Source organism: Erigeron canadensis, chromosome 3 (genome assembly GCF_010389155.1).
Source record: "Erigeron canadensis isolate Cc75 chromosome 3, C_canadensis_v1, whole genome shotgun sequence".
Taxonomy (NCBI): Eukaryota; Viridiplantae; Streptophyta; class Magnoliopsida; order Asterales; family Asteraceae; genus Erigeron; species Erigeron canadensis.
This window is the reverse complement of record NC_057763.1, coordinates 17,191,825-17,263,913: the sequence shown is the minus strand read 5'-3', so window position 1 is coordinate 17,263,913 and position 72,089 is coordinate 17,191,825. Positions and strand designations below refer to the sequence as shown.

The 72,089-nt window shown below is 35.3% G+C and overlaps 4 protein-coding genes across 4 annotated transcripts; 1 reads left to right on the top strand and 3 right to left on the bottom strand.

Annotated features, from left to right (window-relative positions):
- Nucleotides 1-11,038: 11,038 nt before the first annotated feature.
- On the bottom strand, nt 11,039-18,787 carry LOC122591586. Its single transcript, XM_043763847.1, has 9 exons — nt 18,427-18,787; nt 17,247-18,320; nt 16,935-17,151; nt 16,141-16,471; nt 15,718-15,966; nt 15,569-15,643; nt 15,079-15,177; nt 11,145-11,655; nt 11,039-11,049 (listed from the first exon to the last, which is right to left on the bottom strand). The coding sequence occupies exons 1-9, from the start codon at nt 18,785-18,787 to the stop codon at nt 11,039-11,041; spliced, it is 2,928 nt and encodes a 975-aa protein (XP_043619782.1).
- Nucleotides 18,788-24,522: 5,735 nt separating this feature from the next.
- On the top strand, nt 24,523-44,442 carry LOC122594107 (strigolactone esterase RMS3). Its single transcript, XM_043766579.1, has 2 exons — nt 24,523-25,021; nt 43,592-44,442. The coding sequence occupies exons 1-2, from the start codon at nt 24,633-24,635 to the stop codon at nt 44,019-44,021; spliced, it is 819 nt and encodes a 272-aa protein (XP_043622514.1). The 5' UTR covers nt 24,523-24,632; the 3' UTR covers nt 44,022-44,442.
- Nucleotides 44,443-47,034: 2,592 nt separating this feature from the next.
- Nucleotides 47,035-50,050, bottom strand: LOC122591585. The gene is made up of 5 exons (XM_043763846.1): nt 49,621-50,050; nt 49,268-49,377; nt 48,915-49,120; nt 48,096-48,534; nt 47,035-47,868 (listed from the first exon to the last, which is right to left on the bottom strand). Exons 1-5 carry the CDS (start codon nt 50,048-50,050, stop codon nt 47,035-47,037), a joined length of 2,019 nt encoding a protein of 672 aa, XP_043619781.1.
- A 6,304-nt stretch (nt 50,051-56,354) lies between these two features.
- LOC122591584 lies at nt 56,355-57,884 on the bottom strand. Its single transcript, XM_043763845.1, has 3 exons — nt 57,036-57,884; nt 56,894-56,985; nt 56,355-56,766 (listed from the first exon to the last, which is right to left on the bottom strand). The coding sequence occupies exons 1-3, from the start codon at nt 57,882-57,884 to the stop codon at nt 56,355-56,357; spliced, it is 1,353 nt and encodes a 450-aa protein (XP_043619780.1).
- Nucleotides 57,885-72,089: the final 14,205 nt, after the last annotated feature.

Sequence of the window (72,089 nt, the reverse complement as noted above, 5' to 3'; positions counted from 1 at the left end):
GGCTATTTAGGGTTATATGTCATAACAAGCCAAGTTTAAGGTCCAATGTACTAGAAATGAAACTTTTGAGTAATAAGATATGGATCTTTTGAATGATAATACATACAAATATCCATATATATATATATATATGTATGTATTATTCACATGAGATATCCAACGAGTGTGAAGGCCCACTAGTCCCATTCAAATGAAAGACGAGCACATACAACCCAATTGGCCCATGAGATATCAAACGAGTATGAAGGCCCACTAGTACCATTCGAGTGAAAGACGAGCACATACAACCCATTTGACCCATGAGATATGAAACGATATGTATCTTTTGAATGATAATACAAATGATTATGTAGGCCCAATAGGCCCATAACTGAAAGACAAGCACATGTAATCCATTTGACCTATTTATACAAATGATGAACATAATTTGGCCCATCAGACCCATTTGAGTGAAAGATGAGCACGTACAACCCATTTGGCCCATGAGATATCAAACGAGTGTGAAGGCCTACTAGGCCCATTCGAGTAAAAGACAAGCACATACAACCCATTTGGCCCATTCATACAAATGATATACATATTTTGGCCTATTAGGCCAAAATAGTTAAAAATGTAAGCATACTTGGCCTGTTAGGCACAAACAATTTATTGATTACGATAATGGGCTAATTAGGGCCATATGTAATAATAAGCCAGGTTTAAGGTCCAATGCACTAGAAATAAAACTTTTGAGTAATAAGATATGGATCTTTTGAATGATAATACATACATATAAATCAATACGTTTAAACATAAGGTAGGCGCTTTCACGACTCACTAAACAGGGATCAAAATCTTTACGCAGTAGATGAGTCAAAAGTGGAGATGAAGCGAATGTAGAAGACACAACATATCCAGGGAAGGAAGATGGACTGGACTCACTTTCGTTGGGAGGCTGTTCAACCAGACTACGAAATTGAAAATCGAAGGGGAACCAGAAATCTTGATCCATGGTCCCTATCCCTACCCTAGAAGGGCTTGAAGTTGAAGTAGACGTCCAGAGGTGCCTTTCTTGATGGAATGAAAGAAATGTCGACCTATAATTCCTAGTCATGAAGTGGAAAAGATAGAAGTAGCATGGAAAGGAAAGCAATTCGCAAAGCTATGAAAGAAGAGTTTCATTGATGGCCTACTTAGGAATAGGCATGAAGCCAATCTCTCCTTTCTTCGGTGAATAAGCAGTGAATAACCCTTCTTTGTCTAGTCATTTCATCCTGGTAGGGAAATCCAGGACATACATACAAGGCTTGAATGAGATAAAACGGATGACTAACGATGTCTCATATGTCAGTAGCAGTGAACATGACGGCAAGGCCGACACCAGATCCGGCTCCTTTTACGTCCTCAAAGGCCTCTTGATGTTCTCTCGTCCAATGCCATGGTTGGTTATTCTTAAGGAGATTCGTCAGAGTAAAAGTGCTGGCCAACTCGGAATAAAAAGAGTCTTTTACTTTAGTAGGCTGAGGTCAAATGTCGGGATTGAGATTGGATTCAGGAATGGAAAGACCAAATGGACAAAAAGAGGGCTTTTCTAAAAGGATTGGAACTAGGCCAATGCCAATCTCATCTATTGCAACAAAGAAAGAGAGGCAGGAAGAAGTCAGCTAGTTGCCATCCGCTCTGTCCCAATCTCCTGTCAATAATTGAGTCTGAAGTCACCTAAAATAGCATAGAAGGGTAAATCTACCTAGTCAAAAGTCTTGTTTAGGAACCCCTTTTTCAAGCTTCCTCACCTTCACCCAATGAGTTCAGGGTGCTTTCTTGGCTCGCCTGAACTCATCCCAATGAGTTCAGGGTGGTTTCTTGGCTCGCCTGAACTCATATCATAGGGTTGTGTTCAGTATGATCTTTAGCCTTTCTTCGTAAGATCCTAAGAACTGAAATGCCTAAAGATGGTGCTCAAGTCAGAATTGCGATCTTCTAGGGCATGAATTCTTATATGCTAATTGCCATAAATCTCTCTCATTTTGTCAGTAAGGGAGAGGTTGGGAGATAGCTCTTAGCCTGTTGGTTGCTTGCATGTGACTTGACTTCCTCGTACTCCTTCTCCTAGAAAGCGACTTGTTTCATTCCTCGACAACTAGGTCTTTGCCGACTCTTAGCTTTTCAGGCAGGTTGGTGTTCAACCTTCATTCAATAGGGCTATCTATCCGAAAGTAATAAAAAGAATCCATGTAATAGAAGTTCATTCCTTAAATACCTTCCTAATAAGTAATTTGATGGTCTTCCGTAAAGACTTTCATGTGCACCTTCCTTCATAAGAACAGGTAACCTAGTAGGTGAGTCACTCTCCAGTAACTTGGTAGGTGGGACTTTCTCTACTTTGACTTCTGTATTTCATAACACTAGCCAACCAGCATACATGGAAAGGAGCTGACACTCGTCGAGAGGAGAAAGGGCAGGTTTTTGATCTAGTCTGATGCTTACAGGACATAAAATCATGTTTTCGGATGAGTGAAGTTCTTGTTCAATTCTCTTTCTAAAAGGGAGTCTCAATGAGAGCTAAGAAAGGTAATGAGTCTGAATGCCTTCATTGTTGCTGGCTACCTTTCACATAGAAGTAATAATAGGAAGTCCAAGGCTGCCTTATCTTATGGGCATTGCTCCCTTTGCCGTAAAGAGTAGCCATATCCAGTGCGATCTCCTCATACTCAGGCGTCACCACAAATCCCATTTATAAACTCTACAACTGCTCCGGTCACACTGCACCACCCTTAATTTAACGGGCCTTTAGGCTAAGGATAGATTGTCTGATAGACGAATTCGTCGACCGCCAATGCTCTAATAAACTGTCTTTCTCCCAGGGATGCTCTTCTTATCCTACTGGTTGGGTTGCTAGACTGGTACTTTTGAGGGAAGCCTATAAATTGCATGGGTCCAAGCTTGATTGATTGATTCTTTTAAAACTAGCTCATGTAATCAATCTCACCATTAGCATTTTCAACATTATAATGGAAACTCAATTCTGTGGATTAAAATCCTTCTTTAAAGAAGTCCTCTAACTAGATCAGCTAAGTAGGTAGCTTCGCTCAATTGATTCTATAACTCACCATAGCAAGGTAAGCTGCTTTATATGAGTCGTTACTAACAACCGAGAAGCCAGTCTCTCAGCTGATAGGTCATCGGATCATGCAGCTCCTGATCTGGTCATAGAAAGAAGGAAGTCCGAACTCAAAGCCAGTGTCTGAGCCAGCTGTCCTTAGTAGACTAGAAGCCAGATAAGGAAGTCTGGTCTAGCTCTCGAAAGTGGGTGTGAGCTCTGATCTACCGGTTGAGCTCCCTTCCCTCTCTTCCGTTCTGTATGATAGGCATTCCCCGCGCTTCTTCTGGCTCCAGTCAGTATGGTTGCTTCCTTGGTTCAGTGTCTCTTTTGATTAAAAAGATCTGTATGCCCCTGGCCTTCCTATTGGTTCACCAACCCGCCATTCAGTACCGTCCGCATCCGCTGTCATAGGTTTTGAACCCTTAGATGAGTCTCGCTTAGAGTAGTACTTTGTACTCCCCACTACTTGTAATGTCCATTTACTATTATAATGCCTACTTGCACCAATGCCCACATTAAACGCCTATTCTTCCCATGCGACGTGCTCCCCCTATATGGGTCATCAGTTCGAGTGGCATCCGTGTAGTCAGTACCACTAGTTTATGCATGTATTACTCACATGAGATATCCAACGAGTATGAAGGTCCAATAGGTCCATTCGAGTGAAAGACGAACATATACAACCCATTTGACCCATTTATACAAATGATGAACATAACTTGGCCTATAAGGCCCAATAAGCCCATTTGAGAAGCATATTGACACGTAGCATATCAAATTTTTATGAAGTTTTTTTTTGTTGAGAAAATGTTACTTTTTGTGTTGTTTTATAAAATATGGACTATCACCCATAAAATACTCTCCGTTTTATAGTATACAGATAATTATGGGACACCTATTGATTTGGTTATTCTGCCATTTATCTAATATGGACCGTATTATATTAGCAAGGTAAAATACTCTCCGTTTTATAACATATGGATAACTTTGGGACACCTATTGATGGGGTTAACGTGAGGATGGTAAGTGATTGATATTGCAAAATATTAAGAAAGAAGGACGATAAGTGATAAATAGTGTAAAACACATGGACACTTTTTGTTTTCTACTCCATTTTTTTTATAATAAATATCAAATATCCCCCATTTTAAATATGTGACGGTCCGTATTACTTTTATAATATATCCTCATTTAATGGAATCTGAGGTGATGTCATTCTCTGACATGTCGGTGCAATCACTGGGCCGTATTTACGCACTGTTTTTTACCCCGTATTACTTCATACGGGTAATTTTCAATATACAAACGGGGAGTACTACATAAAACGCGTCGTATGAGCGATGTTTTTTTGAACAGTTTCCGGTGTGTAAATAGATCTTCCCTTAATTATTGAATAAAAGAGTCAGAATTAATTAATTCATTAAGGGTGGAAAAGTCATTTCACATGAGGACATTTTTATGAGAGAAAGTGTTGAAAAGTGTTAGGAAAGATAGTGTGATAACTTATTAAAAATTATAGACCCTGTTGAAAGTTACTCTAGGGGATTTGTCTAAATTGCCCTTATCACAACACACCCTAAAAAATACACCCCATTCTACAAAACATTCACACACATTCTGGCTGCATATACACGCTCCTTCGTCGTCTCAAACTAGCATATTCCGATCGATCGTCATTAGAATTCACACACAAATTACCATATTCCGATCCTGCATCGTGCTGTCATCAATTCTTTATCTTGATTCCGATCAATCCCTTCTCCTGCTGTCATCTATTCTTTCTCCTAATTTCGATCTACGACCCTCAGCCGTCATTGGTAAGTTATAAATTTTTGGTTTTTCCGAGAGTTATAAATAGATCAGTTATAAATTTTTGGTTAGGTTCATAGTGAAAGTTTTATTATTATATGGATTTGATTTTTTTAGCATGCTTTTAGATTTTGGATAATCATTCTTTTTCCTTTCGTTTCTTTTAGGGTGCATTCTTGAGTTTTATCTTTATGGGATAAGAAAAGAAAGAGAGTAAAACTTATATTCTTGTATTCTTAAATTTTTTTATTAAAAGAAAGGAAAGTAATGGAAAGGAAAAGTGGGGGGTACCTTTTGAACCTAAAAACTTAATCTCCATATTTGGCAAGATTTGGAAGTATAAGTTGTAAATTTATCAATATACCCTTCAAACCTTTATATGAATTATAATAACTATGAGACTATATATGTAAAATTACATATTTTTATCCTTTCTTATTTCGGGTAAAAGGGGAAAACCCCGTTAACTTTGTATATTACAACACCCAAAACATTACAAATCAAGTAGTGTGATAGAGTATCACACTAGTTCGTACATAGGACATGCCCTATATACGTGGAACAATAAAAGCAAACAACTAGCTAAACATAGCATACTCCTATCTCAAAATAGCGAAAACCACAAGTAACTATGAAATGTAATCAAAAACTAATCTCCATCTTGGAATAACGATTCACCATGTAAGTCCCAATCTCCAAGCAATCGAGTCACATGAGTTGTTCTTTTAAACTTCAGTTTCATAAGTCTTAATCGAACTGTAGATTTTTATCTTTTCTTATCCTTCTCTTTTAACTCAAAAATGCATTTAAATTCTTTTGTTTCCTTTCTTTTCTTTTAGATGATAAACCTCAAGAATGCATTTTATAAATATAATTTTTTATCCTTTCTTCTTTTATCCAATCTTCTCCTTTATTTTCCTTAAAAAAAAAACTCGAGGATACAGTGTTAGATCATGTGGCTGAGAAACAGACATATGAGGACTCAAGGCTGCAATTATCTTTATAATTATACCTGGAACAAGTGAAGATGTAAGTTACTTATACAATTTTTTGACTTCGAATAGACATATATTTTTATTGACATTATTTTCCAAAGAATGGGTAACGAATTCTTTCTATGATCTTTGGGTTTGGGGAAGCAAGATATCAAGATAAATGGTTGCAGCAAGATTTTGTCAAGCAAGATTTTGTCAAGGGTGGACATTTAAAGTCTATTGTTTTCTTCAACATAGGTGAGACAACTTTGTGATTGGAATTATTCTATTTCTTAGTAATTCTTATATCAACTACTAAACCAATGTAGTCTAATACAAATACATTTTTTTTATGGGAAATTATAAAATGCTGTTAACATCATCCCTGCTATTCTCACAAACACCTCCCCCCTGAATTTCCCACATGATAAATAAATAATCATCCCCCTTGAATGTGAGGGTAACAGCAACCAACTAAATGCTGTTAACAGCATGTTAGCTAACCATAAAGAATGGATGCAAGAATACCAGCCAACATGATTAGTTATGTAGAAGACCAAGTTCCATATTTAGCAATCAAACATGGTACATCTATGTGTCAACTTTTAATATTTTGATATCTATATATTAAGCCAATGGTACTTTGTCAAGGTCTTGTAAAATCAATTGAGGATATAAAATAAGTCTACTTTTTACTAAGTGGTACAAGTTTGATTCACATAAGATTTTTATCTTTGAAGTTCAAATTCACACTAGGAGTCATGTTTAGTGTTGTAAAATGTTATATCGATTTCTGGTCTAATGCTGCAGCTAAAATGGCTTAGTGTTGGTGAAGATTGCGCATTGTATTTTATGGTCTTTGTAGGAAGTTCTTGTGGAGGGGCAGTCAAGTTGAATCATGATTATCGTGACACTGCAGTAAATTGGACAGGTGGGTTGTATCATGCTAAAAAATACGAGTCTTATGTTGGAATAAACATGGTTTAATTCAAGGGAAAATACTCATTAGATGATCATGTGGAACCTGTAAAGGCATTAAACATGTTTGCCATTGATTTCGGGTTCCCAAAACAAGGTGATTGAGTTAGGTTGAGATGGGTAATTCGGCTGTGATGTTATGCACGAATTTGAGAGGAGTAAACACACGAATTTATGTGGGATTATGTGTGTGTGATTAACCTTAACTTAGGGTTAATTACCCTCTATTTATAATGAGAGTAATTACACTTACCACCCTTTAGTAATTACACATTCAACCCCTGTGGTGTTTAATGTGTATACCATTAGTCCTCTTATTTACAATCACCTAATGAGAAACCCTATTCTACGTCTCTAAGAGTAAATACGCTCATCATATATTTACAGACATAGGGATTTCATTATCGTCAATTATCATATCAAGAATGATACATGATCAATTACGGTCACACTAACGTGGTTCCAACATTCTCCCACTTGACCGAGCGATCATTTATCTATGAGTATTTAAATAAGTTCCGGAATAATACTCATTTTGTTTTAAACCGAAATCATAGCCAATAAGTACAGTCGTAGAGAAGAACATCAACTCAGGACCCCCACTAGTCAAACTATGACTCAAATTTAAAACTAATAAGTAATGATCAATTGACTAAGACAAATTTTGTCACAATAATGTCAATACACCAATATGAGTACTCAAAGTGTAATTAATAGACAAACAAAATCTGAATAAGGAGAAAAAAATTTTAAACAATAATACTAATGACCAAATAAGTACAATATGCTATTAAATTTAACCAAGTCTTTAGTAAGCCCCATCTTCAACACGTGTCCTACGAAGACATTAGGAGGAAGACCTTTGGTCATCGGATCCGCTAGCATGTCATTTGTACTTATGTACTCAATACAAAGAACATTTTCCTCTACCCGTTCGCGTACAAACAGATACTTTGTATCGAGATACAACCCAGCGCCAGTTGAACTGTTACTGTTCGAGAAAGTTACGGCAGCTGAGTTATCACAGTAAAGCTTCAATGGTCTAGAAATGGAGTTGACGACTTTGAGTCCACTAACCAGATTCCTAATTAACATCCCATGGCAAGTAGCATTATAAACGGCAATGTATTCGGCCATCATGGTGGACGTTGCAGTCAGTTTCTGCTTATGACTCCGCCAAGAGATAGGTCCGCCAGCTAACATGAAAATATACCCAGAAGTAGATTTCTTATCTTCCTTGCTTTTGGAAAAGTCGGAATCGGAATAGCCTACTACTTCTAGATTGTCACTTCTTTTATACGTTAGTTTGTAGTCTTTGGTCCCTTGCAGATATCGTAGAACTTTCTTAGCCGCTTTCCAATGTGCTAATCCAGGATTAGATAAGTAACGCCCTAGCATACCGGCAATATAAGCGATATCTGGACGAGTACAGACCTGAGCATACATAATGCTCCTAGCTACTGATGAGTAAGGTATCATCCTCATTTGCTCCTTTTCAATCTCAGTGCTCAGACTTTGGAAAGTACCGAATACATCTCCTTTAACTACTGGAGCTACAGTGGGTGTGCAATGTTGCATGTTATAGCGTTCTAAAATCCGCTCAATATAGGCCCTTTGAGAAAGACCTAAAATACGATTATGCCTATCCCGATGTATTTCAATACTTATACATAAGAGGCATCACCGAGATCTTTCATGTGGAATTTCTGCGAAAGCATCCGCTTCGACTCATGCAACATATCCAAGTTATTACTTGCTAGTAGAATATCGTCTACATACAAAACAAGGATTATAAAGTTACTCCCACTGATCTTGAGATAGGTGCATTGATCCACTTGATTCTTTATGAAGTCTTGTTCTTTAGTAACTTCATCAAACTTAAGGTACCACTGTCTCGATGCTTGCTTCATATGGATTTCTTTAACTTGCAGACCATGTGCTCTTTACCTTTTGGAATGAATCCTTCAGGTTGCCACATGTATACGTCTTCTTCCAAGTCTCCATTTAAGAAAGCTGTTTTGACATCCATCTGATATAACTCAAGATCAAAGTGAGCTACTAGTGCCATAACGATCCTTAAAGAGTCTTTACGAGACACGGGAGAAAACGTCTCTTGATAATCGACTCTAGCCTTCTGAGTATAGCCTTTCGCAACCAATCTGGCCTTATAGCGTTCGACGTTTCCTTTCGGGTCTAATTTGGTTTTGAAGACCCATTTGCAACCAACAGTTTTGGATCCTTCAGGAAGTTCAACCAATTCCCAAACGTCATTCTGCTGCATGGAATTAAGCTCTTCAATCATGGCTTCATTCCACTGAGTGGCCTGATCACTATTAATGGCTTCTTTATAGGAGGTAGGATCAATAAGCTTTCCAACATCCTAAACTTCAGTGAGATAAGTAATGAAGTCATCAAAATTAGTGGCCCTACGTGACCTCGATGATCTCCTGAGTTGATTTTCGGGATTTTCGAAAGATCCTTCAGCATTAGTGGTCTCATGATTAACATTAGGAGGAGTTGGATCAGTGACATTCGGAGCAGCGTTCTGTACAAGAGGAGTTATTGGAGGAGTAATAATAACCGACGAATCGTTTCCCCCACTTCTTGTACTTCTTGCAAATCGAAGTTATGATTTGTCGTGCTCGCACTGATCTCTGAGTTCTCTGGGAACGTGGCATGCTGTGTATCACTGATGCGAGTAGTGTGGGAAGGACAGTAAAACTGATAACCTTTTGAGTTATCCGGATAACCGATAAAGAAACATGTAATAGTCTTAGGATCAAGTTTCTTTAAGTTAGGGTTATAGAATTTAGCTTCGGCAGGACAGCCCCATACTTTCATATATCTAAGACTCGGTTTCTTCCCTGTCCTGATCTCATGAGGAGTTTTAGGGACAGATTTAGAAGGAACTCTATTGAGTATATGAACGGTTGTTTTTAAGGCCTTAGTCCAAAGGAAAGTAGGTAAGTTAGTGTTAGCAAGCATACTTCTCACCATGTCCATTAGGGTTCTATTTCTTCTTTCAGCAACACCATTTTGTTGAGGAGAACCAGGCATGGTGTATTGGTTAATTATGCCATGATCCTTACAAAAGTCATGGAAAGGACTAGCGGCTTGACCAGCGGCTTGACCAACGTCAGTATGTCTACCATAATACTCACTTCCTCTATCTGATCTTACAACTTTTATTTTACGTTCAAGTTGGTTTTCAACCAAAGTTTTAAAATCAATAAAAGTTTGCAAGGATTCAGACTTTTCCTTAATCAAATAAAGGTGCATAAAACGTAAATAATCATCAATAAATGTAATAAATGAAGTATGTCCTGTAATGGAAGCGGGATAGGGTCTACTTATATCAGTATGAATTATTTCCAACAAGTTGGAACTTCTGGTGGCTCCTTTCTTATTCCCTTTAGCCATTTTGCCTTTGAGGCATTGAATACATGTTTCAAAATCACTGAAGTCAAGAGATGGTAAGATTCCATCCTTTACGAGTCGTGTCATGCGATCTCGTGAGATGTGACCAAGACGGTTATGCCACAACATGGAGGAATTCTCTTGTTGCTTAAGTGATTTTGTCCTTGTTTTAGTTATATCATCAACATTAAAAGATAACAAAGATTGTGAGAAATTATGATCTAGTTCTAATTTATACAGCAATCCATCCAAGAAACCACGACCAAGCAATTCATTATTAAGAGTAATAGTAATCTTGCCGAAACCATGAATTATTACAAAACCTTCAATGTCTAGTCTAGAAATAGATACGAGGTTCCGAGTAATTCTCGGTACATATAAGGTATTTACTAGTCTAATACATTTTCCAATGCTCATATGTAAAATATAAGTTCCCATGGCTTCGACATCTAAAAGATCACCACTTCCAACTCTAAGTTTTCTTTGGCCCTTTGGTAGCTTCTGGATTGTATGGAATCCCTGCATTGAGTTAGTCACATGAACCATAGAACCAGAGTCACCCCACCATGTATTAAAAGGAACATCAGTAGTAAAAGAATCAAATATTACATAAAGTACGTTACCTTTCTTAGCTAGCCATTCCTTGAACTTAGGGCAATCTTTCTGAACATGCCCTTGAGTACGACAGAACTTACATTTGATGTTCAAGACATTAGAGCTAGAGGCAATTGCACCAGGACTGATCTTTGAAGCTTTCTTTCCAATCTTGTTACTGTTGTTACCCTTCCTCTTCTTAGAATTAGCAGTGGTAGTAAGGTGAACAGCTTCAGGTTTCTCGAGCTTAAGGAGATCCTCTTCTTGTTGACACATTGCAATCAGTTCACTCATCTTCCATTTATCTTTCTGAGCATTATAGTTAATTTTGAAGGCATCAAATTGAGCAGGCAATGATGTCATTATGAAATGCACAAGAAAATTATCAGAGACTTCCATTTCGAGAGTCTTAAGCTTGTTCGCTATGTCACTCATTTTCATTATGTGTTCACGGACACCGCTACTTCCATCATATTTCAAAGTAAGCATCTTTAGCATTAAGCTGCTTGCATGTGCTTTAGACGATCCCTTGAAGTAATCCTCAATAGATTTGAGGTAATCTTTGACTTTGTCAGACTCAGGGATAGCTCCTCGAAGACCAAGGGGAATAGAGTTCTTAACCGTCATAAGTGATAACCGATTCGCCTTGTCCCATTTCTCAAATGCTGCTTTCTGTTCTGCAGTAGAGTTCGCAGTAATAGCAGCGGGTTCATCATTACGAATGGCATAGTCAAGGTCAAGGTACCCCAGAGTAAGATCTAATTGATCTTTCCAAGCAGTGTAGTTTGCACCGGTAAGTGGCTGAATGCCAAGAGTAGGTGCTACAGTGGAAATAAGGAGGATATATATTTAGGATACAAGTAATAGAAGATTAATAAAGTAATGCCTAAAACTAAGGGCAATTAGATTATAGTGTCATAATTAGCTATCTAAAGCAGACTAAGCAATATCTATAAAACTAATGGAACTAAAGTAATGCCTAAACTTAACTAAGGGCTAATAATAATGTTCCTTATAATAACATACTTAGATATCCAAGGCTTATTAAGTAATGTCTCTAAAAGTAATGGAACTAACGTAATGCCTAAATACGTAAGAGGCTAAAGTAATGTTCCTAAAAGTAATGAAACTAAGACCATTATACTAATGAAGCCAGTGATAGGTAACCTATTGTAAACACCAAAACAATAAGTTGACATAAGGCTCTACTTAGATTTACATCACCTTTGGGCAGAAGTAACTAGTATCTAAGTACACATGAGCATTAGGGTCATGCGGCACAACGCTTATCTTTTGACCTTTGGGCACAAAATTAAGAATTGTGTATCTTATGCATGAAAAATATTCCTTTTAGCACACAAAGTGTATTAAATCACCTTTGGGCAGAATCAATATACTTAGTGTTCATTATCCAAAAGGAAAAGAACGCACCATGAAAATCATATTTGACCTTTGGGCACAAATGATGAAACCATGTACATTAGTGCGAAGCCCCCACACATTACGGGGGTCCGGGGGCAGCACCCCTGGGAGCGGGGTCCAAGGGGCGGCAGCCCCTAGCTGGGTCCAAGGGGCAGAGCCTCTGGCTGGGATCGAGCTATGGTAAAAATGTCTCAGAAAAAATATTTTTCGAAAATTAGAGACAAATTTAGCCACAAAATTATAAGGTAAAATTAGTAAGCACAAGTTCATTCATCAGCTAAAATCATCTTTAGTTTAATACGAACTTAAGTTATAACACGTGAATAAGTAAGCACGAAGTAGGCCATAAGTTCGTGATGATGTAAGCACGAAGGTAACATAAGTCAACACGATGTTCGTGTGATGACGTCAGCACGAAGAAGTCATAAATCTACATGAAGTTCGTGATGACGTCAGCGTGAAGACAATCTGGTTCGTGTAATGACGTCAGCAAAAAGTAGTAATGAGTTCGTGTGAAGATAGCTGAGTTCGTGCGAAGATAGCTGACTTCGTGCGAAGACATGAGCGCGAAGGTGGTGCAGAAACTGTGATGACGTCAGCACGAAGTAGTTTTGAGTTCGTGATGACGTCAGCACGAATTCGTGATGACGTCAGCACAAGTTTCTTCATTCTGCAACTCCTAAGTTCGCGTAAAACCCTCCAAACGAACCAAAAACATAACAGGACTTCGTAACGCGGCTCTGATACCACTTGTTGGAATAAACATGGTTTGATTCAAGGGAAAATGCTCACCAGATGATCCTGTGGAACCTGTAAAGGCATTAAACATGTTTGCCATTGATTTCGGGTTCCCAAAACAAGGTGATTGAGTTAGGTTGAGATGGGTAATTCGGCTGTGATGTTATACACGAATTTGAGAGGAGTAAACACACGAATTTATGTGGGATTATGTGTGTGTGATTAACCTTAATTTAGGGTTAATTACCATCTATTTATAATGAGAGTAATTACACATACCACCCTTTAGTAATTACACATTCAACGCTTGTGGTGTTTAATGTGTATACCATTAGTCCTCTTATTTACAATCACCTAATGGGAAACCCTATTCTACGTCTCTAAGAGTAAATACGCTCATCATATATTTACCTAGACATAGGGATTTTATTATCGTCAATTATCATATCAGGAATGATACATGATCAGTGACGGTCACACTAACATGGTTCCAACATCTTATGGTTTCTGTTATGTTTATGATGTCGTGGTTTCAATCTCTGAACTTATGCTATCAAACTCGTAAGGTTCTTTTTGTTATTATCTTGCTATCCCATGCCTTACTTCTCAGTTAGATTTAAACTCTAATAGAGGGTCAGGAAATGTAAACTCCTTAGGAATGTTAATTGATGTGAATAAAAATGATGGATCTATGCTTGATATAAATTATGGGAAAATGATCCGTACTGCAGACTTTACCTAAGCTTAGGTACTGCCACATTAAAAAAAGTTACATATTAAACCTTTGCATTTAATAAACATACATAACCCCCCTTGAATTTAACATAAAATCCCCCTGAATTTTACATAATCACCCCCTATTTTACCTAAGATAGGTACTGCATGCTTTACCTAACCTTTCCCCATAAATTATTTTCCTCAGCTCTGTTTCTATTATTTTTGTCTTCTCTCTCATGTACAATAACACTGATTTTATTATATGTATATGTGTATATATATATATGTCGTGGGTATATGTGTGTGTTCATAATTATGGTTTAAAGCATTAACATAAAGAGTTTTGATGATATCTTTTTGATGTATGAAATCACACAGGAAACCCCAAATTCAGGCGTACCCTATTATATATCTCAAAATAGTTTTGGTGATTTCAAGTTGATTTGGCAAGTTGAGGTCTGTGTTGATCAAGTTGATTTACTTTAATGTCAGGTCCGTTAAGTTTTTTAGAGTGTGTTGTGAAACAATGAGATGGATTAGTGTTCCGCAAAGCTATCATTATCTCTTTCAATTTTCCGACTAATAATCTAAAAAATACAAAATTTAGCAATAACAGTTTTTCTCACATACAAAATACGACCAATCCATCCCTTGAATACACGTTTTCCAGACAAAATGAGCAAAATTCAAGAGTTAAAAACAAAAACAAAATTCGACCAACACAGTCCGCTTAGACTATTTTCGGTAATCGCGATATGAGAAGTCTCGTCCATGGTATCCGCCGCAACGCGCGGGTACCATGCTAGTTACTATTAGTAAAGATATATATAGGTTAGGTATTGTAAAATAACTATTAGGGTAAATTACACTTTTCGTCCCTAAAGTTGGCAGGTTTTTCACTTTTCGCCCCTAATGTTAAAAAATTACAATTTTTTTTCGGTAAAGACCGTCACCCCTGGTCAGAATATATTAATATGAAAGAACAGACAACATAGCTGAGTACTATGTTGACTTTACAAATCGTCCATGCACACCAACGTGCAAAAACAGATTACATCCAAACAAGCAATTAACTAGAAAAACAAACCTAAGAAGCATAACATAGCGAAAAAAAGACTCTAGTGATTAACTAATAACACAGGAAGATCCCAAGCCACAAGAAATCTCTCCACATTCAAGCTTCTTTTGTATCTGAACATGAGCATCTTGAATCGAACATTTGACATAATCACATCAACTAAATGTATCCACCGATCTAGATTCCTGTTTGAACAATCTAGCATTCCTTTCTTGCCAAATAAAATAAACTGTCACAGGATGACAAAGTTTATCAGCAACATTACAAACCGATCTCTTCTTTGCTCTTGGGAGGAGAATATCTACAATCAAGTCCCAGCTATGCGGCTTCAGTTGAGATCCAGCCTTTTGGTTAACACGATTCCAAACCTGCATACAAAAACTACATTCAAAGAATAAGTGGGAATGGGAATCCGGCTGAGAAAAGCAAAACGGGCATCGAAGATCAAGACTTGCGTCCCATTTAACCATTAAGTCTTGTGTTTTGAGTCTTCCTCTAAAAACCAACCAAAGAATGAAAGCATGCCTAGGAATGCCATAGGAGAACCAGACTAGGTCATGCCAAATCACTTTATCCTTCCTCGGGCGCAGGTCCTCCCAAACACCATTCGCCGAAAAATCTTTAAAGTCTCCATTTCTGTCTTTCCATATCCATTCATCGGCATTAGAGGAAAGCAAAGGGGGGGGCTGTCAAAGAAGGAAGTCTGGAGGTCCAATCAGTAGGCCATTGCCACACACCATTGGTGACTAGATCACAAACTTTTGAATCAATCGTGACTCCAACTCTATGAATGTTTCTTGGAGTAATCCGGTCGTATAACGGACCATGATTACACTATCATGCCAAGCAAAAACATTATGACCATTACCAATCTTAACCCAAATAAAATTACGAAGTAAAGGACGAACCTGAAGTAATTTTCTCCAACTCCTAGAAAGATTACCACGATAAGGAATATTCCAAAAGCTTGTACCTCGTAATTTATTTGTATGGACCCATTTCACCCGAAGGGACTCATTCGTAATAATGTTCCATATATGAACTGAAAAAAGAGCCACATTAAATGGCCGGATCTTACGGATACTAAGACCACCTTCTTCTGTAGGTAAACACACGTCATCCCAAGAAACTTTAGCTTTTCCTATCTGCATCTCACCCTAATACCACAAGAAACCACGCATAATCTGCTCAATGTCCATAATAATACTCATAGGCAAGATGAAGACAGAAGACCAGTAGACATGAATAGTTGATAACACAGAATTAATAAGTTGAACCCTTCCTGCAAAAGATAAAAACTTGTTTCTCCGGTCATTAACCCTTTTGTGAACCTGTTCCACCAACGGTTTGCAGTCTTGAAAAACCAGCCTAGATGACACTAGGGGAACTCCCAGGCATTTCACAGGGAGACTTCCTTCTTCAAAGGGGAGCACCTCCAAAATAGCCCTCTTAATTGAATCACGAACATTACCAAAGTAAGCACTGCTCTTAGGTAAACTAGGAGCAAGACCAGACACAGCTTTAAATTCATCAATAGAAGCCATAATAACCTGTGCAGAATCCACATCACCACGCATAAAGATAAACAAGTCATCTGCAAAACAAAGATTGATCACCTGAAGTTCTTGACAATGATGATGGAAGGAAAAGGAAGCAGAATTCCTAACATTTCATTTCAGAATAAGCGTCAAGATTTCCATAACGAGTGTAAAAAGGTATGGAGACAGAGGATCTCGTTGCCTGAGCCCACGTTTACCTCTAAAGTAGCCATGCACAAAACCATTAATACTTAACGAATAAGAAGCTGAAGAGACACAAAGCATAATCAAATCAATCATTCATTGAGGGAAACGAAAAGCAATAAGAATGTTATTGAGGAATCCCAATCAACCGTATCATACGCTTTCTGAATATCAACTTTGAAAGCACATCTCGGAGGTCCCCTGTTAAGATGGTAATTGTGCATAATATCTTGGGTAAGAAGAATGTTATCAAAAATTCTTCTACTAACAATGCCCGAAAGAGAGTCTTTGATTCTGTTTGCAATAATTTTACTAATGCACTTGAACAAAATATTACAAAGAGAGATAGGCCGAAAATCAGTGACTGTAGAAGGAGCCGAAACCTAGGAACAAGTGCAATGTTTGTATGATTGAGTTCTTTAAGAAGTTTCCCAGAAAGAAAGAAATCTTGAACTGCCACAGTGTTATCCTTGCCAATGATACCCCAAGTACACTTAAAGAATGCAGCAGAATAACCATCAGGACCTGGTGATTTATCATCACCCATAGAGAAAACAACCTGTTTCACTTCTTCATCTGTAACTTCAGAAATCATAGTACCTGAATAAGTCCATGAATTTCAAAAGGAACCATAGTACCTGCCTTGCCAATAAAATTCATATAATGGTTAACAAAGACATCATAGACCTCATTACCTTCCACCAATATGCCATTCGAGTCAAGAGCATGAGTGATGTGTTTCTGAGCTGTACGAGACTTAACAACTCTATGAAAATACGCCGAATTCGAATCACCAACACGTAACCATTCAATCTTAGATTTTTGCTTCAGAAATCTTTCTTCTTCAATAACAGCAACATTATAAGCTTGGAGGTAAATTGCTTCCTCCACTCGAAGAGTAGCATTGTGTGGATCGCTATCAAGAGCTACTTGTACAACCTCAAGCTCAATGCGTAGCTTTATAACATTTGTATGGAGGTTACCTTTATCCACAAGCATTTTCCGAAGTGGCTTTTTTAACAGCTTCAGCTTTTTTACCACAATATACATTTTAAAGCCTTCAATATGTTTATTCCATCCTTGTTGCACCACTTCCTGAAACTTCTTATCAAAAACAAGCAGATTAGCAAATTTAAATGGTTTGGGTTTGAACTTGGTTTTTGTGGGAAGCTTGAGAATCGCAGGAGTATGATCAGAGGTAAGATAAGGTTTAAATATAGCCGTAGCACCAACAAAATCTTGCTGAAAAACAAAGTCAGCCATAATTCTATCTATCTTCCTTAGTACACCATTGGAGCCACGAGGTTTTTGATTCCATGTAAAATTTAGCCCCAATCTATTAACATCCACAAGACCAAGATTTTCATTACAATCACGAAATTCCCGCGTACAAATATTCATACCCGAGGCTCCAACAACAGTATCACATGTACTAAGGGTAGCATTAAAGTCGCCCAGAATACACCAAGCTTTACCCGAAACAAAGAGTTTATGCCGAGAAAGGCTATTCCATAAAGCACGATGATCAATATAGTAGTTATGAGAATATACAAATGAAGCCATGAACATCTTATTATCATCTTTGAGACGGATCTGAGTTTGGATAACTTGATCAGTTTGAGACAAAACCATCACATCCACCGTACCCGGATCCCAGCCAACAAGAATAAGAGTACCTTTATTACACAGATTACAGTTCGAGATCCAACTCCAATTAGAAAACACTTTAGAACTCACAAAAGAAAGATTACTATACGATAGGTGGGACTCTAAAATAACACAAATAGCAAGAGAATTTTCTGAGATAAACCGTTGAACCAGTTTTTGTTTTGAGGATTGGTTTAGCCCTCGTACGTTCCATGAAGCAATGTTAACCATTGGAAACCTCCTTACCGGGAGTGCTTGCCCCCTCAAAAATTAAAGAATCAACCATGTTGGAAGTCGTTTCATCAAAAATGACTTCATCCTCATCCGAGTCCATGCCAAATCCAGTGTCATTCATCTTTTTGAGCTCACCTTCAGTATCATCCAAATCAGCCAAGGAACTATATTGATTACTGATATTGACAGTGCCCTTACTATGAGAAGTAGACGCTATATTCGAACCTATCTTACCATCATGTGTCCCTTCATTCTTTTCCTTGACAACTTCTTTTTGTTTCCCATTGTTTCCCTGATTTGAAGTCCCCTCTGTTTGTTTTTCACGATACACAATCTTTTGTTTTGGTTTATTCATATGAAATCCATCAGCCGGCCAACTCTTTTTTTTGATCATTCTTGCCTTTCGACCTTTTGCGTTTCACAGTAATAAAACCATCATCCTCATCTTTGCGTTGCCCTTTTGGAACCTCCTTTTTCGTTTGAACTGCAAGGGGACATAATTTAGTGTCATGTCCAAAAATCTTACAGTGAGAAAAATGAGGGGGCTGCCATTCATACTCAACAGTAACTACATGTTTTGTAAAACCCTCACCCGACAAATTAGGGATAGCAACAGAAAGTTCATGTTTCATTTCATCATTTGCATCAATTTCAATGAGGGCTCTAGCAAAACTATGTCTACCCCAAGATGCTACACACATTTGACTAGTATAAGAATCCAACATCTTGGGTTTTCCAAGTTTTGAAGCAATCATGCTAAGTCCATCCTCTGTAAAAGCAACCAGTGGCACATCATATAAATCAACCCAAACAGGGATGGAAGAGATTTCCTGCTTTGACAAACATGTATTAGGAGTCCATACATTTAATAAGAGTGATGTAGACCTAATCATCCATGGACCCTTCTCCAGAACCTGTTCCATTCCTTGCTTAGAGCTAAATTGAAAGAAGAAAAAACCCGCATCGTTCATCATTAAACGCTTTAAACCAAATTTGGCCCACGTATTCTTGACATAGTTTTCGACAACTGGAAAAGCTAATCTGTCACCCAAGAAGTATCCATACAAAGAATTCGAAAACCTATTGGTGACCTCCTTAACAGAATTAATAGGAATTACAATATCAACTCCTTCAACTTCAGAGGTAACAGGAATAAATCTAAAATTAACTCTCTTACTAGCATCATCACTCGTAGGAGCAGAATTTGATACCTTAGAAGCATATGATGTTTTAGCATTAACCTGGTCAGTCTTTGAATCTGAATTTGTACCCGGATTTTCCTGGATATCCACTTTTTCAACAATACCAGAAGTTTGTTTCTCAGAATTCTCATGATCCAAGTTGGAACGGTGATTGAATTCTTCAGCAGAAAGTGGCTGTTGTTTCGACCCATCAGAAGCACCATTGACCTCCTTATCATTCACATTAACACCAACATAGTCAGAGGGTGTTTCATTCAAGTTCTCAGAAGTTGAAAAAGAAAATTCAGAATTAGGGTTTTTAAGAACCCTAATCGGTTTTGAAAGAACATAATTATTTGACATATTACGATGCTTAATTCTATTAAAATGATTAACAAAAGACAAGAAATCAATGTTATTAGCTCTCTTCATTCACCAACTAACCCATGCAAACAGAATAACGTCCACTAAGTAAAAAGAATAAGGAAAAAGCGCAGCAGCAAACCCTAACCCTAAAACCCTAAGAAGAACGACTCTTAATCTTAACCAATTAACAAGTTGCCAGTGATCTAACTGAACTAAACAATTAGCCGTGATCGGGCATCATGCTAATCAATCAGAGAAGAGCGAAACTTCTAGGGTTTTTATGCGATCAAGCAAAAAAGAAAAAAAGGAAATCTAACAAAATCAGCCGAACCTCCTGTAACATGCACTTCAACCAATTTCTCAATCCAAAAGAAAAGAGAAACTAATGAGATGGACACATTAACAAGGAAAATAATGACGAGATTGAAAGATTAGGAAGAATAAGAGGAAATCGCCATGATCGCATGAAGGGAGAGAGCGTTTTTGGATCGGGCTGTTCAGTTCAAGAAGTTAAAAATTACAATTCTAACCTTAAAGTTGGCAACATTTTGCAATCAAGGTCCTTCTCCTAGACGGCGTTTGTTTTTTGCCGTTAATGTACGCACGTGCTAAACACGTAAGGGTATTAATGTCATTTTCCTGTGCCAACTTTAGGGACGAAAAGTGAAAACGTGCCAACTTCAGAGACGATAAATGTAATTTACTCTATATTTTTACTTTTTATAATATAAAATTTAAAAATAATAAATAAATTATTTCTTTTTCAATCTTTTCCCTGCAATTTAAATCCATCATTCCAAAAAACTCATATCTTACTTGACCTTAATACACAAACATATGTATATGTATGGCATTTACAAGCTTTGTTTAACATAAGAATAAGAATAAAAACCACCCTTTTATTTTCTCTTAATCACCACTCCACCATTTTGGCCACCACTTATGCACCACCAGCTGGCTACCATAACTACAACCACTAATTGGTCGCAACCACGATTCTGGCCACCATTCTTTTCAACATTCATCTCCAACATCTTCTCATCTACTATCTAGATTGAGACCCAAAAATATATTGAAAATACATTCCAAATCTGAAAACCCATTGAAGACCAAGATCCGAATTGAAGAACCCAAATTGGTCGGGTTTGAGTAACAGTGGTGGCGGTGATCGGTTTTTGTGTGCGGTTATATACAAGATACCAAGGATTGTTTAAGAACCAAGGTTTGATATTTTTTCCTTTTATATTCTTTATGAAATTAATGTTAATTGTATGTATATTTGTATGTATATGTTTATTTTTATGGATTTTGGTGTTATTTGGTGATTTTTGGGGTTGTTTAATGGTGAATGAAGAAATGGGTGTCCGAAGATTTTGATCAAGTGCAAGAATGTGAACCAAAAAGAGCAAAAATTTTAGACATCAAATCGGATTCAAATTGCAGGGAAAAGATTGAAGAAAAAAAAACTCTTATTTATTATTTTTATTTATTTTTACAATTTATATTATAAAAAGTAAAAATACAGAGTAAATTACATTTTTCGTCCCTGAAGTTGGCACATTTTTCACTTTTCGTCCCTGAAGTTGGCACAGGCAAATGACATTAATACCCTCACGTGTTTAGCACGTGCGTACGTTAACGGAAAAAAACAAACACCGTCTAGGAGAAGGACCTTGATTGCAAAATGTTGCCAACTTTAAGGTTAAAATTGTAGTTTTTTAACATTAGGGATGAAAGGTGAAAAACTGCCAACTTAAAGGACGAAAAGTGTAATTTACCCTAAGTATTAAAGTAAAACAAATAAAACAAGATGTTAACCCTTAGATCATGATTAAATTAATGCACGAATATTCACGAAGTAATTGATGCACGATGATTTTCATGATGCACAATGATCTCCAGTGATAAAAAAACCTATTGTTTTATTTGTTTTACTTTAATATTTGTTTTATTTTACCAAAACCAATATATATATATATATATATATATTATATATGTGTGTGTATGTGTATGTGGCTGTCATGTATCTAATTAAGCTCGGATATATAACCCTTCATATAATAGATATGAAGGCTTCTATATTCAAGCTTAGGTCTCTAAGACCCACATATTTTCAATCCCTTATATATGTCTCCATCATATATAGTGTCTTAATTCGATACAATGTATGTTGTGAAGGAGCATATACAATAAGATGTTCACAGTCAAAAACATTTTAGAGTGGAACCAGTATCTCGTTTTTTTGTTGATGAGGTTTTTTTCAATTCGTTCATGTTTTTTTAACTCATTTTGCTGTGTTTAATAGTCAAAGTCTCAAATAGAATTTATGATGTGTAGCTAGTCGTAATTCTAGATTGTAACGTTGGCCTTTAGCATCTTGCTTGATGGTTTTTTTTATACATAATATTTTTACCGTTAAAATTGTTTTCACATATATAAGGAAAGCCATATTCACACCAAAGATATCAATAAATTTATCTTATATTGATTTATACAATATATGTTAAAACGTTAATATGACATTATTAAACAGACAAAAGTTGTGGTACATGTATCGCTGAACGTATATAATATATCTTCCCATTGTTATTTGAAACACGTACATAAAGTTAATCAATGTCATATATATATATATATATATGATGAAAATCAAATAAGAACAGTCTTAAAATAATAACACTTAAAATCTACATTTTGATGCATTAAAGTCAATAAGACAGACATATTGTATAAATAATTATTATTATCTAAGTGTTTAATAACATATTGGTCTGTCAAAAATGAGAAAATCATGTTTTTTGTTTTGTGCATCCATCTTGGATGCATCCCACAAAAAACGTGATTTTTTTCGATTTTGACGGATCGATGTGTTGTTAAACACTTAAATAATGATAATTAGTTATGCATTATGTTAGTTTTATGGACTTTTAATGCATCAAAATGATATTTTTATGTGTTCTCATCGTTCTATTCTAAAAGTCTTCTTATCAAAGTGTATATATATATATACTAGTGGTTCTTCTGGCCGTGCATTCAATATTGGGTTACCTAAGCGAGATGTTTGATGCATTTTGCTAAGTTATGTTCTTGTATAAACTTTTAATCACAGAAGTGATTGACACAAAAGATAGTAGCCGTTTTGAAATGTATGTTTGACTAAGCACATAACATAATAGAAGCTTTATAATATACAAAAACATATATCGTTCAACTTTACAACCAAAATACTGACTATACAAAAAGTAGATGGGTTGGAACCCTAGTTAAGCAAAAAACATGTATTGACTATACGAAAACATATAAGCTCCCAGTAACAGCACTTCATCCCATTCAACTTATGTCGTTCAACTGTACAACTTGCAATAAATTGTGGTAACAGTTCAAAACACTTCTGAACTAAATACACAAACTATTAAGAATGATTTAAGAGATGACATCAGGAAAATGAAAATGTAACACAAACATTACAATAGAAATGCTCAGATTTGGAATGAAGAAAAATTTTTTAATTAACTTTAAGCTTTTAGATACATATAGGGAAAAAAAAAGAGAAAAAGTAATAGGAAATATTAGTTACCTCTTGACAAGCTCGTATAATGGTAAGCACACTTGTTACGATCTAAAACATGAAGAGCATTTCGTGCTGAGGTAAGCACACGAATGAAGATCACCTTATGCTGACGTAAGCACGAGGTCACACGAAGTTAAGCACGAATTCAACGAAAAACACGAATTTCGAATTGATTTCGCAATCAATAGAAAATAAAGCGATCTTACACCTTCTGGTAATCAACCTTAGGGCTCTGATACCACTTTTAAGGTCCTATTGTTGAATGGATCGTAATAAGATATGATTCGTTATGTCAAGAGTGCGGAATCCTCTTGAGATAACTAGATTGCTATTGCCTTTCGTCAATTAATGAGTGATTAATCGACCTAAGGATGCACACAAACTAGTAATTCGTGTAGGAGTAATCACGAGCAACAATTCGACTTATATTCTTAACTCGTAAATTGTTGATTCTTCATTTTCGTAAATTAGCTTTGTATTTATACTAGTAGGGTTATAGTTCGTGTAAACATGGGCTTCACACGAAGTGATTAAGGCCCGATCCACCAAACACTTATGTGTTCGTGCTGACGTCAACACGAAGGCACTTCAACTTGCTACTGACTTCAGCACGAGGAGCGTTTCTTGGATCTTTTATTTTGCATATTACACAACGTTCAACCACCGTTTAAGCATACTAAGAAACTCATAACCTTGGTTCTACGTTTTTTTACCTGCAAAACAATAATATAATACACAAACATAACAATAAACATAAACATATCTTATATTCAAGTTCAAATATAATCTTTAAATACAAACGTAAGTCCTAACGACTTATTATTTAAACGATTACAAGCATATTCCTAAAACAAAAATGTTAACTAAATCTACGTTGCTATTGTTACACAAATCTGCATCTACCCTTATAATAGATGGATATATATATATATATATATTATATAACCATTTACGTTTCTATATAAACCTACCCATCCAGGAACACACCCAAAACCACAAATTAAGCCTTTTATCTTTCTCTCTCTCTAACACACACAGCCACTCTTTCTCATACACACCAGCATATACTTAAAAGACCAGCCATGGTGATTAAGCTAGAGAAAGCTCTATCAACAGCCATGAATGCTAGAATCATAGGCTCAGGGAAAGAAACTGTGGTTCTAGCTCATGGGTATGGTGGAGACCAGTCTCTTTGGGACAAGGTTCTTCCTTTTCTCACTCAAAGTTACCAAATTGTTGTTTTCGACTGGTGCTTCTCCGGTGCGATTAAAGAACAAAACACCCTCTTTGATCCAGCCAAACATAGCTGCTATGATGCTTTTGCTGATGATCTAACTGATCTTCTAGAAGAGTTAAACTTAGAGTCGACGGTGTTTGTTGGCCACTCTATGTCTGGCATGATCGGATGCATTGCTTCCATCAAAAAGCCCCATCTCTTCAAAAAGCTTATACTAGTTTCACCATCCCCAAGGTACCACTATCCACATATTGCATATTTGATTTCATACATCGTGTCTTTGTCTTCTTTTTCTTCTCTGTTTATTCTTTTTTATTTAAATAATATGTACACCATGCATCTTTGGACAAATATGTGGATTTTGTGTGATTTTTTCGTAATGCTAAAAGGGAGAAATCTTCGCCATTAATTTTAATTCAATTGTCAAAATCTTTAATTTATTTTATAACTAATTGAGGAGATTATGATACATTTAACACCCTTAAAAACCATTTAAATTATATTTTTCTTCCTCTCTCGTACTTCTTATTCTTCTTTTTTTCTTTTTCCTTTCATATGTATTTTTTAAAGATATAACTTTATTATTAACAAATTATCTAAAGTTCTACATTTAATAATCACTAAAACTATTTTTTTTCTATCGCTTAGTTCCTTTTTTTTGTTTTATATCCGTAAAATCAATATCAATATTTTTTTTTTCTAATTTTAGAAGTTCAAATTATGCTCTATACAAGAAACTATAACTTATGAAAAGTAAAATCGACTGAAAAACGATTATGGTTTTAATTCGAGTAAAGTTTATTCTTATATATATTTTGATTGCATTCTAAATATTTGATATTCATTTTATTATAACTGTTTAAAAGTGGCATTCTTTCATGTATAATCATATAAGGTTTTTTTCAAGATAATAATTTATTTATGGATCTGATTTGTCATGTAGCATAAACAAGGCCGATATTTTATTTATTTATGTGATTTTGATTTAGCATTTGCTTTAACTAGAAGTTCAAATTATGTTCTATACTTGATTTTTTTAGATACATATATATTGTTTGATAAAATGTAAATTTTACGTATATATATATATATATTTCGTTTACCAAATTTGTCACTATATTATTTGTTAATTATAATTTGTTGGATTTATTTTTTTATATTTTTCAATAATAGGCAATATTTTATTCATAATTGTATAGTGATATTGAATATTTTAAACATGCTATTATATGTTATCAATTTATATAGTTAGACGAAATTATATAATTTATCAAAAGACCCCAGGACTTATTGAAACAAAATATATAAGAATATATTTTGAATCTAACCATTCATCGGATGGGATCGAAGACTATTTACTTATAAAGCTCATTTATATTTTAGAGGATTTCAATACATTTTATCAAATGAGACCTAGAGTTATCTCGTATAGAATAGTTTTTACTACTAGTAATAAAAGTGTTCAACACTTCTAGGATAGTTGAAGGGTACGGGTGGGTGGATTTTAACTATTGAATCAATATTTTCGTTTTCATAATAATAATTGTGACGTACTCAGCTCGTATACGTAAATAAAAATTTGAATTTTTTATTAGTGACTTAGATGTAAGAGTTAAAAATATTTTTTATATAATATACTATAACTATAATTATACTAGTCATATGCATGCATAATACAATGGTGTAGTGGCGGCAGCGGTGATGGTCGTGTGCGTCGGTAGCAGCGGTGGTAATGACGACATGTAGTAATTGTTGAAAAATGGTCACTGTAGTTATTTTAAAAGTTAAGGATAGATGTTGTAAATTAATTTCATCAACGATATTATATCAAGTAGATATTATAAATATTTCCAGTGTGAATATTTAAAATAATAAATAAAAAATAAAAGCATTTTAGAGTTATAAACTAACTTAGTTGAAAAAAATGAAATGAGCAAATATTTATAATGTACTATAGGTATATGTGTAAAACAAAATACAAGTAACTTATTTTAATACATTTTATCTAAATATTACATATTTGATAGTTATGAGTTTTAAACTTACAACCTTCCATTCATACCACAAGAGATCAAAAATACATATATAACACATTACATTAAGTAATATAATACTAAAAAAATTATCAAACTAATATATAACCATAATAATTATCAAACTAAAAAAATCATTTGAGCATTCTTCTTCTCAGACTTTAATGAGTTTGCAATCCACCTCGACTCGGACGAGTCACAACTCAAATCGCAAGTTAGATTAAAACTCTGTGGCAAATAAAAATCACCTAGAAAGTCGCCATCTATCTAGTGTAACTTGATTCAACTCGTAAAAAAACGAGTGACTTGTAAAGTTAAATAGGTATGATACATACTAGACAAGTGACATAGATATGAGTTTTTAATAAGTAAAAAAAAATAACAAAAATTTTACAAAATGTTAGAAAAAAGTTGAAAAAAATAAAGTTAGGCGAAATTCAAAATAGACCAAGAAACCAATATCATAACCATGTTTCAAAAAATTTTTATGTTAAATACGTATATTTTATTTTTAAAAAAATTCAAAATATAAAAGAAATTATTAAAAATATATAGATGAGCCAAATCCAAATAAAATAAGATTGACGAAATCTAAAGCATAGCCCATAGAAGCAATACCATAAGTTTAAAAGTTTGTCAACATACCATATAATGGCTCGCATAATACACATGTAGACATACTAGCCTTGTACCCGCACGATGCAACGGGACATAGGAAAAAACCGCTGGTTAAGTAGCTGTACCGTGTTATTACATGAATGTATGATTTAACTTAAGTGTTTCTTACCACCATTATTATTTTAGAGTGAACGTTTTTTATGTTGATTGATTATTAAATTTGGTAACGCATGTGTATTTAGCAACTTAAGGGAAGGGAAGGAACACGCGTAAGATTTTTTTAAGGGTATTTTTGGAATTACAAGAATAAAGTGTTTTATGGTAATATAGATTAAAAGGGTAAATTGGAAATTTTAAAGATAGAGTGTTAAATTTTAGGGAGGGTAGTTTGTTTATATAGATAGTATAGATATAGTTTATTATATGTTAAGTTGTTTAAATAACAAAATAAATTGATAATTATATAGACGACATATATAAAAAATAGTAGTATTTATAATTATTACATTATTTTGTGTTGGAGTATGTAAGTCACCATATAACCAATTCCATTTAGGTGAATTACTTAGGGATATCTTCTAAATCCATTATGTGGGTCCTGGAGATGAATTTTTTCTAAGGTCTTGGGTTCGTGTATTGAGTTTCTCATCTCAAAATATTTTCCATAAGGAAGGGGTTGAAGGTCCAACAATTTGCTAGTTAAAATTGCCTTCAGCACGTCTAATTGAAACTAACTTTTAAAAAAAAAATGTAAGTCACCACCAAATTTATTATAAACAAAGTCAGGAATTATAGGCTTTCTCATATCCTTATGACAACTTATATACTCAATACAAAATAATGTGATAATGAGTCAAATGGATTAGTGGCATATTGGTAAGATTTTAGATTTTGGGGAAATTTACTAAGGTTCGAATCTCAATTTCTACATTTGTAGCAGTGGATTATTAAGGGATTTTCCGAGACTCTTGGGTTTCTAATAGGCATGCATGATTCGAAATCCGTATACTACCCAAGTGGATGTCACTATGACATGTCGAATGTTAACTATTAACTACTAACTCGCTGTTAAAAAAATGTAATAATGATTATTTTGTTATTTTTCAACATGTAATTTATATAATTACCATTTTGTTATAAAACAGTAGAATAAAGAGTAAGAAAGAGACACAAAAAATAAAGAGGACGGAGAGTTATATTATTCATCTCAAATAGGGGCTTATATATATATATATATATAATACAGTTATTCTTATTCTCAAAGAAATAAATCTTATAATATAATATAAATATCTCTCTAATTAATCTATTAAAGGACATGGACATTCATTCCATGTTTATCTATAATACTCTCTCTTAGATGTCTATCTATTAAAGACATTATGCCTCTCTAAAACCTTACTAGATAAAACCCAATGTAACAAAATTCTAGTGAAGGAAAAAGAGTACATATTTCTTTTGATACACTCGGGGATGTTGGCTCATTAAAAAACCTTGACAGAAAACCCAATGGGACAAAATTTTGCTCAAGGGAAAAAGAGTGCAACGTTTCTGAAATTCGTTGGTTAGCACAAATTGATATCACAAACCAACGTTTTTGATCTTGTAATAGTAAGTGTCTTAAATTATATGTTTGATTCTCGCACGAACGAATTCCTTAAATTCACTTTCTCAATTATATATCTTTTTCAAGTACATCCTCGTACTTCACAAGCTATGTATTGCATATATAAATTCAAAGTATATTCAAATAAAGTATATATTTAACATCTTTATCTCTTAGTTTTCACGATGCACTTCATGCATAAGATATTATATTCAAAAACCAAAAGAGAAACTTAGTTTTTTATCTGACATTTATAAATTCAACCATCATTGGACACTCTCTCAGAGTTCCATTAATATTCAAGTTATTAAAATACATGAAACTTATATTATACTCATATCTGGGTTTCTTTATAAGTTTCAAACATAATATTTTTTGTTCTCGAGAACTTTTCACACGTGTTTCAAAGATTTCGAAATCATGAGAAATGATTCATGCATTTTATATATCTCATGGAATCTCAATATCGAATGAGCTCTATTCTTATTCTTTTATACGTGAATCAAAATTTTCTCATATTGCTAGATTTTATTTATCAATAATTGCTTCCACCATATAATTTTTGCACCTAAGTGCTTGGACTTTATGTCCCAAACTACTATCGTCTTTTAATCTTGGCCAATCATTTATATCATATCAATTTATATGCATGCATGCTTTCAACATCCTCAAATTATTTGCACTTTTAGCGCTATCATTTTCAATCGATTTCTGTGTCGTTTTTGTTTATTTTTTCGATTTCACAATTCTCTATACATGTCACAACTTATTGAGATCTCATTATTTCCAGATATCTGAGATTTCTCCAAAACCTTCATGTCTAGTTTCTTATCATCAATTTCTTTTGGGGTCTTTTATAACTCGACTTTGACCATCTTTAATTTTATGCTCCTTTTCTTTCAACGCTTTCTATTTGGAATTGACTTTCCTATCACTTTCAAATGTGCATAGATTCATTACCAATCAGAGCATTAACAACTTTTAGTCAGTTAACATTGCTGGCAATTCCTAAATGTTGTGAACAAGTTATCCCACAAATCTTAAGCTAATATTCATTGGTGTGATGATCTTTGATAATTCATTCTTACCTCTTTAGCTGCTTTTCATTTTCCCAAATGTGGGGAACAAATTCCCCTAATATTGGGAAAATTAAATCATGTCATTGGGAAACTTAAGCCATAAACAAATATCCCAATGATGACTTTATAGAATACATACACCTCGTTTATGTTTTAACTCGTACCCAAATCAGCCATACACCTAGTTAATTTCAGACAGTTTTGAACCGAATAAAAACATGTGTCTACACACTTCCAAGACATGCCTATTTTCTCAATAGTATTTCCAATATTCTTTAAGTTCTCATCTTCGTATATTGTGGTGGAGCAACTCAATTATATATTGTACATTCAAAACTCTTATATAAGACATATGGTTTCTTACCATAAACCAATTTCAATGGGGAGAAAACACGATCAATCACCACCACTATCATTCCTCTAATCGGCTACTCTTTTTTCTTCCCAAGTCCCTTTATTCCATTAAATTCCTCACAGCCTTTAGGTGGTCACCGAAGGTAACTACTAACAAGGACAGATTCTATGAGTCATGAAATATAACAAAGATTCACAACAAAGATTCACCTCACATGTGGGTGCTCGGGCCAAGCCTTAAAACCCAACCCCGACTCGGTGTAACTCGGAACTGAATGGGACAACCCGAGAGGGTAATGGCCCGGGCTTCGGGTTTGATATTTTTGCCAATCCGGGTTTTGGGTCGTGTAGGTCAAGGTTGGTTAGGTCCGGGTTATGACCCGTGTTCATCCTTAATGATGAGTAATTTTTTTTTTAAAGGACAAAAGTCTATTAAAGGACTACTAGCAAGGTGCTAGTAGCAATCAAAGTACAAATACATACAAGAATAGAATGCACACCTCAAAAAACAGTACTCTAGACATATCCCAAAACATTAACTGCGAGGATTATAAAAGGAATGAAATAACTCGTGCCATGAACAAGACGCGAGAAAAACTCCCTAATATAAGGGTTGAGCCACCGGTTTTCACTTTATGTAGTTTTTGATGTAATCCCAAACATGTTTCGTGGAAAGAACCTAGCAAGCTATGATAACCACAGTAAAAAGAAAAACGAACAAATCTTTACCAACAATGCAACTCAGTAGGTGCACCATTACAATAAGAAGCCAGCAAAGCGAATATATTAGCCAAAAGGAAGATCCAATCAACCTTGATCCAGTGGATACTTGATCCAATTTTTTCAATAGTGACAATGCTACCTTTCACGATTAGAGATTCAGAGATAAGAAAGAGAATAATTGAGTTAAAAATATGATTGGTGTTCCCGTTGATTCCATTGTGAGTGATATTGTTTCTATCGTTCCACATTTGCCACCACAAAAGATAGAAAAATGATGAGTAATTATACTTAAATAAATTAAATCTCAATATTTTTTAACCTTTATATCTCTTATCGGTTATCTAAAGTATATATCTAGAAGATCTATTTCAACTCAAATAGTTTCAAATTTTCGGATTTTTCAAAAGCCATCTTTTATATAAACTTGAATATTTTTATTAATAATACGGTTTCAAACTTTTAAATCTGACAAAATTAAATATTTTAAATTTGTCAATTAAGAATGCCAAGTAATATTATTTGAAATGAGATCTTTATATATAATATAATATAATATAATATAATATAATATAATAATAAATAATAAAGAATGATTGTTTTTTAAACTATTTTTAAAAACAATTATGATATGTCATGTCTATAAATTTCTTCAAAATATTTTTATTTTATTTATGATGTCATATTTAGTTAATAATGTTTTCAAAGATAAATATTTTCAAAATGTTTTGTTTTATTTATGATGTCTTCAAATTTATTTTTTTATTAGAAACATAGTAAATTCTTTTTAATATAATATTTTAAAATGTCGTTTTCATGTTTTGTTAATGGAATAGGTACTACGGAGTCATATATACAAATTATTGTTTTAATCAATTGAATATCTCCAAGCCGAATTATAATACATCAATAACAAAAATTATATACACTTTTTAAGATTTTTTTTGCTTTTAAAATTTTAGTTAAAGTGTACGGGTTGAACCCGGGTTGATTAGCTAGTATACATAATATATAACAACTTAAAATAATGACTTTTATTTAAATTAGCAAAAAGTATTAATTGTCTAAATAAAGTTGTCACAATATTCGTATTTAGTTATATAGAGATACAATTAACTTCCTTTTTTTTTTAAATACTTTGATATATAATCGTTTTTCGATTTAGTAATTTCAAGGAAATACTTTCCCTTCATTCCTAGACAAGTATTATATGTTTGTCTTTTAGAGAAAAAGATAAATTGATATTAAACTTTTTACATGCTATTATTCTTTTTTTTTTTTTTTAAATAAATTTAACTGTGATCATTCTAAAATAAAATTTAGGACACGTAGCAAAATGATAGAATTGAAGAATTATTGAAGACAACAACATAAGCGATATTTTAAAGTTATTTATTAACTTATAAAATAAACATATAATTTTATTTTATTTTTTTGAACGTTCGGATGGTTAGATCATGTTCGCCTCACTCGGTCACTACGTCTTTTGGGCAAGATCCCATTAGAACTTTTAGAAAACCACGGAGGGAGGAAAACCTCCTATTAATCCGCCAAACGACACAACACTTAATAAGAGTAAACCTTGCTTCATCATGATTCGAACATGAGTCTCCCAGACCCAAGACCCTCATGGAGGACTGGGATACCACTAAGGTTTTACCTCATTTTAATGTTTACTTCCTAGTATTTATTGTAATATTTGCGATACGAATCATCTGATTTGGAAATTCAGTCATTAAGTGGAGTGAGATTTTTTATATCTTTTGTTAAAATTAAATTTAATACCATAAACATTTAATTGAAGTATTTAGTATTTCCTTTTTTCTAATTTACAACCAATAAAATATTACTTATTCCTGGAATTAAAATAATAAAATTTATTTTTATCAAATTTGAAAACTCATTTAAGCGTCCATATTCTTCTTAAATGATTATTTGTTATTTTTTCTTTTTCTATATAACTAAGATGGTATTTGTTTGAGACTTAATAAATTAAGTCATTACTTAATCAAAAATACGTAATTCATTAAGTCATCAAAAATGTTTGTTTTCTTAACTTAATTAACAAAAAACAATTGTATTAACTTAATCCATACAAATATTATTTATTCATTTAGTTACTTAATCAATTCAGTCACTTAATGGTTAAAAAAACAAATAGGCCAAGAGAGAGTAAATTTAGGTTTAGTTAGGGTTGGGGGAGTACCTAACCACCCCTACCCACCCTCTCTGACTTTATTTATTTTTATTCAAATAATAACTTAAACTTTTATTTAAAATATTAAAACTAATACAATATTAAACTAACACATCAAAATAAAACACGAAACTACAATTTAAAACAAAAGGACAACACTATATAAAAATAAAGTGTTGTTGAACAAAGGGTTTATGATTATTGTTTATGAATATATATGTATATATTGAAAGAAAAGGGTGGTTGTTGTTGCTATTTTACTTGGGGGAAAAAACGAGGCATGATATATAAAAAGGAAGAAGAGGAAGGAAAAAAGAAGCAAATTTGAAGAAAAAGACAAAAGAGTTATTGAAAGAAAAGAGTTGTTGGATGTCGGTCCTATGTATTTATCATTTTAAAATTTATTTTTTTCTAAGCTAACAACGGTCGAAAGAATAGGCAAGGAAACTGACACCATCCTTCCTACTTTGCTCCCCACCCAATAGGTACCCGTTGCAGGGATTGGTGTTCAAATAGGTACCTGTTCAGTACCTATTCCCTCCCCGGGTACTCCGTGTACCCTTAGACATTAATATTTAATTGATAATTAAGATTTTAACTTAGTTGTCAATCATATTTTTATTTTAAAGTTTTCATTTTAATATGATTTTACACATTTATTTTTTTAAAAAAGCTAAGCTTTTTAATTAATTCGTTAAAGATTGTCATTGATAATTGCATTTTAGAACGACCGGCTTCTATAAAAACAATCCAAGTAGTAGAGGTTTGAATATGTCATCCTATAGATATGCTTCATACTTGCATGCAACAGACTGTAGTGCTTTGTGCATTAAGTAGACTACACTCGGGTCTTTGTCAGAAAAAGTTGAAAATTGGAATGGAAAGAGACCAAACAGCGAAAACCTAAATTGTGACGCCTTCAATTATTGTGTATGGACAAATAGAAAAGTTGTGTATGGACAAATAAAAAACTTTATGGGACTTATGACTTATCAAAGTAGTTTTTAGTTTATGTAATAATAATAATAATAATAATAATAATAATAATAATAATAATAATAATAATAATCGATTATGTTTTTGTTTTAGAAAGGAGACTCTCATCCAACTTCTTGTAAATAATTTTTTTATTTGAATGAAATCCTATCAATAATAATAATAATAATAATAATAATAATAATAATAATAATAATAATAATAACAACTTTTAGATTTACAAATAAAATCATGTTTTAAAATAAAGTAATATTAATAATTAAAAAATAATAATAAAAGGCATGTAAAAACAAAAGTGTACCCTTCAATCAATATTAATAAAAAAAAGTAATAATAGAACACTTATTAGTATTGTAATTACTATTTTTTCTATTTAAAAAAAAAAACTTTTTTACATAAAATTGAATGAGAGCTTAGATACAAATTGTGTTCCTATTAAAAGTTAAAATAAGAACCATAATTTTGTCGAAAACTAGTATTTCATCTAAATCTATACTATATTATAAAAAGAATAATACCTTGTTAAAATTACATGGGAGAATTGTTTAAAATGTCCTTAATGATTAAATTACAGTATCAGTCCTTTATCTTTTAAAATTAGTCCATTAACCCTTTACATCATTTACTCTCACATCAATTATCTATATCTGTCGACGTCGTATCTACCACCAACAGTCGCCCTGCCATCACACTGTCGTCGCCATTACCATTGTCGCATTGCGCGGGTACCGTGCTAGTTAATATTTGTGAAGATAGTATTGTAACTTTACAAATACAAGGGTAAATTACATAAATCATACCCGAGGTTTGTTTGAAACTGCACTGATCATACCTACAATTTAAAAATTACGCGAGACATACCTATCATTATTAAAAAATCTACACTGACCATACCTAACCTTAACGAAACGTGACATGTCGTTAATTTTAATCACATGCTAGTCACGTGAACACGTAAAAAACTCTTTTGGCCCCATCTCATCATCTTCATCGGTAGAGTATTAATTTAGATCACACCCAAATTCAATGTTATACGTATATGAAGTTTTCATTCCTTCTCTCTGTACCTCTCTCTCTCTATCTCTCTAATATATGCGGCTATGTATGTATTGATGGTATGAAACCACCAAAAATCCAAAGAAATACAATAAAAAGATCCATTAACAAAGAATCTTCGAGATGGTGGTGGTTTAATCAATTGAAGATCTAGCCAGTGGTGGTGGTTTGGTCATTGGCATTGGTGGTATTATATTTTCCCTTTCCCTGCCATCTATCATCCATCCTTTTCTCATGACTAAGCTAACATAAATTAAGGATTCTCCCCCAAGATCTATAATCCTTACATAACCAAATTATTAAAAAAAAAATACCATCTATGAGCTTGTCTGGATAAGGCTTTTCAATAGAGCTCAAAACTTTCACCGATATCATAATCATTTTTCGCCCCAAGGGCTAAGCTCCATTTGATCGGCTACCACACCGGGTGCGATGGTTTGCGGCGGCGCAGTGGTGTGCTTGAGGTTTTTGTTTTTTTGTTTGATTTGAGTTCAGAATTAGATTTGGAGGCCATTTGAGACTGTTATCTTTGTTGTTGATATATATATATATATCGATCCAGAGAAAAGGTTCTTAAGGAAAGAAAGTAGGAAAGGTCCGTTTTTTAATTTTTTTAGCTTATTTTTTTGATTTTTTTTTCATTTTTTCAATTTTTTCACTTTTTCTTTAACTAAATTAATCCATAAAAAAATTTTAAAAAAAATAAAATTTTTTTTAACCCGAGTTAGTGAGTCAGTGCAAGTAACCTGATGAACCTCCCCAGTTGTTGCAACTAGAGAAGGATCAGTCCAAACTTCTTCAACATCCTCATCAGAGTCAATGAGGTCACGATTTGCATCATGAAATTCTTCAGTTTGAGGCATTTCTTGAATAACTAGAGAATTTGGGATTTGAACTGGTTCTGATATTGGAGAGGCACGAACATCAGATCCAATCACCAGTTTTTGTGGTAAATTAAAAGGATAAAATGAAGTGTCACTGGTGGAATTCGTCTTTGTGACTGGAAACAACAACTGGTGAACTATCTGGCTGATTGGAGAAACTGGAGAAATATCAAAGTTTGGCCTTTTATTAGTTGCTTCATTTGATTCATCGAATGTGACATGAATTGACTCATGAACCTTTTGGAGTCTATAATTGTAAACTCTAAAGGCATTTCTAATATTTGAATAGCTTACAAAGACTCCTTCATCAGCCTTTGCATCGAATTTTCCAAGCTGACTGGAATCGCTTAAGATATAAACTGGACAACCAAATACATGAAAGTATCCGATATTTGGTTTTCGATTCCGGAGTACTTCATATGATGTCTTCTTGTGTCTCTTGATGTAGACTGGCCTGTTTTGGTGTGACAAGTTGTTGCAACCGCTTCAGCCCAAAAACTGGTTGGAAGACCAGATTCAGATAGCATACTTCTTGCAGCTTAAATCTAGGTACAATTCTTTCTTTCAACAACACCATTTTGCTCTGGAGAGTGAGCAATTTGAGAGATGCTAGTGTCATTGCAGAATGATTCAAGTGTTTTGTTCTGAAACTCTGTACCATTATCACTTCTCAACTGACATACCTTGTGAGTATACTTGAGTTCAATTCTTTTTATGAGTGAGATGATTTTAGCAGCTGCATCACTTTTGGACCTGAGGAATATTACCCAACAAAATTTGGTATATTCATCAACCACAAGTAGAGTGTATTTCTTGCCAGCTCTAGTTTGAACATTCACTAGACCAAAAAGGTCCATATGAAGCATGTGAAGGGGTTCAGTGATGCTAAAGTTTTGCCTGGTATTGAAACTGACCCTTTTCTGCTTACCCATCTCACACCCTGGACATGGCTTTTCCCTTTTAAAGGAATCTGGAGGTATCCCATCTGCTAGTTGTTTGCCAAAAAACTTATTGATATTTTTAAAAATAAGGTGGGATAACCTTTTGTGCCATAACCAGTTGGTGTCCTCATCAGCCTTGGTATAGAAACACTGCTTTTTTGGAGTTGGTTCCATATCCATAATGTACACATTTCCCTTTCTTGGTGCAATCATCATCACTTGCCAATCCTTGTTAAATATGGTGCCTTGTGAAATATCAAATAAAACTCTGAAGCCATCATCATACAGTTGACTTACACTGATCAGGTTATATTTCAAACCATTCACGAATGCAACCTTGGTGAATTTGACTTGTCCATTATTGATCACACCATATCCTTCAGTTTTTTCACTACCATCATTACCAAAAGTCACTGTCGGTCCATCTTGGACAGTGAACTTCTCCAGCAGGGGCTTACATCCGGTCATAGTCCGGCCAGCAGCGCTGTCCAGATACCAAGTATGCTTCTTTCGATTGCCCTGCACAACCACATAGATCATTAGTTGTTTTTGTGAACCCATCTTTTCTTCATGGGATCACTAGACTTCTCACGAGAAGCCTCAGTTGATTGTTGAGGTGTGGAACTGGAGGCTGAATCTGGAGATTTTTCATTCACTCCAGGTCCAGGAGTAAAAACAATTGGTACATGGTATTTACTCCTTTTTTTCTTTTCATTTTTAGTTCCAGTTGGAACTTTTTGTTTTTGTTTTAAAGGAAGTTTGACATTTTGTTTTTCAGTTGAAGGAGACGAGGCTCCTTCCAGATTTTTGATTCTGGTAGTACAACTCTGAACCTGCCTAGACAAAAGTTGCAATTGACTGTCCATTTTTAACTTATATCATTTTCAACAGGCATCTGAGCCTTGGACTTTGGTTCAGATTGGTTTTTAGTCTTAGGATTCTTGGGCTCCTTGGACTTCTGAGGCAAAGGCTTTTCACCAGCAGCCTTTTTGCCTGGAGCCTTGGCCTGATTGGCTCCAATTTTAATCTCAACAGGGGTGGTTTCAACAGTTTCAGTTTTGATACTCTTAGATTGAAAGGAGTTTCAACCTGAAGAGATGAAGGCAATGTATGAAGATCTGGTATGATAGCTGCCATCTGAAGATCTCCAGATTTCCATGCATTCTTTTAGGCATCAATGGTTTTTGAAAAAGCATCATAATTTTTTCCAGATGCTTTTACCCAAGACATGATAATCATCTTTTCTTTTTCAAGGTCAGATTTTAGACTTTGATTTTCAAGTTCTAAAGCTTCAAATTTCAAAACCGACTCTTTGAGAGCCAACTGAACACTTTGCAAGTCATTCAACTGGGATTTCAAATTATTCAATTCAGTTAAAATTGTTTCCATGTATCTTTCACTATCAGTTCTAACAGTTTCAACAAACAATAAATCACCATTAAGTGATTTAGCAATGTCCAGTTTTAATTCTGGGTCAACCTGGTTGTCATAGCCACATACCTTTTTCAAAATGATGTCCACCCATCTACCTGCAATGACATCATCCTTCACTATATGTTGTTGTTGTTCTTCCAGAGCCATGAAACACATATCCCTAATCTCTTCTTCATCATCACATGAATCATCAGAGAGTTCCCATTTTTCTTCAGTGTTTGCCATCATGCACTTGTTCTTTTCATTCTCTCTTTCAAGTGATAAGAGGGCAACATGGGCCTTAAACTTTTTATATTTAGCTTTATAGCTTTCATTAGGCCGATTAAAATTAGGGACAGAGGGACTAGTTTGGTTGTTCATCTGACTAGATCTGCATTCCTTCATAAAATGGTCTTTCTTACCACACTTATAGCATGTAAGATTGGCTTTGTCCAAAGAGTTGGAGCTGGAAGCATTGTTGGAACCATTAAATCGATTAGATTTATGCTAAAACCTGTTGAAGGTTTTAGCAACCATGGCCACTAGATCATTATCGTCAGTTTCATCACAACCATCACTGATTTCAGTGGTCAGACCAGAGTTTAAGAAGTTGTTTAACAGCTCCTTCATAGAATGTGGCTGGACATTCTCAGCAGATAGTAAAGCAGCACAAGGTTGCACAAATGTACTTGCAATACTGGAATTCTGGGCATGGTTAATGGCATCCTGCTCAGCCACCAACCTTGCAGGATTATTATCTTCAGTGAATCTGAAGGCTCCGTAGAGAGATGCAAGGGTGTGACTATGCAGGGTTTTACCTTGTCTTAAGACAAGAATCATATATTCCCATTTGGAAGAAAGAATATCACAAAATTTCTCAAGAAGGATGTCCTTGTCTTTTGCAACACCTAAGCCTCTCAATTGGTTGATAAGGCTAGTAAATCTGGTATAAGTACCAATCAGACTCTCATTGGGTAGAGCAAAGAAGGATTCATATTTCTTGTTCAGGGCAACTTTCCTGGTGAAAATGGTGTCATCACCTCCCTCAAACTGAACGACCAATTCATCCCACATGGCCTTGACATTGGGATACAACACAAGGGTTGGAATTAGGTCTTCAGGAACAGCCGCAAGGATCATGTTCTTCAGTCTGGTATCCAAGTCTACCAGTCTGCGATCCTCATCAGACTAGTGGTCTTCAGGCTTTTCTCTGGTCCCTCTTCTTCTAGTAGGATCAAGAAGAGGACTTACCCCAAGAGACATGGGTATATAGCCTCCATCTGTTAGGATTTTTAACATATACTTCCGTATCCCACCAAAATGAGAGAGGATTCTGGCCTTCCATGTCCCAAAGGTTTTACCACTCCCATTAATTTTAGGGACAAGAGTGTTAGAATAATGGACATGGACATGATTAGGGGCATTAGGAGGGGGAAGAGGAGGAGGATTAGTGTTCACATTTTGATTAGGTGTATCAGGAGGAACATTTACATTAATGTTTTCAATATTAGGACTAGAACCATTCTCACCTTCAGTAGTAGATATCTGAGCAGATCAAGGCAAGTATGTTAGCCTTCTGCTCTGATACCACTTATAAGTCCCAACTTAGGAGATGGTACTAACTGAAGACACCTCTATTTCAATGGTGAGATAACTTTGCAATACATTCACTATATCTGGACGTGACCAGTTGCAGTGAACAATATACTAGGTAACTGGAGGTTTACTTATTAAGGTGACAAATGTAAATAAGTAAATACAAAGCAATAACTTAAAGTACTTGTAAAGTAACTTGATGAGACAATTTGTAATTTTCAAGTGTATTTTATTTATTGACTTTATATAAAATACAAGTTTGTTCCGGAACCAAGATAATATATGAATGTAAATATCCTAACAACCTATGAAATACAATTGATCTAATACTTGGAAATTCTCTTAACAATCGAAACTCTTAAAGTTGTGAAATGTTCCTTTTTGCGATCGAGAAAATATTGCACAAGTTCACCAAGAATAATGCAATGTATGAAGATGCAAAGTAGTTTCTTGGTTGTGCAACGACCTCTATTTATAGACAAAGTTGGCATTGAGATTCCAACTTTGTCGTATAGATATGGTTGGCAACATTTAAGGAAATAAGTTGAATTCCTTTGAAATGCTTGATAAGGTAAGTCAAGATATTACTTTATCCAACCTGCTTTATGCACTTTTGCACTTTAATCATAAACAAATGATATTGTACACATAAAGCTGCATAAAGCGAAAAGGTCTTCCACGTAATCAGTGTAAAGCATTGTAGAGGCTTTAAATTGATGCTCTCCAGTTTCTATCTGAATAAAATGTCAACGGGCTTCGCTGCTATTGTCATTCTCAATCTTCCACTTGTTGTCTTCGACTTCAATTGGAATGTCTTCAGGTTTGATTAGATCTCAACTGGAGGAAGTCGTCAGTTGCATAAACTGTACATTGCAACTGGAATTCTATATTTCTAGACAAATCTTCTGGTCTCCAGATGTAGTTGGAGCCTAGTCAGTTTTAGTCAAAACTAGACCTAACATATTGTTAGCAAGTGTTTGTGTTTGTGTTTATGAAATAGATTATGCGTTTAAAATCTGCATTTTGAAAAAGCATGTCACTACCTCCTATTCCAAAAATTTATTTTTACTCTAATAAACCGCAAATAATCACTTATTTTTCCAAACACATTTTTTAATTATTTGCGTGACGTATACGCAATAATCAGATAATCAGCTCAAAACGCAATCAAAAACACCCTCGTATTATTCTATTTGATATATATCAGTTATTATATTATTAGATAAATATTAACTATTATTCTTTCGGATATATATTAACTATTATATTTATTTAATTGTGAAATGTTCATTTAAAAACTAAAATTTCTGTGAAAATTAGAATACTGCCAAAATACACTGTGATCTGAATTTAACACAATTGTGTTTTAATTATATTTTATAAAAACACATTATTGTGTTATCTAAAAACACATTGTGTTAAGTTTTAAATCACAGTGTGTTTTTGATGCGTGAAAATCAGAAAATTGTTCAAACACGTTGTGATATGAACTTTTTTTTCGATAAAAGGCCGTCACCCCTGTTAGATTTATAAATAATAAAAGAAAAGTTCAGACGTATGGACTGAAATGCCCATGCGACTTTACAAGAAACATAAAAAAATGCATCAACCTAAAGCCATGAAAAGTGAGATGCCACTTTCAGGAATGACAATCTCATAGAACAACCATAGGAACGATAAGAAAACTAGAATAGGCAAACATCAACTATCAAAAGGAGATGATCCATCCTTGAATCACTGGTTGACAAGCGATTCAGGAAGCTTCCATGTATCCAAGAACTTTCCAATGCCTCCACTCTTCTTGAATCTGAATGAAAGAAGCTTCATGCGCACGGTAGAGGCAATAACTTCAATTAACTGTTGCGGTGATCTTTTCTTATTCTGAAATAACCTTGTATTACGTTCTTACCATATGAAGTAAGTCGTTGCTGCAAGAACTATCTTCGAAATAATATCCGCTGCACTCTTTTTCTTTGCAAAACCCAAGAACGAAGTCACAATAGAACTCCATACATTTGAGAATGGAGGAAGAACAACACGTGAACACATTCCTTTCCAAAACTGTGAATCAGCTTGCAAATTACAAAGCGAGCATACCATAGGGGCATGTGATGTAACATCCCATGGTCTTAGAAGATCCTGGGTCTTCAATTTGCCCTTCATAACTAGCCACAAATGAAAAGCATGTTTTGGGATACATTGGAGAAACCAAATAAGATGGTACCAAGGAATTACATTGTCCCTCTGTCGGATAGCCTCCCATACTTGATTAACCGAGAACTCTTGTATTAAACCATTTCTGTCCCTCCACCCCAACTCATCAGATCGACCTAGAATAAGATTAGGCAAAACAATATTTGGAAGTTTAGTATCCCAATCAGGTGGCCACGTCCATCCATTTTCAGATATCAAGTCGAATACCGAAGCATCAAGTTGGTAACCTGCATTATAAATAACACGAGATGATAAGAGATTAGAAAGAGGACTCAAGTCACTCCAATTGTCAAACCAAGCCAAAGTGTTAAGTCCGTTTCCAAGCCAAACTCGAAAGAAATCACGAATTAACGGTCTAATTTGCAGAATTTTCCTCCACCTCCAAGTTAAGTTACCCTTACATGGAATCTCCCACAATGTGATATGAACTTAACACAATGTGCTTTTTAAAAACACATTAAAAACACATTGTGTTAAATTCTAATCACAGTGTGTTTTGGTCAGTTTTTTAGTTTTCACGAAATTTTAGTTTTCAAATAATCACAATCATTTATTTATTATACTAAATTTATTGGGTAAAAAGTATAAATTTATGATGGAAAACGAAAAAGTGTAAATTAAAGTTAAAATTGAAAACAAAATTCAACTTTAAAAAATCGAGAGCTATGATGAATCAATAAGTTATTAGAGCAACTGTGCTTTGATATAATAAAAGATGATTCTCGACAAAATTTGAGTTTTCACGATAACTTAACTCTTGTGTTCCCACTCATTATTACTATTATCATTATTATTGACTAAGTAATTTGAATTCATTGACTAAGTAATTTAAATTATGCATGAATGTTTGCTGATTTTTTTCACTGATAAATACTAATTACTATTTTAAAATAATAAAAAAATTCTAATTAATAAAATAGTATAAAATAATGTTTTTGTTTCACATGTTTCATGCCATGATTGATGATGTATTATATTTTTTTTATTACTAACTGTATTTTTGAACGGCTAAAATCTTTTATTTAGTTGTAATTCTTTACGTATAAAAAAGGTTGCGTTCAAGATATAACTTCAGTTGATTATATATTTTATCATAGGTACCTAAATTCTGATTTCTATGAAGGAGGATTTGATTTGAAAGACATTGAGCAGTTATTCTCAAACATACAGTCAAATTACGAAGGATGGGCATCCTTCTTTCCTTCCCTTGTTATCGATAAAAATGACTATGAATCATTAGAATTATTCGAACAATGCTTGAAAAAAATGAAACCCGAGATCGGACTGTTTATAGCTAAAACTGTATTTTTATCAGACCATCGTGATATCCTTGAAAAGGTTGTGATCCCATGCACGATTGTCCAAACAACAAACGATATGGTAGTACCAATTTCAGTTGTAGAGTATATGAAGAAAACGATCAAGGGAGAATTAACAGTTGAGATGATTGATACTATTGGACATTTTCCTCACCTCACGGCTCCTCATCAGTTTCTTGAAATATTTGAACGAGTCATGAATATTTGATTCACGAAACGTTTGATCGATAAAGTGACTACTTATGTGTTTGGAATAAGATTGTTTAAGGATAGAAGTCTTTTAAAGTTGATCCAACTTTTACCTATAAAGTTAGACAAATTTAACCTTTGAATTAAAATGAAAGATTAAGATTTAAACATTAAATTTAATCTTGATCAATAATTTTAATTTAATGGTTAAAGTTGATTCGAACTATATGTATAAAATTTGATCTAACTTTAAAAGATTTACTTTACAAAACTTTGTCTTTCTTCTTTGGGATTTTGCTTTTTCTATTTTAGGGCATTGGCCTTTTGAAATAGTTTGCAATTAATGTGTTTCGCTGGTAGTTGGCTTGTGAGTGGATATGTTAAGATGTTCATGTGGCCTAGCTTATTGTTTGAAATATTATGCAATTAGTATTTTACAACTTTGTTTTTTCTTCTTTGGCATGTTTCTAGTCAACTAATGCAACTTGCAGAATTTTATAATAGATTTTTTGTTGTGTCCTTGCAAAATCTGTTTTCTAGCAGGTCTTGTCCATGATAAATGGCATGCTTTTCGGTCTCTGAATCAAAAAATAATTTTCCAAACTAATTAATTTATTAACTAATAGATTAAATCCACATGTTACATGGTTAATAAGTTATAAAATTTATTAAAAATAAATAATATATCTTTCAAATTTAAAGTATAAAACTACAATATTCTAACAATAATGCATTCAAATGTAAACTGTCACACCTCGATTAAGGCATAAAACACGAGATGCAACGATAAGCACACGCGTCAAGGATGTTACATAGAGTAACTACATGAATACATAAAAGAACTCACAATTCATAAAACTAAAACATAAACAGTTAACATACAGTCAATATCCAAAGCAAACATAGATACACTCCTACGCATGGAATAAGCACTAAGGCATAATATCATAGTCTAAACACAAAGCAACAACAACAATATAAGAAGATAAGCAGCTCTAAATCTTAAGTCTGAGTCTGTTAAAAGCCACATGCTATCCATCTTAGCCACCTCTAACATGCTTAACTTGCATACCTGAAAGGATACTCAAAATTGTCAACACAATGGTTGGTGAGTTCGTAGGTTTTGTAAACAAGTATCGAGTCATGTGTCGGGTCGAAAATCATAATGCACAACAAGCATATAAATTGGCTACTAACTTACTTATTATATCAACTTTTGTCAAGTTCGTCGAGATAGAGTTTTCTATCAACTTACTTATGATAGCATGCTCATGATCATGTTCCTTAACAATGTATTCAACATGTACGGTACTAGGCTATATGTATCCAAGATGTGGCCATATGGTCGAACAACTTGCCGTGAAATGTATACTATCCAAGATGTGGCTTTCCGGTTAAACAACTTGCATTTAAATGTATTCATAACCTAATCAATGAAATGTGGCCTTACGGCTAATCAACCCGCTTTTGCATCCAATTGTATCCACGATATAATCAATGAAATGTGACCTTACGGTTAAATGAAAGGTCCAGTTTTACTGATGAAACTAGAGCGTCTCCAGTTGCATCCGGAGACAAGAAGATTTGTCCAGAAATATATGAAGTCCAGTTACCAGTGTACACTTGATGCTACTGGAGTTTCTCTCCAGTCGTGATCTGACCAGAACTGAAGACATTATTTTTGAAGTTGAAGACAACAATTGTAAGGAAGAAAACACACATGGCAGCAAAGTCCAGTGAGTGTTTTACCCAGATCAAAGACCAGCTTTCTCCAGTGTAATGTACTTACAAAGTTTTACACTGATTACGGGGAAAACCTTTTTACTTTATGTACTATTATCCGGACAATACACATTATATATAATTAAAGTACAAAAGTGCATAAAGTAGGTTGGATAAAGTGACTTTATGTCTTACTTTATCAAACATGGTTAAGGAATTAAATGCAATTATTTAAATGCGCTTAACCATATTTGTACGGCCAATGTCAACCTTTACCTATAAATAGAGGTATTTGCATAACCAAGAAAAAACCTTTGCATAATCTGCTTTGCAATATTCTTGGTAAACTTGTGCAATATTCTCTCAATCGTAAAAAGGAACATTTCACAACTTTAAGTGTTTCAATTGTTTAGGAAGTATCAATCAATTGTATTTCATAGGTTGTTAGGATATTTACATTATTGTATTATCTTGGTTCCGCAACAACCTTGTAATTTATTTAACATTAATAAATAAATTACACTTGAAAATTACATATTGCCTCACCAATTTACTTTACAAGTATTTAGTTATTGCATTGTCTTTTACTTATTATATTGTCACCTTAAAAAGTAATCTATCCAGTAACTTGGTATACGTTCTGTGTTAACTGGCAGTTGTCTAGTTCATTGAACATATTGCAAGGACTCTCACCATTGACATAGAGGTGTCTTCAGTAGTACCATCTCTTGAGTTGGGAGTCTTACAAGTGGTATCAGAGCAAAAAGACTAATTTATTGTCTAGATCTTCTTCGATGTGTACTGCTGAAGGTGAGAATGGTTCTGGTCAAGATGAAATTCATGTTAATACACCACCTGCTCAAAATGTCTACTATTCTAACACTCCTGTTGCCTACTGAAAATGGGAGTGTCATGAGCGTATCCCATACCCATAGTCATTCAATCCAAGGTGAATTGCACTATTGACTCTTTGTACTTGAGTTTAAAAGGAGCTTGTTAAGCATAGTCATCACTACAAGTTTTGACTCCCACCAAAAGCACCTTTTCCAAGAAAGAATGGATTACCTCTCTCACAAATTTCTAACTTTTTTTTTTTTTTTGGTTAATGGAATATTCCCTGTGAATTTTATACCATCACCAAAATCATTACAAAATAAGTAGTATGGCTAAAGTACCATACTCATTCATACACATGACATGCCATGCATATGTGGCCTCTCTAACAGCAAACAAGCTATAATAGCTATAAGCTACAAGTATAAACTAATATGAAGTGAAAAAATAAAAAACTATAGAGATCAAACAACCTCCTAGCACCGGACCTGATCAAAGACAACCATCTGATGTGGCAAATTCCATGCTTGCACAAAGCGATCAACTTGAGCTGTGTTCTTAAATCTCAAAGTGACAAGTTTTAACCGAACTGTAGAGGCAATCAAGTCTTGAATCTGATCAGGATTTTGAGAGATGTTAGAAAACAACCTCTGATTTCTTTCTTGCCATATAAAGTATGCAGAAACAGCTACAAGTAATTTCCCAATTACACTTCTAGCCGAATTAGACTTAGCGCGTTGAATCAGCCAATCATATATATCATCCCATCTCGAATTAACTTGATGCATTTGAGCCAAATGTCTAACCCGTAACCAAACCTGTGATGAAAACAAACATTCAAAAAATAAGTGGTTATGAGAATCCCGTCCTTGTTGGCGAAGAGGGCAGCAAACAAGATTGAAGTTCATGTTTCCTCCACCCTTCCATTGCATAATAATGTCTTGAGTTTTTAGTTTTCGTCGAACCAACAACCACATAAGGAAAGCATGACGAGGTATCATTTGCGAAAACCAAACAACTTTGTGCCACACAACCTCCTCCTGCTTAGATCGAATAGTATCCCAAACAGCCAAAGAAGAGAAATTATGTTCTTTCCCATCAGACGACTTCCAAAGTAATGAATCACGAGTATTCGGTGATAGGTGGATGTTGGGCAGGTCAATTAATATCAGAAATAAATCTAACCAAGCAACCGGACATTTCCAAATCCCCTCATCAATAAGATCAGCAACAGATTCCCCAAGATTAAATCCAGCACGACTAGCCTCACGAGGAGAAATATAGCTGTGTATTGGACATAAATCTGAACACTTATCATAGAGGTATTCAAACCATTACCAATCTTGGTCCAGATATGATCTCTTATTTGATTACGAATGAGTAGAAGTTTTCGCCAACTCCAACTACAATTCGCTTGAATTGGTATGTCCCAAAAGTTTCTCTCTTTAATTTTATACGCATGGATCCATTTAACCCATCAGGATTCCCTATGGGTAAGTAAACTCCAAATATGTGTAACCATTAAAGCTTTGTTTACCTCTACAATGCGTCTAATGCCAAGAGCACCTTCTGATTTCGGAAGACAAACAACTTTCCATGACACTTTGGATTTGCCTTTAACATAATCACCTTGATTCCATAGAAATCCCCTCATTTTGCTTTCCAATTCTTTTATAATACGCGTTGGGAGAATTAACACTGATGCCCAGTAGACATGTAAAGATGAAAGAACAGATCTAATCAGTTGAAGTCGCCCAGCAAAAGATAAGGATTTATTCTGCCAATCCGTAATCCGCTTCTCTAATTTTTCCACCAAAATCTTGCAATCCTTATATAATAAATGAGTTGAGATTAAAGGGACTCCAAGATATCTTACCGGTAAACTTCCTTCCTCAAATGGCATGATAGCAAGAATAGCATATTTAACATGATCAGGGACATTACAGAAAAAGGCGTACTCTTTGTCAAACTTGCCACTAAACCAGACATGTCTCGAAACAGATTTAGAGACTCCATAATAACTTTTGCTGACCTCGTTTCACCCCGTGAGAAGATAAACAAGTCATCAGCAAATCATATATTCATAATTTGTAGCTTGTCACATCTATTATGGAACCTGTAATTAGAAGCATTTGAAACAAAATTATTCAAAATAAGCGTTAGTACTTCCATCACCAAAGTGAACAGGTAAGGTGACATAGGATCACCCTATCTCAATTCTCGCTCTCCTTTGAAATATCCATTCAAGTTCCCATTAATGCATAACGAGTACGATGTCGTGGATACACAAGTCATAATCCACTTTATCATTGTAGGGTGAAAAACGAAACCCTTCAATATCAACTCCAAAAAATGCCAGTCTACCCTATCATAGGCTTTTTGAATGTCTATCGTGAAAGCATATCTAGGCGGGCCACTACTTCTGTGATAATTATGCATAAGTTCCTGAGTTAACAAGATATTATCTGATATTCTTCTTCCCGGCACAAAAGCTGATTGGTTCATGCTAACAAGTTCATGCAACCCCTCTTTAATCCTGTTCGTATTAATCTTACTGATACACTTATAAATAGTATTGCAACATGATATAGGTCTATAAACAGTAATATAGGATGGGGTAGTAACCTTTGGAATTAAGGCAATGATGGTGTGGTTTATTTGTTGGAGTAGTTTCCCATTTCAAAAAAACTCATGAACAGCCAAACAAACCTCATGCCCAACTACATCCCATGTACTCTTGAAAAACGCAGATGTATACCCATCCGGACTTGGAACCTTATTCTCCCCAATAGAAAACATAGCCAGCTTAATTTCATCATCTGTGACATTACGTATCATTGAAGTAGCTCGTCCATGATCTAAAGTCTTTGAGAACAAGTCAGGTGAGGGGGTTTGCATGGCTGGTATACTCTTATATGATCCCACATTGGCCAAGTATGGGATTGTTTGGTGGTTTATAAGCCTAGGTGTCCCCTCCTCCTTTGAGCTAGCTTTTGGGAGTGAGTTCTACACCTAGCTTATGACATGATACGAGCCTATTATGGGATGGGTTCGTATCATACTCGCACCAAGAAAATTGGTGTAGTGATTCACAAAAGCAATCTGTGCATCCCCTCCTTCATGAACTTTCCCAATGGGATCTTTTATTACTTCAATCCTTGACCTATGATTTTTGCATTTCAAAGATTTGTGGAAAAAAGCTGAGTTAGCATCACCAACATCCAACCACTCCACTTTTGATTTTTGCTTCAGAAATCTCTCTTTATCCAACTGTGCTTCCTTAAAGTTTTTAAGACATGTAGCTTCAATTTGGCGAAGGTTCAGATCCAACAGATTGTTATCAATGGACTTTTGAATTTCATCCCGCTCCTTTCTCAATCTATCAACATTGTTATGCAAGTTACCTTGTTTCAGCAATAGCTTACGCATCGGTTTTATTAGATCTTTAAGTTTCTTCACCACGCGAAACATGTAATGACCTTGCACTTCCATATCCTACTCACGCTTTATTGCCTCAATGAAACCCGGTTTATGCACAATGAAGTTCGCAAACTTAGAAGGCTTAGGCCGAGTTCTAGCAATGGATGGAAGTTTTAAAATACAAGGCGAATGATCAGAAACCCTATACGGCTCAAACAAGGCGTTTGCAGCCGGGAAATCATCTATAAACTTCATATTACCCATTATTCTATCTATCTTTTTAAAGATTCCAATTCCTTTTTTTGGCTTATTATTCCAAGTAAAATGAAGACCAATACTGTTAATATCCAACACGTCAATCTCTTCGACACACTCTTTAAATTACCTCATACCTATATTAATAGTCGAGGAACCCATTAAACTATCTTCGAAGTTCAAAGAAGAGTTAAAATCACCAAGCACTACCCAAGGTCGATCATGAACAAAAACCTTATGTTTTCCCAACTCATGCCAAAGTTCCCTCCTTCTTTTGTAATGATTATCTGCATAAACAAAGGAACAGAAAATAGATTTTTGATCCACCTTAAAAACAATCTGAGTGTGGATGACTTGATTTGTTTGTGATAACACCATAAATCCACCAAATCAGTATCCCACCCAATAATTATTCTTGTACCTTTACTACACAAGCCCCCATTAGAAGTCCAATTCCACATCCTACAAATCTTTTTACATACATCAAATAACTTGCCAACATCCATATGGGACTCCATAATGGCGCACAAGTTCAATCGATGTTCCAGAATTACCTGACGAACCTCATTTTGTTTTAGAGGGCGGTTCAATCCCCTAATATTCCATGAAGCGATACTACCCATTTAAACCAGCTGAACCGAAAGTGCTTGCCCCCTCAGAAACTTTATTTGGTTTATTATTCGCCTTAATGAGTTCATCCGATTCATCAAAAATATCCTCAACCTCTTCATCATCAGATTCATCATCATTAGATCGACTTCCTATTTTTGTCCTTTCACATCCATTAGGTTGGGCGGGTTCAAGCAATGGCTCATTTGCACCCTCCCCATAGTCATTCAATAGATCATATGAAGTTTTTGTAGCTATATTGGATGAGCTAGCCTCACCATTATTTCCTTGGGGTTTAATAACAGGTCTATAGATAAAATTAGGCTTCTGTTTTTGCTTACCCATTGAGAAACCTTGTTTAGCAGCCTTCTTCCTACCTTGCACAGTTTGAAAACCATCACTATCCACTTTAGGATTCTCCTTTCGGCCCTTAACAGTTTCCTTAGCTAAAGAAACATGTCTAGGACACACATTAGAATTATGCCCAAATACACAACAATGAGAACACCTAGGTGGTCGCTATTCATATTCCACATGCATTGTTTGCTTAATATATTCATCCCCATCCATAAAAGGAATAGCCAAAGTCAATTCATTCTTAAAATCATTATCAGCAGATATTTCAACAAGCATCCTAGCATAGCTACTTCTACCTTATGCTTTAGTACACATAGAGGTAGTGTATGTATTAAGCATTTTAGGATTACCTAGCTTAGTTGCAAGCATGCTAAGGCCGTCATCTGTATAAGCAATAATAGGAACATCATGGATTTTAATCCATACTAACACATCTTTAATGTCCTTTTTCTTCAATTGCGATGTAGGTGACCAGATATTTAGAAATATAGGCATATTATGAATAACCCAAGGTCCTCCTTCCATTACAGCTAACATCCCTTTTTTCTAAGCAAATGTGGAAAAGAAAAAACCATTTGCATTCATCATAATCTTCTCCAATCCAAATTTTTTCCAGTTCATTTTAACAAAATATTCAACAACAGGATAGGCTAGTCTATCCCCCAAGAAATACCCAAACAAAGTATTCGGAGAACTTATCTTGGATAATTCGAACAGATTCACGAGGGAGAACCACATCAATACCATCAATTTTTTCCAGATTCTCAAGTTTCCTGAAATTGACAACTTCTTTAATTGACCCAACTTTAAGTTTTGCAACATAAGAGTTTTTAGCAGGGGTATGAGAAGTTAAATTCTGAGGCTCCTTAGCACCATTATTATCAACACCAGTTTGCATATTATCAGTTTGTAATGACTGATTATCATCCTTAATAGGTTTTTCAACTGGTTTGGAAGCCTGTGGAATACCCGAAGGGTATCCATGCTTGACATAATCCTTTGCTTCAGGTTTCTTTGTGTCATTAGTTTCAGAGGACTGTGTACCAAAATTAATCTCTTCAACAATAGGATCAGGTTGTACCGGAGCAAAAGAAAACTCAAGAACTTTCATCTCCAAAGATTTAAGTTTTATAGATATTATCAAAAGATCAGGTTGTAATAACCTTTTCAACAGCTTTAGAGATATTATCAACCGAAGATTTAAGTTTTCCATCTTCAACAACAGATGTCGACTTAGGAACTTCTCCACCAGGAGTATTTAGGGTATTATTGAGACTACCACCTGCTTTATCCATCCTCGCCTCATTCACTAAATGTTGTTTCTCTTCCCCAACCGAACCAGTAGGATTACCCGTTTTCCTAGGGCTAGAATGATTCCATCCTTTCTTCTTCTTCCCTGACATCGCCTAAACATGTGGCCGAACAGAAGCACCACCTGTCTTTAACCTATTAATTCGATCTTCAACCTCTTTGTAATTAAATAAACTATCTCTCTTCATAAACTAAAATTAACCATGCAGCAACATACCCAAACAAACGACGAACAACAAGCTACAAGAAAAAAACCCTAACCCTAATAAAAAACCCTAACTTATAAATCAATCCCTTTAACCCCTTAACAAGTCCGATTTAATCTAGCTAATCTACACAGGTAGCCGCGATTACAGACCAGGTAATAGATCAGGAAGAAAGAGATAACAAAGTTAAGGTTAGAGAGACAAAACATAAATAGAAAAAATAAAACCCTAAAACGTGAAACCTAAGCTAAAAATTGTGAATCAAAGATGATCAGATCAAATGATCATAATCGACTACAATAATCAGCAAAAGAAACACGAATTTTGGGCAGAAAAATCGAGGAGCAAGAGGGTTTTAGAATTGCCATATTAGGAGAGAGAGAGACTAGGGTTTCCGCAGAACTTTTCTCGAGAAAGTTAATCCAAATTTCCAACTTTCTAGTATTTGCTATTGCGTCCAATAGGATTTGAACCGATACTAATTAAAGAAGACCTCTGTCCTATCCATTAGACAATGGACGATTGGCTAATTAGTACTTTTCATAGGGAAGAGAGAATTCAGAGAGATGGCTAACTGGTTGAAAGTCCTGGTCTTGAAAACCGGTATAGTTTATTATCGAGGGTTCGAATCCCTCACTCTCATATTCAATTTGCTTCTTTCTTCTGCTTAGAAGTTTTCCCAAATTCGATGGAAACAGTGAGACCTTTGGAACATGGAAGGCCAGAATGTTGTTGCATTTTGGTAGGATAGAAAGATACATGTTGAAAATCCTTAAAAATGGACCACATGTGCCTGTCTCTCCTGGGGTTAGTCCATTTCTTGATCTAACTGGATCTAGAAGAGGGACTAGAGAAAAGCGTGAAGACTACTGGTCAGATGAGGATTCAGACTTGTAGACTTGGACACCAAGCTCAAGAATATGATCTTTGGCACTGTTCTTGAAGAACTTATTCCAACGCCTATGTTGTTCCCAGTGCTAAGGATATATGGGATGAGTTAGTTCTTCAGTTTGAAGGAGGTGATGACACCATTGTCACCAGGAAAGTTGCTATAAACAAGATGTATGAATTAATCATTAAGAGGCTTGGGAGTTGAGAAGGATAAGGATATTCTTCTTGTGAAGTTTTGTGATATTAACATGGTTCTTGTCCTAAGAAAAGATAAGACCATGCACAGTCATACTCTTGCATCTCTTTATGGCTGATCAGGATGCTTTGAACCATGCTCAGAGTTCCAAGGTTGCTAGTATAACTGACAAACCTTGTGCTGATTTAATGTCTACTGAGAGTTAAACACTTTTATGAACTCTGGCCTGACCACTGAAATCAGTGATGATAGTGATGAAACTGATAATGATGATCTGGTCCCATGATTGCTAAAATCTTTAATAGGTTTAAACACAAATCTAATAGATTTGGTGGAACCAACAATGCTTCCAACTCCAACTCTCTGGACAAGGCCAATCATACATGCTATAAGTGTGGTAAGAAAGGTCATTTCATGAAGGAATGCAGATTTTACATCCCAAAACTTTTTGACGTTGACCGTTAACTTGTCGTCAGCGACCGCTAGTTACTATGTGTTTTATATGTGCGTACGTAAATTAAATGATTCACGTGAGATATGTGTTAAAGTGATTTAAAGTAATGAAATTAATATTGATAATGATTAATAAAGTCAATTAGTGTTTCCAATAAGATATAAGAGTCGATAAGTGCTCCAGGAGGCATTAAACGGGCTGTTAAGTGATGAAACGAGTTGTAACAAAGCGCGAGGGCCTAGATGTAAAGTTTTGAAAGTTGTTCCAGCATATATAAGGCATAAGGCACGACCATAAGGCTGAGAAATCAGATCTAAACCCTAGAAAATTCTTACACACAAAACCCTAGGTCAATTCTTCAATAACTAGCCGATTCAGGGGATTTCGGAAGGGTTTTTGCTTGGTTTTTGATCCTTTGATCAACCCTACATGTATTATATCTTCAATTGATTGTTGATTAAGTTTTAAAGTAGGTTTTGTCCCTGTAGATTCGACCACGAGGGATGGGGTTGTTGGAAGTTGATGTTTTCGGTTAAAAACGACGTTTTCGTGAGTAAAATCGTTAATACGGTTGATTAACTATGTCAAGATGCAAACTTTAATGTTGAATAATGTTGTTTTAATGTAAATAAGTGAATCTCAGGTGTTTAATTAGATCCATGTGTGTTCAATTGTGTTTTGAACCAAACATTGCGGTTTCGAGTCGTTTTGATGATCAAAAAGAGGGATTCATATATGCAATTGATTCAAGGATTAATTGATGTTTTCAAATGCTTAATTGTGACCTATTTGATGTCAATTTAATGGGTGTAAGTCGTGGCGGAGATTTGGGATCCGTTTGGAAGTTGAATAAAGAGAAACGAAGTTGGTTTTGTTGGTCGACACCCGAGGTGCGACGCACTTGGGCCTTGGTGCGGCGCACCTGGTGCTAGGCTGAAGTCACTGTTTGTTTGGTATGACGCACAGATGGGGGTGCGGCGCACTTCGAGGTCTGGTGGTCGTTTAGGCTTGTTTTAGTGCTCATTTGACCCATAGACCTTAGGTATAAGTTATGTTGATGTTTAGGGAACTTGGAGATGTTCTTTAAAATCCCGTTTATGTTACATGTCGATTATATGTATGTGATAGGTAGTTTGGAACTCAAGAAAGATACGTTAAAGTTGCTTGTTGATTGTTGTGCTCGTCGTCAGGTAAGATACATGACTTTTCTCACGCCAGAGGCAAAACAAAATGTGGTTTTCTATAATGAACCTCTTAATCGGATTATTTTATGTGTGTTGGGTTTTCCGGGTTTTGCGGGAGGTTATGTGGGAATATATTCATGTTGAAATAATTTATGTTGATATGATGACGTTTAAAGTAGAAGTATATATGTGCATATGAAGTATGATGCTTATAATGATGTTGCTATGATATGTTTAAGATATGTGTTGTTGATAATGTCATTGATATGCCTTAATGTTGATATGTGATTGCTTATATGTGGGACTTAAGTATGATATGTCTAGTTCACTAGATACACGTGGGAATTGCTATGAGTTGTGCACGTTAGTGGGATAAAAATGTTAAAGTAGATGTGGGATTAGTTTGGTAATGAATATACCTAATGTTAAAGCAAAATGTAAAATGTGGGAAATCGTTCTAGCCTTAGTGTTAGTGCGTAAAAGTAAGAAAGATATAAATACGTGGGAAATGCTATAGCTAAATACGTGAGATTGATGTGGGAAGTGTTAAGCTTAACCCGTGCTAGTTCAAAAGCTAGTGCGTACATGGTTGCTTGAGTGGCTCCTTGCGGCATAGTTATGTGGGACTAGTATTTCCGGGTGGAGTGACTAACCACCAATGTTAAAAGCATGACAGGATACTATGGAAATGACATTTTTTTGGTAAGGCCGTCACCCCTGGTTAGCTTTATATATTGATCAAAAAAGTTCAGGCATATTGGGTGAATGCCAATATGACTAGTACAAAGTACATGCAAAAGGAACAACCTATGTGACCGACAAACCAGTCACCATATAGTTCCAACTTCTATCCTCTAGAATACAAAAACCGAAATTACACATAAACGTGTAAACAAAAAACTATCCAAGCTAACTATACACCATTAACTAAAGTAGTTGGGAGCTTCCAAATGTCAAAAAGATGACGAACTCTAGAATTCTGCTTGAACCGAAAAGTCATGAGCTTTAAGCGAACAGTAGTAACAATCACTTGAATAAGTTGTTGAGCCGACCTTTTTTTTTTTGTTGAAGTAGCAAATAAACGTTCATTTTTTTCCTTACAAATGAAATAAGTAGAGGCTGAAACTACTAACCGAACAATAAGACTATCAGCATTCTTCTTTCTAGCCAAAAGAATAACATCTTCAATAAGAACATCCCAAACCGAAACTGAAAATGGGATACATACTAATCCCCTTCCAAACTTGATCAGAATAAGAGCATTCGAAAAACAAATGAGCATGCGAATCAGCTTGCAAAGCACATAAAGGACAAAGCAAAGGACCCTGCATATTCAACTTCCCCCCATTTTATGGCCTAAGTAAATCTTGTGTTTTGAGCTTTTGTTTCATAACAAGCCACAAATGAAAAGCATGCTTTGGAATACACCACGCATGCTAAACTACAGAATACCATCGAACAGGATCATCTCTGGTCCGGATCGAATCCCAAACACCAACAACCGAATAATCCACTAAGCAACCTTGAGCATTCTTCCAAAAAAGCTGATCAGAGCAGTATTGCACTAAAGTAGGACTAGGAGTATTAAACTTACTATCCCACTCAGAAGGCCAATTCCAAGCACCATCAGAAACAAGATGTGAAACTTTGGATAACATGTATATCCCGCATTATGAATAATTCTAGGTGTCACCGTATTAAGAAGAGGAGAGTAATCACACCAATTGTCATGCCAAGCATTTGCTATTTCACCATTACCAACCTTAAACCAAAAGAAAGGTCTAACAACAGGACGAATCTGAAGCAATTTCCTCCAACTCCAAGACAAATTTCCACGTAGAGGGATCGCCCAAAAGCCTTGACCCTTTAATTTATAAGTATGAACCCAACGAACCCAAAGGGACTCCTTCAACGTGAGAATACTACGAATATGGCTGGACATAAGAGCAATATTAAAAATATCTAGCCGTCTAATCCCCAAACCTCCCTTAGTTTTAGGAAGGCAAACAACCTCCCAAGCCACTTTAGCCTTTCCTTTCTGTAAAGTACCTTGAGACCAAAGAAAACCCCGCATGATCTTTTCTATCTTCTGAATCACCTTAGCTGGTAGAATAAAAACCGAAGCCCAATACACATGCATAGAAGAGAGAACAGATTGTACAATTTGCAAACGACCAGCAAAAGACAGGAATTTGTTCTTCCAATCCAAAACCCTATTTCGAACTCTTTCTACTAATACAATACAATCCTGATAAGTAAGACGAGTTGAAACCAAAGGTACACCAAGATACTTGACCGGAAGACGACCCTCCACAAATGGCAACACATTCAAGATTGAAAGCTGGACATGGTTCAAAACATTACAAAAATAAGCTGTGCTTTTAGGTAAACTAGGAGCCAAACCTGATGTGTTCTTGAAAAACTTGGAGACGTGGGAAATCATGCTAGTTGTAAAGCTAGTGCGTAATATGTAAAGATGTAAGACGTAAGAATACATTGATTAAGATAAATATATGAATATGTTAGAAATATGTACATGTAATTTAAGACGTGAGATTACAATGTGACGTGGGATTTAATAAGATATGTTGAGACGTGTGATAAGAACGATGCATAGGCATAATTAGGAGTATTTATCTTACATGTGCTATACATATATGTGCGATATGTTTATGTGTGATATGTAAGACGTGAGATGAAGTGATTAAGCTGATTAAGTTGATAATAAGATATGTGTGAAAGAAGTATATGTGTTTTACGTTGTGAGATCACAATGTGACGTGAGAATATGTGCTAATATGAATACGTGTGACATGTTTATGTGTGATATGCCAAGATATGATATGAAGTTACGTTTAAGTGGTAAGTCTTTGTTGATTCGATATAAGGTATTGATTAAGATGTGGGTATATGATGATATGATGTATATGTTGATATGAAATGAAATGTGATGCAATGTGAGAAAAGGGAAATATGGGTTGATCTATGATTGTTGTGGATGATATGTAATGTGGTTATGTTTCAATAAGTAAAATATGATAAAGTTTTATGAAAGTAAAATGAAGAACGTTTTATTAAATGTGTGTATCTTACTTAGCTAATTTTATTAACTAACACTTGTTTTTATAAAAATGTTGTGTCCTTCAGGATAAGCAGGTATAATGCTTAGACTTCCCTGATAGCCATTGTTTGGCTACTTACTAATGACTTATGTTTTATGTATTGATGTATGACATCTATGTTGGTGTCATAGCTTGGATTTATCATTTATTGTTGTGATGATACGATTTAGTAGCACCATTTTTATGAAAGGTACCATCCGTTTACGGATGGGGCAATTTTTATATGTACGTTTTCCACAAAGTTTGAACGCCGTTAGGCAAAGTTTTTCGAAATCCAGGTTTTAAAATGACAGGTGTTACAACAGATCTAGTCAGTCAAACAATCAAACTGGTCCCCTTGTCCCTACTTATAATCGGCCCGATGATAGCTACAAAGCTAAATACAAGAAGCATAAGGCCCAGATTGCCCTCCCGTTACTTGAAAAAGAAAAGAATAAGTGCATGATGGACAACACTGAAGGAAAACGAGAATACTCTAATGACTCATTAGTTGATGATGAAGAGGAAAGGGACATGTGTTTCATGGATTTGGAAGACCAACAACATGTGGCAAAAGATAATGTTATTTTGACAACCAATCTCACCCAGAACTGGAACTAGACTTGGCAGAATCACTCAATTGTGATTTGCTTTTTGTTGAAACTATTAGAACTGATAGTGAAAGATATTTGGAAACAGTTTTAGCTGAACTGATATAGAAATTACCAGGTTCACTGAACTGGAGAAATCGAGTGAACTGGAGGATCCAACTAAACTGAAGAAGTTGAGTGAAATGAAGAAAACTGGCCAATACCAGAACAAGCAATATTGATTCTGCCAGTTGTCGCCCATTTTAAACAAATACTTACTGAACCAGCCCAGTTACCAGTTATAACACTACTCCAGTGGCAAGGGTCTCCAGATGTTACTAGTACTAGTGATCCACCAATAATGTTCTCCACTGAATCTTTCCAGTGACCACCCTCCAGTCAAGTCTACTGATGAATGCTCCAGATTTAAGTCTCCAGTGGAAGTCCAGATGTCACTCTCCAGTTGCCTCAATAAAGTTTGTTTCTGAATAATAAAGTTTGTCACGTGTCTGGTGGACCCAACAAGGAAAGTGGATGACAGCTGTGATAAAGACAAAAAGAGGGGGCGTGTGACAACGTTATTCCTAACGGTTTGTGGACCCGACTGCAAAGGAATATTTCTAGAAGCTTTATGCGTGCTCTTTCTATTGGTCCATTTTGTTATTGGTTCTCCCCACCATGTGCCAGCCTTTTATTTATTTTATTTCCTTATTATTTTTTTGTTTTGATGATTCCTAGACAGGTAGTTATCTATAAATAGGGGCTCATTTCTCATTGTATCACAGATTATGTTGAGTTGAATGAAATTAATAGAGCAGCCTCTATTTCTTAAAAATCTTCATTTACCTTTATAGATCTTTGATCTTGGTGGTTTGGAGTGATCTCTTTATCTATAATTGTGGTGGTTCGTCCTTTATGAATTATAGTGGTGAGATCCAAAATCTTCGATTCCTTTATCTGTGTTTGTGGTGGCTAGACCTTTATTAAACATAGTGGTGGGTTGGAGTGTTTCCTTTATCTGTGGTTCCGGTGGCTTGGCCTTTACGAATCTTGGTGTTGGATTCTTTTATCTATCATTTTATATATTGTCTTGTTTTGTAGTTTATTTCATAAAATCCAGAAAATACCAAAAATATCTAATTCCAATTCGTTTAATTTCCGCTGTGCTTGAGTTATTGTGTGTTTTACGCACCAAATTTGGTATCAGAGCCAGGTTTGAAAAAGGTTTCTTAATCTTTTTATCCGTGGGTTTTGTTATCTTGTCCGTTGGGTCAGATTAGATCTGTTGGGATTGTGGATTGTTTTGTCTAAATCTGTTATTGTTGGTGTTATTTTGTTGAAAATAAATGGCTTATAGAAGAAATATGACTCTAAAAGAAGCTCATAATGCTAGGAGGGATAGGCAGATTGAAGATCTACAAGAAACACTTGGTAGGGTTGTTAAACTGTTAGAAGATGGTGGTTTAAGGTTCAATAGGGAATGTCTTGTAGGTGAAAGGGATGATGAATCTCCAGATCCTAGTGATAGATCTGATAGTATTCATAGATCCTCTAGTGATTCTGATGATAGGTCTAATCAGTCTAGAAGAAGGCATTGGAGACATAAGGATGATACTAAAGATATAAAAATAGATCCACCAGATTTTATTGGTTCTTCAAATCCTGAAGATTATTTTGAATGGGTTCAGGTGATAAATAGAATAATGGAGATAAAAGGGTGTGATGATAAGAAAAGTTTTAAGGTTGCCATTATTAGGTTGAAAAAGTATGCTTCATCTTGGTATGATAATATGAAAGATGAAAGAAATTACAAAGGAAAAAGCAGAATCAAGACCTGGTCAAAACTGAAGGAAGTTATGTAAAAGAGATTTGCTCCTCAATCGTACAAGCAAGATCAATATCTTCAGATGAACAATCTGAAGCAAGGCTCAAAAGAAGTTGTAGAGTATATCAGGGAATTCGAGTAACTGAAGACTCGAACTGGTGTGAAAGAAGCTGAAGAACATACTATTGCCAGATTCCTTGGTGGGTTGAATGCATCTATTACTGAGAAGATAGAATTGCAGCCCATCTGGACATATGAAGGTGCTTGCAAATTGGCCCTCCAGATTGAGAAGCAACTGAAGAAGAAGGTCCAGTACAAGGCTTTTACTAAGACTTCTTCCAGTTCTAGTCAACCTGTTCAGAAGCCTAGTGCAACTGGTCAACAATCCTTCAGAGGCAAGGAGAAAGAAATTGGAGGATTAAAAGAGCCAGTTGGAACGAAATGTTTTAAGTGTCATGGTTTTGGTCACTTCCAGGCACAATGCCCCAACCAGAGAGCACTCCAGCTAAAGAAATTGAAAGCTTACTAGAAGTTGACACTGAAGAAGGTGAACCAGTGTATGATGATGATGAAAGTGAAGAAACATATGTTGGTGCGGATATTGGAGAAATGTTGGTCGTGAGGAGAGTGATGCATGTGAATGAAGTTGTAACTGATGCCGCCTAGAAAGAGAATATTTTTCATTCCAGATGTACTGTTAAAGGCAAGGTGTGTGATCTGATTATCCATGGTGGGAGTTGTGCTAATGCTGCTTCTACTTACATGGTAGAGAAACTGGAGTTACCAACAGTAAAGCATCCTCGTCCATACAAGTTGCAATGGCTAAGTGAAGGATCTGAGGTAAAAGTCAGTCGACAAGTTACTATTCCTTTTTCCATTGGATCTGTTTATGAAGATAAAATTGTCTGTGATGTTGTCCCTATGGATGCTTGTCATTTTTGACTAGGTAGACCTTGGTTATTTAATAATTATGTATTTCATAATGGTCGTGCAAATTCTTATTCATTATTTGTAAGTGGGAAGAAGGTCACTTTGACTTCTCTGAAACCCAATGAGTTATTGAAAATTAATGGGAATTAACCCAGCAAGTCTTTATTTATGTCTCAAGCTGAAGTTGAAGAAGAGTTAACTGGAGGCTCTCTAGTTATGATGTTACTGGTGCTAGAGCATACTAGAGAAAAGGAGCTCACTGGAGTCCCCAGTCTCATGAAATCTTTACTGAAGGAATTCACTCATGTTCCCAGAAGACCTGAGGGTTTGCCGCCAGTAAGAGTTATTGAACACCAGATTGACCTGGTTCCAGGGTCAGTTCTTCCAAACAAAGTTGTTTACAGATGTTCACCAACTGAAGCAAAAGAATTGCAAAGACAAGTAGATGAGTTGGTTGCCAAAGGTTATGTGAGAGCTAGTATGAGTCCTTGCTCAGTTCCAGCTCTCCTGGTACCAAAAAAAGATGGTTCGCTGAGAATGTATGTTGATAGTAGAGCCATAAATAATATAACTATTAAGTATAGATATCCCATTCCCAGGTTGGATGATATGCTTGATGAGTTACATGGCTCCAGTATGTTTTCCAAAATTAATCTCAAAAGTGGTTATCACCAGATCAGAATGAAAGATGGAGATGACTGGAAGACTGCTTTCAAAATCAAAGGAGGCCTTTATGAATGGTTAGTAATGCCTTTTGGCTTATCTAATGCTCCAGTACTTTCATGAGACTGATGAATGAAGTTCTTAGACCACTTATTGGTCAGTTTGTTGTTATTTACTTTGATGATATTCTGGTATATTCAAAATCTGAAGCTAAACATGTTGATCATTTAAGAAGTGTGTTTGAATTACTGAGAAAACACCAGTTGTATGGCAAATTAGAAAAATGTGATTTCATGGTGGAAAGTGTAATATTTTTGGTTATGTGGTATCAAAAGAAGGTATTTCCATGGATCCTTCTAACGTAGAAGCCATCTGATCATGGCCAGTTCCTACTACTATCACTGAAGCAAGAAGTTTTCATGGACTGGCATCTTTTTATAGAAGGTTTATCAAGAATTTCTCTACAGTAGTGGTTCCAATCACTGACTGTCTGAAGAGAGGCATATTTGACTGGCCAAGTTCAGCCCAGTTAGCATTTGAATCACTGAAGGAAAGGCTCAGCTCAGCTCCAATATTATCTTTGCCAGAATTTGATCAGTTATTTGAGTTAGAGTGTGACGCCAGCGGTGTGGGTATTGGTGCAGTTCTGGTGCAAGCAGGGCGTCCAGTTGCATATTTCAGTGAAAAACTTAATGGCTTAAAACTGAAGTATAGCACTTATGACAAAGAGTTTTATAAAATTATTCGTGCTATCACTCACTAGTCACATTATCTGAAGCCAAAACAGTTTGTTTTATTTTCTGACCACGAAGCACTGAAGCTCATTAATGGTCAACACAAGCTTAATGCCAGACATACAAAATGGGTGGAATTTTTGCAATCTTATTCATTTGTTTCAAAACATAAGGCTGGAGTGGTAATGTTGTTGCTGATGCACTCTCCAGACGATACTCATTATTGTCCATTCTAAAAGCAAGAGTTCTTGGATTTTCTTTCATTAAGGAGTTGTATGCTGCTGATCCAGACTTTTCTGATCGTCTCACTGAAGCTCACCAGAAAGGACCATATATTGTTCAAGATGGTTTCTTATTTAAAAATGGTAAATTGTGTATTCCAAGGGGTTCTATTCGTGATCTATTGATAATGGAAGCACATGGAGGAGGTTTAGCTGGCCATTTTGGCATCAACAAGACTGGAGAGATCCTCACTGAACACTTCTACTGGCCAAGTTTACTGAAGGATGTTCAGAATATTATCAGTCGTTGTCTAACTTGTCACCAGGCGAAGGCAACTTTTCACAAGGGTTTGTATACTCCTCTTCCAGTTCCAAATCAACCATGGGAGGATCTTAGCATGGATTTTATTGTTGCACTGCCCAGAACCCAAAGGGTAAAAGATTCTATGGTTGTTGATCGATTTTCGAAAATGGCCCATTTTGTTCCTTGCAATACTACAAATGATGCTTCAGCAGTGGCAAACTTATTTTTCAAAGAAATTGTTCGTTTACATGGGATTCCAAAAACAATTGTTTCATATAGAGATGTCAAGTTTTTGAGTTATTTCTGGAAGACACTATGGAGACTGACGGGTACCAGATTGATGTTTAATACGTCTCATCATCCTCAGACTGATGGACAAACTGAAGCTACTAACAGAACCATTGGTATGCTGTTGAGAACATTGGTGAAGAAAACTTTAAAAGATTGGGATCTTAAACTAGCTCATGCAGAATTTGCTTTTAACAGATCTCCTAATTCTTCTACTAAGAAATCACCCTTCGAAATTTGTTATGGAGTCAATCCTTTAACTCCCATTGGGTTGAGTAATTTTGGTTAAGTGCTATTCAAGTTGTTCTATTTGCAGAGATCAAAGCTCGGCAAATAAGTGTGTTGGTTTGATTTGGCTAAGTATCCATCAGTTTGTACTATTTGCAGAGAAGTTTGCTCGGCAAATACGTGTGTTACTTGATTTTGGTTAAGTGGTGGTTCGACTTGTTCTGTTTGCAGAGATCTAAGCTCGGCAAACAAGTGGTTTGGAAGATTTTGGTTAAGTGTTGGTTAGACTTCTTCTGTTTGTAGAGATCTAAGCTCGACAAACAAGTGGTTTGGAAGATTTTGGTTAAGTGTTGATTCGATTTATTCTGTTTGCAGAGATATTTGCTCGACAAACAGTTGAAGTTGATAGTGATTCCGTGTATTTGAGTTGTGATCTTGTGAAAACTACCTTTTGTCGAGATATTTGCTCGGCAAATCAACATTTTTCCAGAAAGTTGTGTCAAAACCATTATTAATCATTTTCCAATCATTGTGAAAAATTTTGATTTTTCAAAAATCATTTGTGCTATTTACCGAGATCTGAGCTCGACACTCAATACAATTCAATTTTTTTTAAAGTTTTTCTTCATCACTTGATCGTCATGAATTCAAGGGAAGGTTTGGCTATTGGTTTTGAAGGGAGACCTCCTGTGCTATTTCGAGGTTCCTATCCACAATGGAAGAAAAGGTTCTTGAATTGGGTTGACAAACAAAAAAATAGAAAACTCATAAGAAAATCATTGAAAGATGGTCCAGAAATTCCAAAGAACCCAGTGAATGATGAACCTTTACCTGAAGCAAGTTGGAATGCAGATTAGAGAAATCATGTTGAGGTTGATCATATGTCCATTGCTTATCTTTATTCAGCATTTCCTGATGATATCTACTGTAATGTTGACACTTATGAAACTGGAAAAGAGATCTGGGATGAGGTTGAAAGATAAATGGAGGGATCTGATGTTTCAAACACTATAAGATTGTCAAATGTTTTATACATGTATGAGACATTAAACAAAAGAAAGGTGAACCTCTGGATGAAGTGTACATCAGATTCTGCAATATAATCAATGAGTTAAGGAAGAATGATGTGAAGAGAACCAACATGGAACTGAACATCAGATTCATCAAGAATCCTGAGGAGGAATGGTAAGTCTATGGAACAGGAATCAATCAGCAATCAGACTTTGGGAAACTCACAGTTGATACTTTATTTGAAAAGTTGAAGCTGAACACTGATCAAGTTCTGAAGACTCAAAAGATGAAAGAAGAAAGTGTTCTATTAAGTCCAGATCTACTGGACTCAATCCAGACGTGAAGACTGGAGTCCTCTGAAGATTTGTCCAGAATTTATGAGAAGACTAGTGAACTATTTACTTATACAGGAATCTGGATTTCACCAAATTGGTTCACTGGACTTCACTCCAGTCAAGATCATTCCACTGAAGATATTCTCACTGAAGTATGAAGAAAGAAGACTGACAAATGGTGGGGCCCACTGGCAGTCTCACCAGATCTCCTGACTGGAGTCCTTGTCAGTGTTCTAGAGCTTACAAGTCTAAACACTAATTACGAGGAATTGATTTGCACGCTTTTATCCGGACAATCCATTTGTCCATTGACAAATTAGGATTACTATCTCTCTTCATAAACAAAACGGAACCATACAATCACATGAAACGAAAACACGCCTGAAACAATAAAGGAAATAAAAAACCCTAAGCACTCCTAGCCGAAACCCTAAATGGAATTAAACTCACCCCTTAACCTTTTAACAAACCCCGATTTGATCTAGCTAAACTAAACTCAGGCAGCCGCGATCTGGGGAAGGGTAAACAATCAGGAGTAAGCAAAACCGAAAAAGGGTTTTAGAAAAAGAATCTGAACCGAAACAATAAAAAAATCCTAAAAATCAAAAAACAAACCCTTAAAAGCAGTAATAATCATGAATATACCACCAAGAAGATGATAAATCACAACTACAAACCATTTTAGAGAGGAAGATTCGATTAGAAGGCAAAAGAACAACGGAAACTTCAGCCGATCATAACTACATTCTGCTGACTAGTTAAGCACTTAATTAAAGTTTGTTAATGGCAAAATGGCCAGCCAAACCTCCTCCATGTGCCTCCCTTATTAGTAAAACTCTGATGGAACCTCGTGGAATACACAACTTACCATTATTAAACAAGAAACCATCCTGAACAACATATGGTCCTTTTTGGTGAGCTTCAGTGAGACGATCAGAAAAGTAACTCCTTAGTGAAAGAAAATCCAAGAACCGTTTGCTCATTTTACACCTCCGTATTGCTATTTTTTATTGTCATTCCATTATTTAGTATTGATCTAGGCAAGATTGAAAGCCCACAAAGATTACATACGATTAATCTCTAGTTGTCTCAAGAAGTGAGCTACATTCGTAACTTCTTCAAAGTTTCTAATCACGAGAAATGTTAGGGCACCAAGCGATGCATCAACTACGGAGATCAAAAACTTGTAAGTAACTAAAAAGGTCATGATGAACGTCGATGGACTCTCACATTTTATCCCCCACTATGAAGCCATCCTTATTGTCAATCTATTCATTTTATCACCGTGTGAACGAGCCAACTTTGAGGACAAAGTTTCTGTTAAGGGGGTAGTGATGTAACAACCCTCAATTTCCGACTATGACAACTTACTTATAATTACCTAGGTATCTATCCCTAGAGGTTTATTAGGAGAATTAACCTTCTAGACATTTAGGGCATGGTGATATTTGCCCTCTAGCTCAATAGATTGCCAAAAGGAAGCCAGTTGGCTTAGAAATGCCATAAGCAATAACTATAATCATTCAAGACAATCTCAAGCTATAAATTAGTTCTAACTGAACTTGATGCAACGTCAATGAACCAAAAATTTTTTATTTTGAGAAGTTGGGATTATATAAATAAGAATACAAGGTTCATAAGTTGTTATAACAACCAAAAATCCTTATAAATGTCCAACAATGTTAGGTCCAGATTTTTCTTGACTCGCTCCAGACGTGACTGCTGGAGCCCTCTGAAGATTTGTCCAGAAATTATGTGAAGACCAGTTAACAACTTACTTATACAGGAATCTGGATTCCACCAGATTTGTTCACTGGACTTCTCTCCAGTCAAAGATCATTCTACTGAAGAACATTCTCAATGAAGTCGAAGACTGAAGTCTGAAGAAAGAAGTTTGACAAATAGCGGAGCTTACTGGCTGACTTACCAGATCTCCTGACTGGAGTCCTTGACAGTGTTCTACACCTTACAAGTCTGAACACTGATTACTAGGAATTGACTTTATGCCTTTACATGTCTTTAACCGGACAATCCATTTGTCCTTTGTTAAAAGCCTTACACGCATGTAAAGGTGGTTGGTTAATTAGAAGACAAGTAACTATCAAGTGACTTTATTCTTGTACTTTAATCAATGCATTTAAGGAATTAAAGTAATTTTCTTAAATGCATGTAACCATATTTGTACGGCAAAAAGAATATTATATTTATTCTTTTTGCCAATAAATACCAAGTCACTTCCCTTTTCCAAATTACACACTTTTGCAATTTGGTGCCTTTGCTCAAATACTCTCGATCTAAACAGTTATACTTCACAACTTTAAGTATTTCGATCAAAAGAGTTTATTTAGCAAATATTAGATCACTTGTAATTTATAAGGTTGTTTAGATACTTACTTTGTAATATCTTAGTTCCGCAACAACCTTGTATTTTGTTTAACTCCAATAAATAAAATACACTTGAAAAATTACATTGTTTCTCACCATTTACTTTACTTGTTTATCTTTTGTTTTTATCCACTTTTTGCAGCGAGATATTGCTTAAGTACGTATTACTTTATATATATTCTTGCATTTATATTTATTGTAATACTAGTCCAATCTAGTGCTTACTTGACTTGTCGCATTTATACTAGTCCAATCTAGTGCTTACTTGACTTGTTGTATTCTACACTTGTGGGTTAAACCATCAAGTGAGAGACTTCACAATTGGTATCAGAGCAGAAGGCTAATATACTTGCGTAGATCTGTATTTTCTTGATGGCCAACCCCGAGAATACACAAGGAAACCCTTTAAATACTGGACCTCCTCCCATTATTGAAACTGAACAGACTACTGACCATGTTAACAATAATCCCCCACCACCACCTCCTATTCCTGCTTCTCCACACATGCATGTGCACCACTCAAACACTCTTGTTCCCAAATTCAGTGGGAATGGTGTAAAATAGAAATTTGAGCTCGATTTGTGCAAAAATGGTGTTAGTGTGTGAAAAGGTGTTTGTGTGTGTATGGAGGTTGGGGATGAAGATTGAGAGAGAATAGGAGTGGAATGTATATGATTAATTAAGAAAATGGTGAAAGGCTTACAATTAATGTGTGGAAGGGGGCTATCTATATCATAAATGTAAGTTTCACTAATGCCCTTTCCACCTCTAAAACATTTACATTTTAACACCATTTTTTAGTTCTAACATTCTTCCCCTTGGTGTTGAAATGTAATTCAAGCACGACATCATCTATAAATACGAATTTGTTGATGAAGGTCTTCGAAGCTTTCTCATTGTCTTCAAGATCTTCCATCAAACTTGGCTTTACGTCTTTAATCTTTACACTTTTCTTAAAGATGTATCTATAAGTCTTGAACTTCTCAGAGTATAAGCATTGCGGAAACTTGATCTTGGCTCTTTAGATTTGAATATGAAAGCCTCTTCTTGACAATTTTGACTTTGTCACACTTCCCCTTAATTAATGAATCTCTCTCTCGAAGCATTTGGACAAACATCATTTTCATCACAAACTTCCCCTTGATCAAACAATCATATTTGCATACCACCAACGCTTATGTATAGGGTGTACCCGCGGCGTACCCACCACGTTGGCGATAACTATCTTCAAAGAATAATTTGGGGATCACTAAAGTCAACAATTTATCTTTCTTCCCCTCAACTGATGAATTCTTCTTTCTCCCCATCAAATTTCAAGAAAGCGCACACACTTGTTCGACTTCATTGTTTTCTTTCTTCCCCTCATGATGAATGTGTGGCTACATGTTCATCATGTTTCTTTGAAGTCGAAACTGGGGAATCAACCATTATGAAGTAGTAGTCCAATAAACAACATCTTTAGCCCGGGTTATACACTGACATGTGTATAAGCCATATTCATCGAATCACTTAACAACAACCTTTGGGACCCATTTTAGTGTAGGCCCAATGGTTTTCGTCTTGACACTCCAAAGGAAAGTGTCATCGATTCGACGAATAGAATCTGCAGTCCATGGAGGGTGAAAACTCGAAGTTGTTGAAAAGTTGAGTTTTTGTGGACGCAGTGGAGAGGATAAGACATTCACTTTTGGCATATGAATTGTTTTAGGTACAAGGTTGAAGAGTTGCCAAAACGAGTATTTGATTGTCTTATTCTCAGTTGACTTTTGTTTGTAAACTGATTTCCATGTGAGCTTAGGCAACTGAGCTTTGGCTTGTAAGATGATATAAGTCCCAACTCAAGAGATGATACTAACTGAAGACACCTCTATGTCAATGGTGAGAGTTCTTTGCAATATAAACACTGAACTGGAGACGACCAGTTGTAGTGATTGTATACCAAGTCCTTGAATAGATTACTTAGGAGGTGACAAATAGAAAGACAATGCAATAAGTAAGTAAGTATACTAAAATAAAATGGTGAGACCAAGTTGTAATTTTCAAATGTATTTTATTTATTGGTACTAAATAAAATACATGGTTGTTGCGGAACCAAGATAATACATAAATGTAAATATCCTTATAACCTATGAAATACAAATGATCTATACTAGGAAATTCTCTTTTAACAATCGAAACACTTAAAGTTGTGAAGTGTTCCCTTTTACGATTGAGAGAATATTGCACAAGTACACCAAGAATATTGCAAAAGTCTGAATATGCAAAGTTATATTCTTGTTGTGCAAAGACCTCTATTTATAGACAAAGTTGGCATTGGGAATCCAACTTTGTCGTATAAATATGGTTGACAACATTTAAGGAAACTAAGTAAGTTCCTTTGAAATGCTTGATAAGGTAAGTCAAGACATTACTTTATCTAACCTGCTTTATGCACTTTTGTACTTTAATCATAGACAAATGATATTGTCTGTATAAAGCTGCATAAAGCAAAAAGGTCTTCCTTGTAAACAGTGTAAAGCATTGTAAAGGCTTTAAACTGATATTCTCCAGTTTCGATCTGAGTAAAATGCCAACTGGGCTTTGCTGCCATTGTCATTCTCTATCTTCCATTTGTTGTCTTTGACGTCAATTGGAATGTCTTCAGTTCAGATCAAATCTCAACTGGAGGAAGTCTTCAGTTGCATAAACTGTACGTTGCAACTAGACTTCAATATATTTCTGGACAAATCTTCTGGTCTCCAGATCCAACTGGAGACTGGCCAGTTTGGACGAAACTGGTTCTAACAAATTCCCCCTATTTGTCCTGAAATATTGCCAAGTCTGTTCAAGTTTTTGTAACTATACAAGTGTGAACTTAAAAGAATTGAGTGACTAAATCTAATCTAGTTTCCAAGGCATTTTTATAGATCATTAAATGCCTTGATTGTTTGTTTTTTTTGTTTGTTAGATTTAATTTGTTATCTATCTTGTGGTTACAATCTGGTAACTTGTATATACGTGATAAAATTACAAAAGTTACAAGACAATAGATAAAATTACAAAACAGATAACTGAAGAAGATCTTAAGCTGATGGCCCTTCACCAGTTCTTCTTCTCTTTGCAATTGAAGAGATGGGTTGTCTATCTTCAGGATCAAAGTTCAATCTTTTCTCAACATCTTCTTTGAACTTGATCAGACTTTGAAGTACATAAACCCATCCCTTCTCAATCTTATTCTTGTGCTGCCTTGCCTCCAGCAGATTTAACATTTCAACCTGTTCAGAATGTCCATATTGATGAACATCTGGATTCTCCGTTGTGAGTTGTGGTCCCTTGAAGTATTGAATAGTTACCACAAATTGCCTTCCTCCAGGTTTATTTTGTAACTTTGATTTCATTGATTTTTCCTGGATGATATCTTCGCTGGAGAACTTCATTTAAGTATGCACGTGCGTTAGACTCATTGACCAGTTTGATCTGGGCAGTGCTCAGTTTTTGTACAGCAGCTCGAATATCTTCAGTAGATAGCTCATTGGGTTCCACCCAAGTTCTTAAATTTGCATCTCTTGACAAGGGTTTAGGCTTTGACTTGCTCTTAGACTTGGGTGGTTTCAATACTTGTTTGACCTTCTTCGATATTTGCTCAATTTGTTAGAGAATCCCCTCAGTTCTTGCTTCCTTTGCCTTCTCCACTATTTAAATTTCTGGCATCATGCTCAGCTTCATCATCAGGATAGTCTTTGTCCATATGGACTTCAATCATGTCATTCACAAGTCCCACTATCCTTGGGTCACTCTTGACCTTCCTATATTGCTCCAGTGAGATGCCCAACAGATTAGCATCATTAACATCAAGTATGCCTAATCCTTGCAGTTGAACCCTTGAGACAAGCAAGTTGGCCTTCTTTTGTTTCTTCATTTCATTAATTGCATTTCCAATCCTGGCCAATCTCTTGCTGTCAGATTCAGTCACTGGAGGAAGCTGATCAGGATTTCCAGTTTCTAGTAAGGGTATATCAGTGGCCGGCTGGGCAGATTCGTCAGTTGCAAGTGC

Excerpts from the sequence above, each read along its gene's own strand:
- LOC122591586 (XM_043763847.1), bottom strand. The coding sequence starts at position 18,787 with ATGAATAAACCAAAACAAAAGATTGTGTATCGTGAAAAACAAACAGAG. Across the intron at positions 16,472-16,934 it reads AACATTGCACTTGTTCCTAG|GAATTCTGCTTCCTTTTCCT; the intron begins GTTTCGGCTCCT and ends ATGAAATGTTAG. Across the intron at positions 11,656-15,078 it reads CAAGAGCAAAGAAGAGATCG|CCACTTACCGGTGCAAACTA; the intron begins GTTTGTAATGTT and ends CTTGGCATTCAG.
- LOC122594107 (XM_043766579.1), top strand. The coding sequence starts at position 24,633 with ATGGTGATTAAGCTAGAGAAAGCTCTATCAACAGCCATGAATGCTAGA. Across the intron at positions 25,022-43,591 it reads CTAGTTTCACCATCCCCAAG|GTACCTAAATTCTGATTTCT; the intron begins GTACCACTATCC and ends ATTTTATCATAG.
- LOC122591585 (XM_043763846.1), bottom strand. The coding sequence starts at position 50,050 with ATGGAAGTGCAAGGTCATTACATGTTTCGCGTGGTGAAGAAACTTAAA. Across the intron at positions 49,378-49,620 it reads CACCAATTTTCTTGGTGCGA|ATGATGAAATTAAGCTGGCT; the intron begins GTATGATACGAA and ends GTAATGTCACAG. Across the intron at positions 49,121-49,267 it reads GGGATGTAGTTGGGCATGAG|TGTATCAGTAAGATTAATAC; the intron begins GTTTGTTTGGCT and ends ACTATTTATAAG.
- LOC122591584 (XM_043763845.1), bottom strand. The coding sequence starts at position 57,884 with ATGATTTCCCACGTCTCCAAGTTTTTCAAGAACACATCAGGTTTGGCT. Across the intron at positions 56,986-57,035 it reads TTGGCCTTCTGAGTGGGATA|CTTTTTTGGAAGAATGCTCA; the intron begins GTAAGTTTAATA and ends TGCTCTGATCAG. Across the intron at positions 56,767-56,893 it reads AGAGATGATCCTGTTCGATG|GGTCCTTTGCTTTGTCCTTT; the intron begins GTATTCTGTAGT and ends TTGAATATGCAG.